This window comes from Hibiscus syriacus, unplaced genomic scaffold, assembly GCF_006381635.1.
Source record: "Hibiscus syriacus cultivar Baekdansim isolate YM2019G1 unplaced genomic scaffold, ASM638163v2 tig00109972_pilon, whole genome shotgun sequence".
Lineage (NCBI taxonomy): Eukaryota > Viridiplantae > Streptophyta > Magnoliopsida > Malvales > Malvaceae > Hibiscus > Hibiscus syriacus.
Window position 1 is genome coordinate 1642589 of NW_024062543.1, and position 65083 is coordinate 1707671.

A 65083-nucleotide genomic window follows, 5' to 3' on the forward strand; every position below is an offset into this window, starting at 1 on the left:
ATGGTATGTGACAGAAGAGAAAGAAATATATGATCATATGAAATGTGATAAAGAGCTATGTGACATAACAAGTGATGTGAAATGATATAAATGATATTGCCCATGTTATGTGATATGAGAGCAAGTGGTATAGTTGGCATGCCAAGAATCGAGGGTTACAGTGGTCCTACGGGACATAGTGGTCCTTCGGGACAATAAAGTGGTCCTTCGGGACAATATAGTGGTCCTATGAGACATAGTGGTCCTTTGGGACAAATTTCAATGCCCTTAGTGGGAATTTTACGAGCTGTGGTGACAACATTTGTGCACAACCTCAATGCACTCACATATCCTTAGTTCTCACAAGTGTACCATGGGCTAATTAAAGAGATAACACAATTATAATATATGTGATGTATATGCTTTTGATGATATGAAATGTTATAGGAATTATATGATGATATGTATATTGTTTGGTTAAGAATGTTATATACAAGAGCATATGACTAAGAGATTAAGGATAATGCTAAGAAGGTAAATGATGATATATGTTTCTATATGATATGATAGTATTAATTATTTATGCATTGATATGAGTAGAGTAATGTTACATGTTTTATATGCCTCACTAAGTTAACGACTTAGCGTGTGATTGTTTCACGCGTAGATATTGAGAAGAGGAAGATTAATAAGAGTTATGCAAGACAGGTCAGTTTCTCCTTTCCAACGATCAGATCAGAAAAGAAATGTATAGTATGTATTTTGTAATAAGGATAGTGGTTGGCATATAAATAAAGGATTAAATCCGATATATTCTAATTGGTTTTGAAAAGTCATACGATTGAGTTTTGTAATGTTTTAAATGCGTATATGTAATTGATAAATTTATACGGATGAAAGCTTAGGTTTTTTATGAAGTTATATGTATTTTACGAAAGTACTGTAGCAGTACTGTAATAGGGTATCGATTCCCTATAGCAGGGGAATCAGTTCCCTCCTGACATTCTGGAAAATTTTAACATTCGGGTACTGTTCACGGTACTGTTCATTATTGTTTATACGGTATTGTTCACTGTTTATATTGTATTTTACTGTTCATAAAACGTATATTTTCTTAAATTGGTTATAACAAACATGATTCAACAATATATTATCGTATTTTTCTTAAAAAGAGTTCAAATGTTATGATATTTTATAAGAATATCGTTTTTAAAAGTCAATGTGACATACGGGTTGGGGTGTTACAATATATATGTATATTCCCTTTACTACTTAAATGTTGAATCAGATTTAAATTGCTTGCATTATCAGTACCTAATGTACACAAACTTTAATCTAAACTGTAACCTAGTTCTAAATATGCTAAATAAGCTATTTGGTTTGTTGGACACACTGCATCCTCAACAAAGGCAACATAGTAGAATAACATAGATAGTCAAGACCAATTTTCCTTTCAATCTTTTTGCCCCAACATAAGACAACTTAGGTTTCCATGCAAAGGTCCCCAAAATGAATTACCAAAGTATACTCCAACCAAGCCATTTTATTTAAATAATGAACAATTTACACATGAATCTTAACATTTTACATAATGAACATTTCAAATGCACATGTAACCCAAACAGTAAACATGATGATTCACACATGTGAACATTTTAAATAATATTAAAATAATGAACTTAAATGTGCAAAGAATCTTAAGAAATATTTACTTTATGTTTTGTCTTTGTTAGTCAACGATAATCTTAACAAATGAACCTTTATGGCTTGACTTTTTCTTCAACTCTGAAAATAACCAATCAATGGAATTTTTTGAAACCTTCAACTTTTCTGTCACAAAAATAAAAAAAATGGGTTCATCAATCCAGGGTTTTAAATCGATATAAATCAAAAGCAAAATTCACCAAACAAGAATTAAGTAAAAAACTTTCAGAAACATACTTTTCTTTCGCTAGCCAAGTTTCTGATTTAGTATTTTCAACAATCACCACGATCAACAAAGTTTAGTTCAACCAATCTCCTTCGTTGCCAAAATAAGTTAAAAAGATAACGAGACCAAAATCGATTGCTAAAGAAGAAGAGCAAGAGAAGAAAATCGACTGTTGACTGAGAAATTGAATCGATTGAAGCGAAGAAGAGAACGAGACAGCCTGTTGAGAAAAATGGGAACTAAATTGGTTCAGACATTTTATTTCACCCATATTTTTATTATTAAAATATGTTTTATTTTCATTTTTAAGGTTTTAAAAAAATAAAAAAGAGTGATGTGGCGTGTTTTGATTGGTCAGAGATTTTTTTTAACGGAGATAATGATTTGGGGTAAACAAGATAATGATTTATAATTCAGGGGATAAAACGACCCGAAAAATACTTTAAGGGACAACTTAATACAAATAGCACAGTTTAGAGGGCAATGGGGGCATTTAAAGCCTAAAAGATATCAGAAAATGACAACTTTTTACAGCGGTTGGAAACCAATTTAAAAAAATATTAATTTTGATGAAAATAATATTGGGCTGAAATAAAAAAAATTATATTTTTATGACTTAGACGTTAGCACCAAAATTCCACGCCATATTGTTTCGAATTTAATGGTTCAATACTTTAATTGAACGCAAAAACAAAATTTAGTACTTATATTGAAATATTCTAAAATTTAACATTAAATTGATACAACACTCAAACTTTAGTAACCAACGACGTAGTTTACCCTAAAATGTATCTAAAAAAAAAACAATTCCACCTTATAAAGCAGCTCACATCCAATTGAACTTTGGCTTTATAGAAAAACTGGTCGGTCAACTGTTTTAAAATTGGCCAATAAAATATTTTGACAATCAAACCTAAATTATTAATTCATAGTTTACTTTAAAAAAATCACTTAATATAAATATAATACGTGTCACATTTTTTATTAAATATTAATATAAGTTAATTTTACTTTAATCTTCTATTTTTTTTTCTAATTCCGTCCTCGTGTGTATATATACAAAAGGCATAATAATAAAATTACCTCTAACATTTGTATAAATAGTCACTTTGCCCCTATATTTTTTTAAAGCATTTTAGTCCATAATATTTCATTTTTGGAGTAAAATGTCTACTGCTTAGTGAAAATTATTAGTTGATTAAGTGCTAATGTTTCATACGGGCGTAGTAAGTACGTATGTGATGTCACTTCAGTAAAAAAATATTTTTAGAGTAAACTATAATTATAATTAACTACATATAGACTTATAAAAATATATTTAAAAATAGTTTAAAAATATTTTTTGATGATGCAGCATCACACATAGACTTGCCACATCAATAAGAAACGTTGATCGTTAGTTAACTAACGATTTTCATCTAATCAGAAGGTATTTGCTCAAAAATAAAACGTTGGACGACTAAAATGCTCTAAAAAAAAGATAAAAAAGGACAAACTCACCATTTGTGGGATCGTAAACTTGTTATTATGCCTATGTAGAAATAGCGGAGTAGAGTTGAAAAACAAGGTACCTAACAAAGAGTATTGAATATGAGACAATACACAAAGCAGACGAATATATATGGCATTGTTCAATAAATTGATGATGAGGATGAGGTCAGGGTAATGACCCCCTTGTTGTCTTGCACTGAAACCTGAGGGTTTTTTGTCTGGTTTGGATTTGTCGGTGTCCGGAGAAATGGCATCTTATGTCTTAGCAGACACTGAAACCCAGAAATCTCACCCAAATCTGCAACAAGAATCTCTCATTAACCCTGCTTTTAAGCCATAACTCTTGTTTGTTTGTTTCACTTTCATGGAACTTTCATTTTTGTTTTCTTGGCATCTTTGTTTCATCTCATCTCCTCCTTCCTATATATGCTACACTCATTTTTTGTCCTTCCGGTAGGGGTGAGCATTTGATTGAGCCGAATCGAGTCAAGTCAAAAAATTTTGAGTTATTCGAGTTGACGAGTATTTTACAACTCGAACTTAACTTGAAATTTTTTCGAGTCGAGTTTAAGAAATTCGTGTCGAGTTATTCGAGTTTCTATACTAATGTTATTATAATTATTTATAGAATTATGACAATGATTTGTTCCAATTTTTTTGACTTTATCTAACCATATAATGTTATTTAATGTATCAAATATAATCTAAAATTATGAAATATATTTTATAATATTATATTTTAAAGAAAGTATTTTGAGGGTAAAATATTGATGATAGTATAAAGGAGTTAAGGAATTAATGAGAAGAAAGAATTTACAAACAATTGTAGTCAAAATATCAAATTGAGTAAAATGCAAAGTTAAGGGACTAAATAAAAGAGAGAGTACATCTTTAGTAAAAAAAATAACGATTGAAGTTACATAGGTATTTTATTGTGGTATATGAGCATGTGGTTTAAATTTGGTGAAAAACGAACTTAAAATAAATGATAAATTGAAGGAATAAGGAAATTATGAAAAATTGAAAGATTAAATTGAAAAAATAAAAATTAGTTATCAAAAAGAGGAATTGAAAGTACTCATGTATTCTATTATGGTTAGGAGCATGTGGCTCAAGTTTGATAAAAAATAGAGTTAAAATAAATGACGAATTGAATAAATAAGGATATTATGAAAAATTAAAGGACTAAATTGAAAAATAAAAAAATTGTTATAAAAATATGAATTGAAAGTACACATGTACTCTGCTATGGTTTAGTAGCATGTGACTCAAATTTAGTGAAAAACGGACTTAAAATAAATGACAAAGTGAAGAAATAAGGAGATTATGAAAAATTGAAGGACTTAATTGAAAAATAAAAATTTGTTATCAAAAAGCAGAATTGAAAGTAAACATGTATTCTACTATGATTTAAGAGCATGTTGTTCAAATTTGGTGAAAATAGACTTAAAATGAAGGAGGAATTGAAGAAATAATGAAATCATGGACTAAATCGTAAAAATGTCAAAATACTTAGTCAAATTTTCAGTTTTTCGAAAATTCAAAATTTCAACTCGTCTCGAATTCAAAAACCGAATTTATAATTCAAGTTGACTCGAATAACTCGAAATTGAAAAAAATTCTATTTTTCGAGTCAAGTCGAGTTTTGCTCACCACTACCTTCCGGTTCAAAAGGCACTACCTTCCGGTTCAAAAGGCTCTGCCTTGATTAATCTAGACCGATTCAGATCATACACCTAACTCTGGTGGGTGAGTCATCCAACGGGAATTTCTGCATACACAATGTCTCAAACTCGAGACCGATTTAAACAAAATCAAATTGTTTACCACTTGATCCAACACTGTTGATATTTCTGCTACACTCATTGAATTTCAATTATATTCTTAATTAAATCAACTTAAAATATTTAAACATAAAATTTGGAATCCTATAGAATTATGATAAGATGAGATGCATTAATGCAAGTATGATCACATCTTTTTACGTATACGTTTACTGGTTCTCAAATTTCACATATAGAGATAGAAAAAAAGGGGGTAGAATACACTATATGTCACTTAATTATTAGTTTAGTTTTAAATGGATCATGTTTTTTTAAAAGAAGGGTAAAAATGGATCATATTTTTTTTAAACAAATTACCAAAAATAGCACATAACGCTTACTAAGATTTTCATTTTGGCCCCTGTTCTTTTTTTAGAGCATTTTGTCTCCTAACGTTTTTGTAAAATGTTAAGGGCATTTTTGCCCTAAAATAAAACGTTATGGACCAAAATGCTCTAAAAAAATAGAATAGGGGACAAAATGACTATTTTGTTAAAAATTGGGGTTTAATTTTGGCAATATGCTTATTACAAACTGATCATTTTGTCTTTGAAATTAAAACATATGTATAATGTGGTATAGTATAGTAATAGTTTTAGTATCAAAACTTCTACATTTTATCAATTTAATTCTAATTTAAAATAAGTCAATAAATTTAATAATATATATTTAAAATTTCAATCACTTTAGTCATTTTTAACGATGTTATGAAATCAAATGAGTTAATCGAATCAAAACAACAGTTGTATTGTTACATTCTATCAGTAAAATAATAATAAATTACTATTAAATTGTTATTATATCATGAAACTAACATAAAAGTAATATAAAATTTATAGGAGAATAACAAACAATTTAAGAAAAACAAATAATAAGTTAATAGAATTTTTAAATATGAAGGGTTAAGTTTATTGTACTGTTTAGAATTAATACCAAGTTAATAGTATTTATAAATTTTAGGGACTAAAATTGTTATTATATCAAGTCACATCTCTATCCAGTCTAATATTTAACGTCAAATAACCTATTATAATATTTTTGTATTGAATGACTAAATTTTAACTTTAAAAAGGGGACTTATTTGTAATCTAACTAATAATTGAAAGGTTTAAGGCGTATTTTAGCAAAGAAAAAAATAGAGAAAGTACAAGAGAGGTGAGGCTAGGGATGATAAACGAGTGGGGCGGGTAGAGATATACTTCCCCATCTCTATATTCACCTATATTTTTATATCTACCACCTACTCACTATTTATGATGGGTAAAAAATTTAAATTCACACCCACTCACACAAATACATTTTAAAATTCATCCCCCTCCGCCCTCACTATCAAACTAGATACACACAATCCATTTTATATCCGTATGTACCACCTATACTCGTTCATACCCGTCAGTTTAATATAAGAAAAACAACAGTCTTCAAGAGCACAAGGTTCTTAACCTTGAGGTCGTGGGATCGAGTCCCACGGAGGCTATTTCATAATTCGGAAGTCTCTTACGGAAGCTGCTCTCAACCTGGTGTTGGGGGTAACCTACTATCTTACCTCCCCTTACCCCATATATATGGGAAAAAGGGACAGTCATTTTTTTCAATTCTAAAAATATTTATATCCTAACATTAGGTTAAATTACAAGTCATATGTTATAAAATCTTAAAATTTACAGATTATTTTTTAAAATTATATCTAAATTTATAATAATCAAAAATCTATATGGTAAGTAGTTAGTAGTCTGGTAGATATGGCATAGGTGGATCCGAGACAAACAGATACAAAACGTGTAAGATTTTAAATTCATCACTTATCTACGACTTACGATGAAAATGACTTTGTATCTATATTCGTTATCTAATAAATTTATATTCAAATTCACTAACTAAAGTGAATACGATAGGAACCGACAAAATTATACTCGTCCTTCATCTCTAGACGAGGCTGACAAGTTGTCTGGTTGGTACTGTCAGGTTTCTGAAAAGTGCCCTCTGGTAATTAATCAATTAAGCAGGGAAAAAGTTACCCAAAACGATAAAAAAATTAAAAGTGCAAAGGTAAAAACAAATCAAAGTAGAGTAAAAATATAAAGTTAGACAAGATCGTTAGGGGGAGTTAGTTCGGCTCCCATAAGGTCAATAAAAGTACTATTTTTCTGAAACTTTGGCCCCTCCTCAGAGACAACTATACCTATTTCCAGGCCTTAATTTAACAGCTCCATTGCCAATTTAACCCCCAACACAACATTTGAAACAGATCATTTTTACCCCCATACCTTTTAAAGTTTTCACTTTTAACCCTTTACTTTATGGAGGTTGTTCTTCCAATCAACTGTCAACTTGTTTGTAATGTCTGTCCGTATACAATTAAGGGAAAGAGATGAAAAGAAGGATGGAATGGACCATGTGTTTTTCCCCTATCCCGTAAGGTCGGATTGGGTTGAATTTTTTATTTATCCGAACTTGATTTGAGTATAATATTCATCTACTCATTATTTGGGTTGACCAAGATTTAAAAAAACTTTAACGACTTAAAACTTGATTAGGGTCAAAACTTACACCCGACTCAATCTAATATATTTACGTATTTTTATATATGTATTAAGTAAAATAAAAAAACTAATTAAAAAATATAGAGGCGAATATTATAACAATTACACATAAGTATATAAAGGTCATTTATTTTATTATTTTTAGATAGCGTTGGATTTTTTTACCTTAAATCCATATTTGACCTTATCCTCTAAGAAATCCTATTGACTAGTGATGAATGGAGGGATGGGGCTTTCACCTCTCCTAGAAAATTAAAGTTATCATATATTTTAAAAAAATTTATATATTTTCTATTGAAATTTTATTTTTCGTTTTCTAAAATTTTATAAGTTTAAAATTGTCTCCTAACATAAAATTGTCCCAACTACCAACCCATTTTAGACTTTTAAGAAAGGGTAAATTATAAATTTCATCACTAAAATTTACTCTCTCCTATTTTGCTCATTGAACTTTAAAAGTTTCAATTTCCTTATTGAATTTAATACATTGGGTTTTTTTGGTCACTCTATCGTTAAATAGTTAACAACGTTAAAACGACGCAGTTTAAGAAAACAATTTTTTACCCAAAACGATATCGTTTTATATCTATATAAAAACCCATTTATAACACCGTTAGTAAAAAACTGTTGAGTGAATGAAAAAAAAAAGTCCCAATGCATTACTCACTTAGGACCATGTATATTACTTAGGATGTTAAAAGTTGCAGGCATATTTGGATGTTGGTCCACACGTAATCCAGAAACAAAAAGAGAGACTTGAATGCTACTATAAGACTACTGTTTGCATCCAAAATAAAAAGGTGTCCGCACAACCCTAAATCTATGGCTTTACAATCCTCCACCGCCATGGCAGACAATACGTCTGCAACACCTCGTTGCCTTCTCAATATCCAAAAGAAAGAAAAAGAAAAATCTTCTTCCTTGAGCTTTACTCCCCCTTAACAAGGACCTACATGTCACTCATTCATTCTTTACCAATTCAACTCATATCATATTTATCGAAAGATTTTCTATTTATTTAAGAAAGAGTATTTGAAATATGATTTAGATATATAAATTCTGGATTTAATGATTTTAATGGAGAGGGAGATGAAAGACTCAGTTGCATGGACTATAACTGTATAATTTTGGAAGAATGAGTAGTCAAAAACCTATGCATATATGATATTTATTATGGCTACACAATGATAAGTTTTCCTTGTCGCCATGCACTTGTCTTTACCCTCGGATGTATGCCGAGATGAATGGATATAACCAAAACAAATTTAAAAAGCTCAATACAAAATCTTGAGAATGGTGGTCAGTAATCACTATGGTAGTCGTTAGGTCAATTTTATGTCTCCAGAAGTCCATGGATTTGACCCCACTGCGTTTGGTTTTATGAATATCAGTCGTACGCGAAAATAGCTAGCAGTTGTATCAGAAGAAAAGCTTGCACATCTTAGAAGACATTGAAGATTCAATTCATGGTTTTTCTTGTTTGGTTTATGAGAAAAAAAGTTATTGGAAAGAAAAGGAAACATTGTTGTAAATGGTGGTGTTATGTGCTTGCAGAAGCATTATTACTGAAAGAGACTTTGCCTACTAATAATTGAGCGCAATAGCCCAAGGTTGAGCGAAGTTTGTGAATTGTGTCCCATCAAACAGTCAATTCTTACTATCAGGATCTAGAAATAATTTTAGGATAAACACGAGATAATACTTATAATGCATATTGTTGTGTCCAACAAGATGGTTAATTTCTTTACATCATGAGCAGAAAGATACTAACAAGGAAAATAAATGGAAGAGCTTAATTATGGCATCAATCAGGGGCTATGGACGACCAGATAATCATTTTTAATTCTCCAGATTGGTCCAAACGACACAAACCAATATACTAGATTATAACAACAAAGTGTTTGATTTTGTTGTGGATATGATTGACAAGACCCTAAACAGGGGGGGATTTGAATAATTTTTACATTGATATGACAGAAATGAAATCCGAAATAAAAGTCTAGCTTGTGTTCATATCTATTTCGTTCTTGTTTTCTAACATCGATTGCATGTCGGCACTGAAGATCTGGGTTCGATGGAGAATCCAAGACCAACATCTCACGTTGTCGAATCTGCAAACAAGTGATCGAACTTTGTGTTGATGTTTTAGAAACTGTAACATGTCAGGGTTCATGGACTAATATGTAAAAATGGATTTGAAGAAAGTAGTTGAGTTGTCAATTGCTGTCAAGTTTGATGGGAATGATTCAGAATTTTACTAATTTTAAGCATATACATTGTCAACTTGTAGAATATTGGTGTGTTAAAAGTCTTAATCAAGTTCATATCCAAAGCAAATTTCTTTTGACTCGAACTTGAAAAGTTCATCTCCATGAATTATGCTAGCGATAGTGGATTAGCCAGAGGGAAAAGCTTTTCAACTTGTTACCGGCTGTTTCGCCTAATTTTGGCATCCTACCGGGAACTTTGGCCAGCTCATTCATTGCCAATTCAGCTGCCGCCACTCGATTCTTCAACAAGAGATGAGAGGGCGGTTGGCAGAGTTTGCTAGTGTACCGTAACCCCTCAGCAATGTTATCGATGGAGGCTGTGGTGGTTGGCAATCCGCACGTTGCACTACAAATGTATCCATGTGTCCTTTGCCAATGAGCACCACGCGGCGTGGTGCGAGGATAGCCGGTCGGAAAATGAGTCGAGGGGAATTCAAGAAGGTGCTGGAGAAACTCGCAGCTGAAAACTATAACTACAGTAATTCAATCGACTTGAGGACTCATTGGGCTAGACATGGTACCAACAAACTTGTAACTATCAGGTAGATTTAAATCGACGGTGACGATAGTGCGACATTACCAGTGCCACTCCATCGCTTACGGCCCCTGCTTCACACATGTACATTCGAACATCATCGGGGTTTTTTCTGGACCATTTAGTGTTTTCATTTATGTTTTTGCTTCAAGAATGTCTTAATTTCCTACATACATACATATATACACATAAATACAAGTTTTAATTGTTCCAACTAATTCTAGAAGCTAATAAGATCTGGGATTTCAAAGGGATTATTTACAGCTTCTTGTTGATCATCTGCAGTGTGGTTTATATCATCATCAAAAACCTCCCATTTGTCTATTATTATTGTCTTCAGTGTTTCCTTTTTATCTCTATGTTCAACAATGGCATTGCGTTCTTCTCTTACAACCAATGCCGTCTGGTTCTTTTTCCGAAAACCGCCGTCCTCGTATGTCTTGTCTGAAGCTCCATTGATTATTCTCTTGAGTTCTTCGACGTCTTCCTCTGGAATCTATGTATCCGTGACAAATTTGTTGGCTTTTAAAACACCGTATTCCTTGCAAAATTCGAGATATCAATAAAGTTCTTCACCTTGTGTCGTTGCCTTCCGAAGAATCTCGAGCGCCATTGATGCTTGAAGTTTACCTACTGAATGTACTTCCAATAAGACCTCTGCAATCTTATTGCATATTCTGCTATAAAAGTCGAAGATCTCGATGACGACACAATCCATGGCTTCGAAAATTAAGCAGGCCTTCCTTTTACCGGCTGCTGGAGGCCTAATTTTAAGTAACATGTCGAGCAAAAGCTGCAATTTTCGAAGCTTCGAAAGCTGCTGAACCATCAGTGGACTATCCTTCGCAGTTTCCTCTTCTTCCTCGAGCCAAATGCCACATCTTTCATCAAGAAACGCAAGGTAGCGACGAATAAAAATATCGAAACCCCATGTTTTGCTTATATTCGAACGTTCGTCACCGAAACTTGACAAATCGAACGGCAAACAGTCCATCTTTTCGATGGCCGGGATCTTACGATGAATGAGATCTTGCATGAGCATCAAACCTTTGATGGCAACCATCCAACTCCGAGTCTTCTCCATCATTTTAGACAAAACCCGTATGAGAGGATATACGTTGTTCGGAGAAGCTCGAATCCGCCACAAAACTATCTGTGCGTGGCGTTCGCCGACGTCGTATTCATCATGACTCGTGGCCTTGATAATGGCAGCCTTGAAATCAAGATCCCTGTGGGAACTTCTCGTTGAAAAATAGGCGACGATTAGGCTTTTCTTGTCTTTGATAGCAGCGGCGGCCCTCTTCCATATACTCATTTTTCCGAATCGTCGGTAAATCCGAAGCGCCGGTAAAAATGAGAAAGATAAAACAGTAGATTTAAGGTGACGGATCCTCTTTATATCAGCTATAGGATAGTTGTAACTACGCTTAGTTATTTGTTTGTTTGTTTATTTGTTCAACCAAATTGAAAAAACAACTAAATTTGTGATTTATTTCTTAAAAAAAATATGTTTCTATGTTGCAAATGCCGTTACGGTGCTACAATGACCCTGAAAAACGTTACGATGTAACAATGGCTTGTCACGAGGAAATCGAGAATGTATGACTGTAAGAGTTATCCCATTAGCCCATTAGTCCTTAATGTGCCATTTTGCAGACATTCATGAGAGGAATCTACTGCTTTTGTAACCTCCTCTCAATATAATATTTTGTTCCCGTGCTTTTGTGTCAATCCTTAGCACTTGAAAGAGAGATCAGTGAAGATGGAGAAAGAGATTTACAGAGACTGCCAGAGAAACCATGCATGCTCACTCGGCGGCTACGCGATCGACGGTTGCACCGAGTTCATCCAAGGTAACACCATCAGCAGTACCCAAATTGAAGCCTGCGGCTGCCATCGAAACTACCATCGGAAAGTCGTAGTAGACTTGAAACGATCTCCTGATCACAAATCCTTTATGAGTCTGAGAGAGGTGAAGAGGATGGCCCGGCAGCGCGGCGTTGTTGTCCCGCCGACGCCGTCTACTTCGGACGAAGTGAAGGTCAAGCAGAGGAAATCGAAATTCAGTGCGGGACAGAGAGAGCGATGAGAGAATTCGCGGAGAGCCTCGGGTGGTGTATGCGGGACAAAGGTCGACATGACGAGATCAACAGGTTCTGCGAGCGGGTCAGTGTCAGCAGGCTAACGTTCAAGACGTGGTTGAACAACAACAAGAAGTGTTACCTCAAAGGGACTGCAACTGCTGCATGTGAAGCTGAGAATTCTCCTCCCTGAGGCTGCTTTTTTTTTTTTAGAGTTTTTGATGTTTGATTTCCATGTTGTTACCTTTTTCTCTTCGAATTTACTGCTTCATCAATAAAATGTTGCATCAACAGTAAACATGTCCCATTACAATGGTCCTCAAGAAAGCCAATTAGGCTCTATGGGTCCAATCTCATGTATCAGGTTGCCATGATTAAGAGTTAAGAGCCCAAAGTTCATTAAATTATGGGTATACAACTCTCTTAGATCTAGAACCAAAAAGGGCTAAAACTATCAAAACTTGGCCCAAAAGATATCTCATTAAATTAAGGGTATACCTCGAAGACGAATTGTTATAAGACGGTCTTTAAATTTTATCAAATTGTTATAAAATGAATTATTAATTTTATTAATTTTTTTACACTCATTATAAAGTCACAATTATCATTTTATAACAATTCAACAAATTTAACGACTATTTCATAACTTTTAAAAGTTCAATAGCTAAAACGATCACCTGAGCATAGTTATGTGGCCTTTGATGTACTTTATCCTTTTCCAAATGGATTGGACATTGGGATGAACATTTGACCATAGTATTATTTGTTTTCCATAAGATTTTGAGGATTTGAGTTTGAGAATAATAATATAAGTAATCTTTATGTATTTAGTAATAATTTCTATGATACTCCTTTATTTTATATTTTTTAATTAGATCCATATTTTATCTTACATATATTTGTGTTTGATTGGGTCTGGTCGAATATAAATTTTTATCTCAAAAATTAAATCAAATTTCGAATTGAGTGAAACTTTTCTAATCCGAATTTAGCGAATGAGTCAAAAATCCTATCCAACTTAAATTATGACCATTCCTAATTGGACATGGATCATTTACAAAGCTTAACATGGAATCAAATCATCAAATAACATTCAATCATCCATATATGAGCATCGGCCACTGCTGAATCAAAGTGGAGAATCATGATAACGCCAGTTATGCAAAACCAAGTGGCTATATTATATGAGCAACTTTATTTGAAAAGAAGAACAAATAATATATTCAGCAGCAGAATGGTCCAAATGAAATTATATACATAAAATAATATAGTGTTGGATGATGATTGCAGTGGTTGAGTAGCCTCATACCATTGCTCAATATTTAACTATTTTCTGGGGATTATCTGTTGGTAGGCTCGAGGAAATCGAAGCTCCTCAAGATTTGGATAAGTGGTGGGAGTTTCATACTGATTGCAGCAGCAGGTTGCAGTGAATCTCTCCCATGGCAGAGGATATTGGATAGGATAACATGATGCTCTGCAACCTCTTATTATTATACTCATTTCCATGCATCATGCATGTGATTCCATCATTCATTCATCATGCACGTCGTTTTCCTTTTGTAATTATATCTCGATCTAAATCAGAATAAACATCGACGTATGATCTATTCGTGTAATTATATCCACCATTTGCGATAGACGACGATGTTTGGTAATGACGTCTGACCACCTTTCATTTTTATTTTATATTTTAAATTATTTTTATATAAAATAATAATAATAAATACCACATCATAAAAAATTAATAATAAAATTATTCAGAGTGATCGAAACAGGAGTAATTCAAAAGTTCAGTCAGTAAATTAGAAAAATTGAAAGCACAATGAGTACAACAGGAGAGAGAACAGAATTCAGTGTGGAATGATGCATTTTACCCTTATAAAAAATAAATATTCGTATTCGACATTTATATTTGGTAGTGATGCTTTAACTTAGTAACTTGTTTCGGAACCCTCTACTATAAATAGCCTGCCAGCGTTCCATTCGATTCCATGGTCGCATCTTTCTTTCCCTGTTTTTCATTCTCTCCATTCTTTCAACCAAGAGAAAGCTATGGATCGAACGCTTGTGTTCTCGTCGATTCTCGGGTTGTTCATCGTCTCGTGTGTGGCGGAGCTTCAACGCTTCGAACACGCCGCGAAACCGGACGGATCGCTGAGCTTCTTGGTGCTCGGAGATTGGGGAAGAAGAGGACTCTATAACCAATCTCTAGTTGCTCTTCAGGTACTGTCTATTCTCTCTTAAAACTATTTTATGAAAAACATAATTAATGTTTATTAAACTATTCATGATCAACACAAAATCATATGTATGAGTTGCAGATGGGAATAACCGGAGAGAAATTAGATATCGACTTCGTAATCTCAACCGGAGATAACTTTTACGAGAACGGACTGACCGGAGTCGACGATCCGGCATTCCATGAATCCTTCACTGATATTTATACAGCTCCCAGCTTGCAAAAACAATGGTACACCGGTACTAATCTTCGATCACCTTCTCTCTCGTTACGTATTTTCAATTTAATCTCACAACTTTTAAAATATCGTTATTTATTTTAATCGAAATAGTATAATCACATTAAGATTAATTAAATTATTTTGGTTGCAGTGTTGGGTAATCATGATTATAGGGGCAACGTTGAGGCTCAATTGAGCCCCATGCTTAGAAAGATGGATGGAAGATGGCTTTGTTTACGATCTTTCATCCTTAATGCTGGACCTGGTAATTAAGCTTTTACATGTATATATAAATATATATATATATATATTATTTGTTTTAACACATTTTTAATATATTTTTCTCATTATTTATTGGCAGAAATGGCAGAATTTTTCTTTGTAGACACTACTCCATTCGTGTCCAACTACTTCACTGACCCAGAAGAACATGTTTATGACTGGAAAGGCATATTACCCAGGAAGGAATACCTCAACAATCTTTTGACGGTAAAATGTCGTATCCGAATTTGTATTGAATATAAGTATCGTAGTTTCGATAAAATGGTGACGTTTTTATATAGGAAGTGGAATCGGGTCTAAGAGACTCGACGGCAAAGTGGAAAATAGTAGCGGGACACCATGCAATCAAAAGTGCCGGACAGCATGGGAACACACTTGAGCTCGCCCTTCATCTTCTTCCTCTTCTTCAGGCATACGATGTTGATCTTTACATCAACGGACATGACCATTGCCTACAGCATATAAGCAGCATCGAGAGGTACATGCATGCTTTCATACATTCGTATACGTACGTATGTATGTATGTATATGTATTATTATACTAAAAGTGTGTGATTATGGTGCCAGTGGGATCCAATTCATGACAAGTGGAGGGGGCTCAAGGGCATGGAGGGGAGATGATGGTACTTGGAATAACCCACAAGAAATGAAACTGTACCATGATGGACAAGGTTTCATGTCCGTGGAGATGACTAAGACAGAACTCAACATTAAATTCTATGATGTTTTTGGTGATGTTTTGCACAAATGGAGCACTTCCAAACAACTTTATGTGCCTATCTAAGCAACCAAAGGAAGAAACATTGTTAATTTTGACAATATTGAACTATGTATTTATTTTTCGTTATTGATGTTAAGATTCGAATTTCAAATTGTTAATCGAATGTTATTTGCTTAATTAAACTAAACTTTTATTTTGTAGTAATCTATTGTGAAATTAAGACAATTTGGGTTGATTTGCAAGTTCAGCCAGGATGTTGCTTCATGCTCCAAGTGTTTTGGTTATTTGTCTTAGTGATAATCATCAAGACCCGATGAACCAAAAAATTAGGCCCTTATCAAGGATTTAAATTACAACTTTTATTTGTGTTTTTGACCGTGTTGTATTTATTGTTATTATAGACATAACGAATGATATTACAGTCACTACAAATATTGTGATTGTGAAATTTTAATAATATATGCTATTATGGACATAACATTTGTGAATATATACAGTTTCAGACGATATCGTTGTCACTGCATAACGATCATTGTTGTGGTTACAGTCCGTTATTTAAGTAATTGTTCCTAATAACAAGTGTTGAAAAAAAATTAAGGGTAGTTCCATAATTACAAATATTGAAAAAATGGAACTCTAATAACAAATATTAAAAGAAAAAGTAAATTTTAGGAGAATACTCATAATAAAAATTATTGGAAAAAAATTAGACATGTATAAAAAGTAATGAAAAGATTGGACTCTTGACTACAAATAAATATTAAAAAAGAAATTGAAATTATAAAATACGCTTATTAATAACAAATATTGAAAAAAAATAGACTCTTGATAATAAATATTGAAAAAATTGGGTCTTTAATAACAAATGTCAGAAAAAATATTAACAAAAAATTGGACACTTATACAAATATTAGAAAAAATTATAAACGTAGACCTCTAATAATAAATATTAGAAAAAATTGAACCCACAATAATAAATATTAGAGAAAATTAACTTTTATAATAAGTATTAAAAATAATTCAACTTATAACTTATATAAAATTATTTTTTATAAGTATAATATACTATAAAAATCCTGGGCTCTGATAATCATTAGCATGTAGTTAACTTAAATTGTAGGGTTTTATGTAATAATGAAGTTTGATAATTAATATAATAGCAGACTCGTATGGCAAAAGAATTTGTTCACGGCACGTTAGTTGGCCTTAAGGCCCCGTTACTATTATAGGTTAAAGTATGTTTCAAGTCCATGTATACTTTTTAAATTTAGAATTTAGTCCTCGTGCTTTGATTTTCAAGAGACTAGTCAACATTAAATTTAGAATTTATTTAATCAATGGTCGAGTCCCACGGTGGGCAATTCATAATTGCCGGAGGTCTTCCATGGAAGTTGCTCTCAACCTAACGTTGGGAACAGCCTATTATCCTACCTCCCCTTACCCCGAAATATGGTCAACTAATTTATCAGAAGCATGATTCATGAGGGAATATTGGGGAGAAAATTATTTATTAATTAGTGAATCTCATTTATTAAAGAAGAGAATCAGAAGCATGAAACTGATTGATCTTTCAAAAAAATTATTGGTTTGATGATTGAATGTCTGCTGTATTTCCAGTTGTCAATAACGTTTTTCAAAGGTATAATCCAGGGCATATTCGGATAAACTCTGGAATATAGTCTATATTTTTATAGGTCTAATTTTGCTTTTAGTCCCTAGGGTTGTAAATGAGACGAAACAAATCATAAGTTATTCGATACACTTGATCAAAACTCGATAAATACTCGACTCGATGGACTTGAATTGAGCTCGATTTGAGTTTTTAACGAGCCGAAATAAACTACTTGATACTCGACTCAAAAAGATCGTGAACAGCTCAAAAATATAATATATTAAATTTTTATTTTTTAAAAAATAAATTAATATTAACATTTATGTGTTGATTTTTTTAAAAAAATTAATATAAAATTTTAATGTATTTAAGGTTTAAGACTTCAATCCATTTAAGTTTAAGATTTTTTTTCATTTCGAACTTTTACGAGCTTCAATTCATGATTTCGAATTCGAGTAGATTTTGAAAATTTTAGGTACGCGAATTTTCGAATCGATTCAAACTCTATTTCAGGAATTTCGAGTCGAGTTGAACTCAGCAATACTCGAACTGAAATAATAAGAACCAAATTTAAATTATGGATATGGAGTGTCCACCTAGCGTGTGATTTTCATATAATATAACCAAAAAACCATGTAAGTCTCGAATGTTGCAGCTCTTTAAACTCATTGCAGTTCAGAGCCTACCTGGCTACCTCTTTTGCCTTCCCTCTCTTTCTCTGGACTGAACTACTAGCAGGTTTGCTCGACGTTATTGTCGGCACCTTGTTGAGCTTCCTTCACGGCTACCCCATTGCCAGTTCCTTCTACACTTCCTTTGCAGTCTTGTTTCGGAGATTTTTCATCCAACCTCCCATTAGTTAAAGTTGTATGAAGATTAGCTTTCCCGATGCAGTTCTCTTTTTCCGGTTGGAAAGTTGAGTCTGCCGGGACGTTCAGTTCGGTAGCAGTAGTTAACTCCAGCAATGATGAATTACTGGAGCCTGGTGGAGGAAGGAAAACTCCAGTGCCGGGAAAAGGTAGGCGAGGTGGAGGATGCATTGGAGGAGGAGCCGGCCACCCAATTGAACAGGTGGGATTGGAACCGGAGCATGAAATGGTATTGCAGGAGGAACTGAACCGGGCACAAATAAAGGTTGAACAACATTTGGAGGTGGAATTTGTGGGCGATTTGGTGCGGCCAGGAATACAACCGTTGGTGGTATTGCTGTATAAGGCTTGGCACCGGCAGAAGGGCGAAAATGATTGGGTGATCTACTAGGTGGAGGACTCCATTTTGATGGCTGAGAAACCGAAGGTGAAGGAAGCCTCTGGTTGTCAGTCATGAGTTTCTTTGGTTGATACTTTGTAAACGTGATAAGTATGCGTTGCTTTCGTACGGAAGGAAGTGCATGTTTGGTGAAATCAGCTGATTTTCCTTGCATCATAAGTATAGAACTGCATGATAGTTATGGACCACATAATATCAGGAAAATGATCAAAATATGTAATCTGGGGAAAATTTATATAGATATTATTCAATTCTAAACATGCACTGTTCTCCAAGCACATTGATCGAGAGAAAACAGTTAAATAATTACCCCGGTGCAAGAGAAAGCTTTAGAGAGCCTCTAAAGACCCCAGGATGATCAAATGCAATTACTCTTCCAACAGTAATATCGCACTCGGTCAAGAACATGATGCAAACGGGTTTCCCATACCAAGGTGGTATCGTACGAGGCGGTGAATGATCCCCCTTGAAATTTGAAAAGAAAAACTTAGTATTAGTATTAACACTTAAGCTCATTTCATGCAAGCAAAACCACCAGAAGCACCTTCATTACCTACCTCATTATAGACATCAATGATGCAAGAGTCCGGCTTTGAAGTTATAACCTGCAAGGTGGCCAAACGTTCAATAACATCTTGCAGCAAGGAGGGAATGGCTTCGACTCTCCGCTCTGGTAAAGCTCAATCAAATTAGAAAGCAATTGAAGTATAGTTACTTTAAAAGCATTTAGTTACTTTCTTTGTGCATGTGTGTGTTTTTTGCGTTGTGGTTGGGGGGGGGGGGTCAAGGAGGGGAAGGCACTTCACAAAAACATGCCTTTGGAACTCCCTGCAGCAGTTTCAACATCTAGAGGTGCATCGGCGATTGGAAGGCCCAACTGGATCATCTCTCTACCATGTCCCTTCACTGGCTTCTTTGAAGCCACATATGTTTGACCTGCTTCTCGTAAATTATTACTTAACAATTCAGTTTTTACTGATATCAGAATGCAAATAATTTTGAAATAAAAAGGAACCAGCTATCCTGTTCATACATTTCGGTTTGTCTAGGACTTATTTTCCAATATTCTCATGTCGTAAACACTTTTTTCTTCTGGAAGTTAGGATACCTTAACTCCACATAATTAAGTTCCTTGCAGTTGCACCACAGTAAGGGAAACCATACTAAACAGTTAAAATTTTCCGACCTAAGCAAGACTCGAATACAAATTTATAGGCTAATTATCGTGACTGCCCTACAGAGCTAAATTCTAGCTGAGATTTATACAACAAAACAAACATGCATTGGTCAATTTACATGCAGGCAGACACCATGATTATCACGAAAAGCAGTAGATTATTCACCTCTCTTTTGATTCAAAATACATCTAGCTTAGTGATACAAGCAAGCTAAGCTATATTTATCCTCACAAGTGGTTCAAGGAAACTGAGAGTTTTCCGATGCCCGCCACCAAGATGCTGTCCTTTTTCTAACACTTTTTTGTCTATTCATTATAATAAACAATGTACTCATCATATTAATCCCAGGCAGTTGGTATTATGTTCATTAGAAAGTGCTAGAACAGTGAAAAACCTACATGTTATAATGGAGTCAAACATAAAATAACATGCAATCTCTACCCGTTCCAAGAAGTTATAGCATGCAAGAATAATAGTAGTAATAGATAAACAAAAAGAACCATGATTTACGGTATGCGGGTAAAGTGAGTTATAGCAGGAGATGCTGTACGTTCAATTACATGACACAAGATTGAGCCAACCTGAAAATTGATCAATATTCAGACCTATTTTCAATGATCATATTCATGATCTAGTTCCACTTGGAAACAAGCTAACGAGCAAATACAAATCCATAAAGGTCAGAAGATCATGTTTGCCAATAGGACAGCCAAGCTATGAGCCCTTTTGACCAGCCACTCATATGGTCAACCCATGCAAGCATTTAAAGCATGAGTCCAATTGAGTAACAGCTCAGATATCATTCCACACTAAATAGGTTACTCGGGTAAAGCATACATCACATAACGAAATTCAAACTTTTCTTTATGTGGAATTGATCATTCATATTTCTTTCCATTCTCATTGCATCAGAAATTTGAAAAATCGACCCTATGGATAAAAGTTTCCAAGGAACAAATGCAGTTTATTAAAGTTACTTCCTTCTAGCTTGACCAAGAAAAAAAATGAACTTGCAAGATTACTTGCCTTGAAATTCTCCTCTTTTCCCTGCGGCCCTTAAATCATTTACCAATGAGACAAGATTTGAAACTTCCTTCTCATCAAACAGTTCCTCGTACAATTTTAGCCCATCCACCACATTGACCTTAACATACAAATAAAGGCTTATAAGAAGTTGAAACAGTAGGGGAGGAAGGGGTGGGATAGTGAAGCATTACCATTTTTCCGTCAAACATCTCGTTGCAAACAAAAGTTTTGGACCCGTAGCATTCTGCTTTCCATTCTGATTTTGGGATGAATGTAGATCTTTCCCTAAAAGATCATTAATAAAAAAGATATATATTAATATGACAAAACATAGTGAAATCAGAGTTAAACGCTAAGGAATTATTCAGAAAACCTGAAATATGAGTTCAAGCGTTCAACATATGGTGCAGGTATTGAATCAAACATGTAATAGCTAAATACCTTACCCAGTTAATTCCCACACTTCCGAGCTATGAGAAAGAAATGATTTTCTTTTTCATTTTTTTTCTAAAAATAGACAAATAAATTTGGGAAAGTTCAAGTCTTGGTCCAAGAAAGAATCAAGTGAACCTTAAATGTACAGCACTGATACTCATAAACAGAGAAGCTTCCAAGTTCAGGACCTTCTAAGAGCTAAAAGGAAACCGATAACAAAAGTAAAAGGTGGTACCTTTATAGCTTAATGTGTACCCTCCATTTACATCCTGGGTTCCAGGTTCTGCATTATCAACATGAGGTTTGGAACCAACATCTGAGTAGGATACATAATTACAATAAAGTGTATCAATTAACCTTTTTTTCTGAAAAAAAGTAATTATTAGCCAATGTGGTATCACAAAGAAAGCTTAAAAATGAATCAAAAGAACCTTCACAAAACAACAAAAGAAAATATCCTTGAAAGTTAAAGGAAAAACCAGGATGATTGCCTTCTGAACTGATATAAAATGTCCCATGCTAAAATGCAATTCTAATTAAATTTAGAAAGTCTCTATTGGGATACCTTAAAAGATAAAAGTATGTCAAACAAATACTTTTCACAACATGACACTCCAAGTTATTTATCCTCTACAAGATTTGGTAATAAAGTATGAGTTTAAATCTTCTGCATGCCTCTTATATATTTTATATATTTTTAACAATCCCCAACTGTTAATTAGGTTTGTAGGTAGATGAATATTCAAGACCAAGTGGCAAGCATGGAATGAGATAGTAATTTCCAATTAAAAAAGCTTGCTTTAAAATCCTTTAATTTTAATAGAAAACTTACCAAAAAAACAAACTATTACTTTCTAGTTCAGGATAATTTGCCAAATCCAAGAAAGAAGGCATATGCAGCATATACAGATACACCATGCTTTTTAAGCAAGTAAATACAAATTCCAGTCATCTCCATCACAAATAGATGACCAAACATATCAAGCTAACAATACAATACATCATTCAGTTTCACCACAATGTAAGTAAAGCATATGAAAATGAAACACGATTCAAGTAGTTACCCTTTTTATCCTCTGTGACAACCGAGGCCGTGCTCTTATCCTCCGTCTTTGCAACTCCACCACTCGGTCTAACTTCCTCACTCCGATTCTCGTTACGGTCCGAAACTGCGGTGACAGTCGAATTCCCATCACTATCCACCCCAGAATTCTGCACTTCTTTAGCCACTTCCACCCTATGCCCCTTAAACCCGATGCCGCCGGATCTTCTAAATTCCTTTCCCCCAACCTTCCCTTGATCATAATGCCTTTGTCTCCATCTCCACGTAACCTGTCGAAGCTCCTGCGAAACCTCAGCAACCGAAAAGTATTGCTGCATATGAAGCACGGGGTTCCAATGGCATCTCCTTTGTTGAATGCAAGCTACGACGGCTTCATACTCCCCGACATCGCCAACCTCACGCAAATGTTGACAGAGGAAGTCAATCATAGCATTGGCAGCGGCGAATTCCCCTCGCAACCAATAGATAAAGCCGTCACGCTCATCGGGGAGCCATTGCCGGAGCTGATGCTGATGGATCTCTCCTCCTCCACGAACACCACCTACGACTCCACCAGAACCGCCGCCACTGCCAGATCCGGCAGCTGCAGGCGCAGGAAACTGCATTTTATCAGATAAAACTACATTTCCCGATGGCATTGCCATTGAGGAAAAAAAACAACCTCCCTAAACCAATTCAACAATAAACCCAGAGTACTAAAACAACATGTATGAGCTAAAATACCCGTAATTCAGATCTAATTGATATAAATCCCACAAAATCCAATCGGATCACGTTAACTCTTAAATAACTCGACTTTAAAACAATTCCGTGAAACAAAAAACAAACGGGTGTCTTTTATTTCCTTGTTTGCAGGATTTAACCCGATCTAATGGAAGATTCGCAATGGGAAAAGGGTGTGGGTGGGTAAGGAGAGAAAGCAATGACGAAATCAAATATGGAAATTGGGGTTGGTCTAGTTTAGTCGGATCTGGGGAAAAAATAGGTCTTTGTTTGTTTTGTGCGTGTGGAGCTACAGTGGTTCAACACACGGACGTGAGTGCCAAAGAACCCTTTTTTAAAATTAAAAAAAAAAACTAGAGATTTAGGGTTTGGGTTTAATGGTATTTTCAAAATACTATTTTGGGCGAAAAAGAAGTGAACTTTCCTGTGTGTGAGAGAGTGAAGATGAGCAAAAATGGCTTAGAGATGACGCAATCATGTGTATGCTCTTTAATGGTGGCTATAATAAAAAAAATTAAACATCGCTTTTGAATTGAATATTTATATTTTAGAGTTTGGTAAGTTATTTTTGAATAATTTGTATATTATTCATTATAATTTATCAGTTAAATAAACACGTATTTTGTTCAATAAAAAAGGAAAATGCAACTTCAAACTGAAAAAAAAGTATTTTATTGAGCCCAATCTGTAAAAGCTATAGAGAAGTATCATAAATGATAAAAATGGGCTGGGAAACCTAAAAACATATGGAAGATATGTTTGTATATCAGCTGTCGCTCTCTATACACAAAACCGATCCCCCCAACTAAATCATGATGCAAGGTCTTATTTTTATCAAATGGAATCAGCCTTGGACCGGCTTGCCCGGCTGCGGTGGTGTCGTTTCCCATTGTGGCGTCTGCCTCCTCCAAACGTGACCTGATCGAACTTCTTGAGTCGTTCGGCTTCTTGGGGATTGAACGAACACTCCTGAGGAGGGACTTTGTACCTGGTTTGGTCATAGCAATAGGAGTATATCATGTGCTTCCTCCTAAAGCTACCCATCTTGCTTCTCCGCGACGGGGGTGATACCGGTCATGAGTTGTTCCGGACTTTGAATGTTGTCGCACCTCTTTGACGAAAACTCAATCGGATCAACCGCACAGCCTTGAAGGATCAAATCTGAGAATTCGGCTACGTAAGGAGCGTATTTGTAATTGACTCTATATTTGCCACCATTGGTAGCCCAATCGGATCCATCCCATATTGTAGCATACAAAGACATTGGCTTGGAGGGGAAATCTCCACCCATTGCAGCCGTTCTGTTGAACTCCCTAATGGGAATATTGTCCACATAAAATCTGCAAAAAAAAATATATCCATGTCGGATACGTGTACGTATCCGACATTCATGAGTCCACGTAGCGTATAAGCGGACAATTTAGTTTTGCTATTATAAGAAAAAAACTAGAGAGGGATGAAACAGGGGATGCCATTAGAAGCTAAAACCAGAGTTCACATTATGTAATATAATAAACATACCAAAATAAGAAACCCAACCCTACATCACAATAGAAGCATCAACATCAAAACCAGAAACTCTTCAAAACAGCTAATCATACATTTCAGTGGTTAAAAATTGTCGTGGTTGGAGCAGAGATGAAAAATAAAGGATTTGGACTCGGGATGTGAGTCCATGTTCGTTGAACATGAGTTACTTGGGCATAGATTTCCGATGCTTACATGCGAGAATCAGTCCAGAGAATGGTGTACCGATGGAAATCATCAGCAGGATCATGAGAGAGATGGTGAGAGCCTATGGCATTCGGACTCGGGATGCAAATCTCGACACATGTATTTGGAGCGTCTTTAAAGGGTAATATACTAATATTTGAATTCGAGTGACTTGGTCAAATGTTTCCGATGCTTACATGATGTGAGAATCAGTCCAGAGAATGGTGTACTGATGGAAATCATCAGCGGGATCATAGGAGAGATGGTGAGAGCCTATGATATTCGGACTCGGGATGCGAGTCTCAACACATATATTCGGAGGACGTTAAAGGGTAACATTCCCATATCCATATTCATCATTGCATACGAATTACTTGGGCGTAGATTTTCGATGCTTACATGATGTGTGAATCTGTCCAGAGAACGGTGTACTGATGGAAATCATCAGCTGGATCGAACCAAAGATTGTATCTTTCTTCTCTGCCAACATTGGTGCTTCCATTGCCATAAACATTGGTCTGAATTCTCCAATCTTTACCTCTGATGTTACCCAAGAACTAGAAATCTATTTCGTCGTGTTTCTTCTCGAATATATCACCATTTGATCACATAAAAGAAGAATCCATTTTCAGGACATTCATTTTCCAGGAGTCATCTCCTTGAAAATGAAAATCTCTGCAACAATATACATATTGGGAAAAAGGGAAACTATCATGAACTCATCACAAAATTTAATCAACAGAGGCAAGTTTAACATGTTCACAATCATGTGGATTTTGATCGGATTCTCGAACAGAAATCTGGGATTTCTTTTGACAAACTCATCGAGTCAAATTAGTTTGATCAGAACTTTAACCACTATCGTAATTTTAAAAAAGGATTAATGAAGAACATGGATGAACTCACATAGAATGCAACCACAACTCCAGCAGTATAATCGGCAGGCAACTTGATCGAAGCACTGAGGTAACCATGCAAGTAAAGGTCTTGAGAAACAAATCCAGACCCTGTTTTTTTTTCTCACCACCGTCAAAGGAATTTTTTTTACTTTTAATAAAACAATAAAGATGGGAAAGGAAAACCAGAAAACAAAACAGCCGAAAAGAAAAACAAACCGTTCTCTCATCCAAAGTCAGCGAACAGCTTTACCATCTCTATGTAAAACTAGATTATCATCTCCAAACAACTGATTATACCCTTCATCGAATGTAAGAATCGGGAGTCCCTGTTCAGACCCAGAAGCAAGAACAGAAACCAGAGCCAAAACCAAAAACAAAGAACAACCCAGATAAGTTAACTTCATCCCCATGTTTTTGGTTTTTTCCTTACTGGAATTTGGATGTAAAATTTTAGGTCTTTGAGGGTATGGGTTTATAAAGAGAAAGAGATGAGTAAGAAAGGAAGAAAACGAAAGAAGGCTTAAATTCAGAGTAGAGTCCGACGAATTCAGAATTCAGAATTCGGACAGGTCAGTAGCAACTAGGCATGAACCCTTTTTGCAAGCATATCCTAAAAAGTAAAAACAAATGCTTGTTTATTTATTTATTTTCATATAATTTAATGTAAATAAAAAATCATAGGCAAAAAGACATTAAATGTATATATACTTTTGGAAAAAAAAAATATAAATCTCGTATTTTTTAACGTGACCCTCTAATTTAAAAAATAAACTTAATGTGGTCATTGATCAATTTTTTTATCGTTTGATCAATACGATGGTGATGTTGGTAGTTTACAGTACTGATGTGGTTATCCACGATAATGACGTAGAGTCTATCTGTCATGTTTGAGTTATCAATTTAGCTTATTTGTCATGTTATCTGTAATGTTATCAACCATGAACTACCACGTCAACATTATGTACAACCACGTCAATATCATGAACTACCACATCATCACAATAACAATCAAACGACCAAAAACGTCGGTCAAATGATTAAGTTGGGCTTATTTTTTGACTCATATTTATATAAATCAAGCACGAAATGTCTCGAATTTTTATTTTGATTTAAATTTTATTATATTGGATAGTTTCATTCCAATCTATGTAATAGTGATTGATTCTTATACTTATAATTCAAAAGAAAATCACAGTGAGAACCAGTGAAGAACAATTAAATCACCTTTTCAGATTTATTTAATTTTATCAATTATTTTAAGTAAAAATATAAATATAGGCATAAACTTTCAATTTTCTCAAAATTATATCTAAAGTTTAGTTTTGCTTCATTTTAGTACTCGTGTTAAAAATTAACTTAAGTTTAAAAAAATGAAAGGTTAGATATTAAAATGGATCAAATTGATAGTTTAGATATTAATCACGTTAAGTTTTAACAATTGGGTGCTAAAACGAAATAAAAATTAAAAATTAAAAATTAAGTATGGCTTCGAAAAAATTAAATGTTTAAGTACTAAAGCAGACCAAAACTAATAGTTTAGTTAATAAATATGTAGTTTATCTATATAAATTATTGATAGAACGCATTTTCAACACGGAACTTTTGCTTTAGGAACTCGCCCCCGCTTTAATAAAGTGCTAAGCTGATATTTAGTAATAAAATCATGTAATTGTGAATGTTTAGCTTAAGCCTAGTAGTGAAAAGGGTTAGTAAACTGGGCTAGGAGGATCGCTGTCATAATAGATATCTGCAAAACTTAATATATATTAGCGCGATCAATAAATAAAATACTAATTTATTAAAAAAAGAGTATGGTAATAATATCTAAAGAAAATGATCCAAAGGAATAATAAGTCAAAAAGACCCCTTCTTTACTTTATAATGATAACCTGTCATAACTAAATCGTGATAGTTATATGTGGTTATAGATTGAATGAATATGATTGTCTAATAATATATTTAACTCTGATAAGTCACGTGAACTTTTGAAGAGTCATGTCAGGAGTAGAATCAAACAAATGATGTTGTAGTATTGAATAGTTGACTTGTGTAATATGGTTGGTGTAGATGGTCCTTTAGAAACCATTTATGAAGGGTTGGCCCGAGAAGGGGTGAACCATATATTATCATCAAGTATACATTAAATCAATTTGATCATATTTTATTTTAAATAATTTTGATTATTATTAGTTGATTTGAAAATGAACAACTGGGAAATAATCACAAGGTTAATAATTTTTTTTAAATTTCCAACTGTGTTGAAGGTTTTGATATCATGATCAAATTAACAAATATGTAAACATCGGTGATTGAATTTGTAATTTGTAGTCTTATCGAATCTCCCTTTTAGATTAATAAGGACTAATTATCAAAATTTAAAACCAAAAGGAACTTAAAGAAATATTTCCACCAATAATATACTCATGGACATCCTAGTACTCCACACAGTTGAAGGGTTTCTCTGAGCTGACGTGACATATTGCCCCTTCCACGTCGCCACATACTATAGCCGTTGCACTTTTGCTGACAACAACAATAAATCTCTTACCAATTCAAAATTTTCCATTGCCAAAACGAACAAGAAGATAAAAAATAACGGGAAATTATAAAATTGGTAACTAAATTTTACACTCTCTCATATTATTCACTATACTTTAAATATTTTCATTTCATCACTGAACTAATACAGTGATTTTTTTGGTAAAATGGACTGTTATATAGATGTAAAACGATATCGTTTTAGTGATTTTTTTTTGAAATAACATCATTCTAATGCCGTAACTATTTAACTGTGGGGTGACAAAAATAAGAAAGAGTAAAGTTCAGTGATGAAATTTTAATTTACCAAAAAATAACATCATCGCAGTTTACGGGCATGCATGCGGTGGGTTAGGGCTAATTCCCCTAATCAAATTTGCATTAACAGACGTCACGCCGTTAATCATGGGATGAGTAAGCAATCATCATTCAATCCCACCATTAAACCCTACTTGGCTTTCGGCCGAAATAAAACAGAAAAAGAAATTCACTGGATCTTAACGTTTACCCAGAACATGTTAGATTTGAAATTTTTTAATTTAATAATGCATTTGTTAAGGGTATTATTTGTAATATATTTTTGCAGTATAGGATATGATGTTGATGTTAGATCCATGCACGTGAGCTTGAATTGCCAGTTTTCCCACGATGAAATGAAGAAGATCCCAAGTGTTAGATCCTCTAGCCCATCACAGCCCTTGTTATTTGCCTATTTTTGGGAATGTTTTCCGTTTGGGTAATCATTTCTTTTTATTTTTTATATTAAAAATATTAAATTAATGATATTCGAGCCACATAATAATTTAATGTTAACTTAATGTGTCATTTTTTATTAAACTTATGCAAGTAAAATGTAATATATGTTCATAGATAATTTTTCACCATTTAACATTTAATGCTAACATTATTGACATTTTTAGTGTTCGAATATAAGAATTTAAGGGTTAACAATAATTATTTTAACATCGATGTCACTTAATTCGATTCTGGTATATCATTTGATAATGGAGTTTGATGCGCACCATGATGATTAAGCAACGAATATTTAGAGTATTTCTAAAAGTTAATGCAAGAATTATAAATGACAAATGTCAGTAGATATGACAACAATGGAGGAATTAGGGCAGATGAGACATCGTCTAATCTAAAAATTTAAAATTATCATATATTTTAGATTTTATTTATATTTTTTATTAAAAATTTATTTTCACCTCCTAAGATTCTATAAATTTAGGTTTGAAGTTCAAGTACACCCTAACTTTTATAAAATTTAAATTTATTTTATTAAATAGATATTGTATTTCGGAGATAAAAAATGAATGAATTAAAAATTATAGGGTCCATCAATCGATGGTGATAGCTGACGAAGAGAATTTTGGTTGGATTCGAGAGTCAAATTAATATTTTATTTAAAAATTTTGAGTTAAATTAATAATTTATCTAAAATTTAAGGTTAGATTAGATTAAATTAAAATTTAAATATTCTTATCAATAGTCACGTCATAAAATTAATGGAATTAACGACTCAATTAACAAAACAAGACAGGTCGATAATGCCAGTGAAAATATAAGACTAAATTGATAACGTAAATGATCAAATGTTATCTTTTATAAATCAATGACAAAATAAAATAGACCAAACCAAAAGTGATGACCCATATAATTACCCAAAGATAAAATGATTAGACAATATTTCAAACTAAAATTAGGATAAAATACGCGAGTGACCATTCAACTATTGTTCCATTTCACTTTGATTCTTCATTAGGCCACCAACTATTTAAATACTTCAACCAAGCTACTTACGTTAAAATTTAATAGAAAAAGCAATGCGCCAATTTATAATTTTGGTATAATTACACTATTTCGATAAACTACGCGAGTGACCATTCAACTATTGTTCCATTTCACTTTGATTTCTTCATTAGGCCACCCAACTATTTAAATACTTCAACCAAGCTACTTACCGTTAAAATTTAATAGAAAAAGCAATGCGCCAATTTATAATTTTGGTATAATTACACTATTTCTCCCTGTTACTTAAATATTTTAGCAATTTGATCATAATTTTAATATATTAAAATAAATTTGGTATAAATAATAGGGATTAAATGTGTAATTATATCAATATTTTCAACTGCCATGTTACATTCTCCATTAAATTTTAACGACAGATGGTTTAATTGAAGCATTTAAACATTTGAATGGTCTGATTGACGACTTCGAAACATCGATAGTCAAAATAAAAGAGGGCAATAGGTTGAATAGTCAACCTTGTAATTTACACTTAAAATTATAATCAAATTCGGATAAATAAATATCTATGAACTACATTTATAGGACATCTAAAGGTGAGGACTTAAAAATTCAACATGAATTAATATATTGGTCTAACGAGATGAAATGATGTTCGAATTTTAACATTGTAAATTGAGTAAGTTAAACTCAAAAAATGATTATATCGTAATTTTTTACAATACTCGATTTAAATTAAATTGTTAATATATAAAAAAGTCCGATGATTATATCAATTGAGTTGGGTTGGGTTGGGTTGGGTAGGTTTACATCATTAACTTATGGAACGAAGTTGCTAAATGGACATCACTAATCTTTTTCCATCATTAACTAATGGAATTAAGTAGGGATGGCAATGGGTCGGGTCGGGTTTTTGGGCCACCCGACCCGACCCGAGAAAGAAGGGTTTTTCACCCGTGACCCGACCCGACCCGACGAAATTAAGGTTTCACCCGACCCGACCCGACCCGAATATATGACTTAGAAACCCGACCCGACCCGACCCGAAATAATAATAAAAAAAATTTATTCAATGAAAACAGTGACTTAATTGAAAAAAATTATATATGGAGGGACATTATTGTAATTATCCCTAAATATATAGAATAAAATTATATATATTTTCGGGTCGGGTCGGGTCGGATTTTTTTCACCCTAAACCCGACCCGACCCGAACAGTACATTTAAAAAAAACCCGACCCGACCCGACCCGAACCCGAAATTTTTTTAAAAAAATTCGACCCGATCGGGTCGGGTCGGATCGGAACCCGTCGAATTCGGGTTGAGTTGCCATCCCTAGAATTAAGATACTAAATGGATAGCACTAATCATTTCCCGTCATTATTTAATGGAATGAAGCTGCTAAATGGGTTTGATATTAAATATCAAACCCATATACATTTTATATTTATTTGTCTATAGAATCGTTAATTTTTGTTTAAACTAAGGTGATTATAAAGTAATATTTGTTCTAAATACTCTCAATTATTTGACGATGAACGTTGAATCTGGAACACCCTAAACCAGTATGACACACAGTCTACTGATCAGAACACCACACGGGAGTGGCTAACCAATTTTTTTTTTTTTAATTTTTCCGTTTTAAGAATGACAATTTATAACCATTAATGCTAAATAAATCAACTACAATTTAAATAAAATAGTTTACATTAGGAGCTCCCAAAATAATATTTAAATCATAAACCATAGTTTAAAATGAGTCACGACTCATACAAAAATATACAAATCGGGGTTTACAATTATACATGCCCTCTAAAGATGAACTCGAGACATATTTTGCACTATATGAGTCTGGATCACTACTATCAAAAAGTCATCAGACTGCTCCTTGACTAACTGCGTAAAGAAACAAAATCCAAACGCTGAGCTAACTAGCCCAGTGTCACACTAACAACTAAAGCATATTAAAAGTGTTCATGTCATGGTCAAACTAACTGATAAATGAAATAGTGAGTATACTCGTATACTGCACTCTATACTCTTTGGTAGACATCATGGTGCGGCTGAGGGTTCTGCATCTCGGAGTTCACATACCCATCTAGTCTACCAAGGATGGTTGCCCGAAATCTCTGCATCGGTAAACCCCTTCAACTAGCCCACTCCTTGAGTGTCGGACCTTGCGCCCAAGCTAGTTAGCTTTAAGTGCATCGCGCACTACCTAAGGATATATCTGGACTGAATCTATACTTTCAATAATGCTAGCATTTTCTAAAAGAACTCGTGTGTCCTGATCATTTCCCGAGCATCATCCAAGGCTATTTTTATGTCATCCTAATTGATCTTGTTTCTAAGTGTAATATTAATATCATTAATATTCTCACTTGTGGTCTTATTTGATGATAAAATGAAGTGTTGGGGTACCTCGAGTCTAATTTCTTTAAAAATTGTCATTTTTCCCAAAACAGTTTGAAAGTATCAATACTAGCTCAAGAGTATCGATACTCCTGCAAAAGTTTCGATACTTTATATAAGTATCAATACTTTTAAACATTATGTTCTGCCCAGTTTTGAAACTTTCTAGGAGTTTCGAAACTATGACCCAAAGTTTCGATACTCTTGAAAGAGTATCGATACTCTAGCCCAGAAACTTACGAATTTACCCAAAATGCATAACAAATATCGATACTATCTCTATAGTATCGATACTCTACCTGCAGAAGTCATAAAACACATACAAAATTGCTATATTTCAATCCCAAAGACCCTAGTGAGGTCCCCAAACATGCTTAAAGTTTTATTTGATCAGCAAGGGTCATAATAAAGACTTTAAACACATTTATAACTCTAAAACAAGAATTTCACCATGGAAATGCTTATCATACTCAACTCAAACATTTAAACTATTTTGAACTTCTAATGACTCACTAAGAGTATAAAAGAGTTGTATAAGTGTTACCTTGCTCTTTTGATGGCTAGAACTCTCCTCAATCAACCAAGGTTCAACTTTTATTTCCTTTTATCTCTTGAGCTTTCTCCTACTTCTTTCACTAAACAAAAGTGAGAAAAATGGATTACTAAACCATCTAGAGGTTGGATACATTCTAAATAACTCCCTATAACTCAAAACATAGCCAGAATCCATAGATTCCCACAAATCTCTTAAAATTCGTTTTTGGCTCCATGGATAAAAACTAGTGAAAGGGAGCTATAATTGAAGCTAGAAGGATGAGGTTTAATAATCTTACCTTAGATGGATCCAACTAGGCTTGAATTCTTTTGAGATTATTACTTAAAGAAGATAAAAGAAGAGAGAAATATGAGAAGATAGGAAGAGTGCTTGGTTAGTAGTGTAAGGAGGTTGGTTCACGTTGAAAACATAAAATAAGGAGGTATTTTCAGCTTCCAAAGCGACTATGGGTAAACTACATTTTTAGTCCCTTTACTTTTATTTTTCATGATTTACTCATCTCCAAACAACAACTCTCTTGGGCCCTAACTCAAGCCCACAAACAACAAACTTGGTCCAACTGTAATATAAGGTCTAATGGCTCAACTTTGGGCTTCGGGTTGACCTGAACTACTAACCCGGGATTCATGGCGTTACAGAATCACTCTGCTGTAGTTACAAGTGCTCGAACTCGTAACTTCCAAAAACAACAACGATTTCTTTAACCACCTAAATAAGTTGGTTCGTTTTAGAATTGTTATATTTTCATATTATTTTCCAATTCATAATCAAAATCTTTCATGTGGAATTAATATGCCTCTTGGTGATTATTTAGGTATCGTTTTCTTTTAAAGAAAGTAAAACAACTGACAATTTAATTATTTTATTAACTAAATATAATGAATAAAGAGCCAACACACGTGACATAAATTAACATGTTTATATATATTATATATCACGTTATCATTGTTTATTTATGTAAGGGAAAGGAATAGGTTCAAGGATCGATACTTGAAGTGGGAAATAAGCATGGAAATTACTAATAAAAAATTGTAAATAAAATTATGTGGATTATTAATGTTTGGGAATGGAGGCGAATTATGTAGTGATAAATAAATGAAATTTTAGTATGAGCAATAATTTTTTTCTCATTTAGTAGGCCGGGCTGGTGTGGGCTTTGTGTGAGACTTATGTTTGAAATTGTCCGTATAGTAATTAGTCGCTATTGTAAAATGTTATATTTCAATCCTAAAGACCCTAGTGAGGTCCCCAAACATGCTCAAAGTTTTATTTGATCAACAAGGGTCATAATAAAGGCTTTAAAGACATTTATAACTCTAAAACAAAAATTTCACCATGAAAATGCTTATCATACTCAACTCAAACATTTAAACTATCTTGAACTTCTAATGATTCACTAAGAGTATAGAAGAGTTGTAAAGGTGTTACCTTGTTCTTTTTATGGCTAGAACTCTCCTCAATCAACCAAGGTTCAACTTTTCTTTCGTTTTATCTCTCGAGTTTTCTCCTACTTTCTTCACTAAACAAAAGTGAGAAAAAGGGATTACTAATCCATCAAGAGGTTGGATACATTCTAAATAACTCCCTATAACTCAAAACATAGCCAGAATCCATAGATTCCTACAAATCTCTCAAAAATCGTTTTTGGCTCTATGGATAAAAACTAGTGAAAGGGAACTCAAATTGAATATAGAAGGATGATGTTTAATAATCTTACCTTGGATGGATCCAACTAGGCTTGAATTCCTCTGAGTTTCTTACTTAAAGAAGATAAAAGAAGAGAGAAAGATGAGAAGATAGGAAGAGTGTTTGGTTAGTGGTGTAAGGGGGTTGGTTCACGTTGAAAACATAAAATAAGAAGGGATTTTCAGCTTTTAAAATAACTATGGGTAAACTACATTTTTAGTCCATTTACTTTTATTTTTCATGATTTACTCATCCCCAAACAACAACTCTCTTGGATCCTAACTCAAGCCCACAAACAACAAACTTGGTCCAACAATAATACAAGATCCAATGGCTCAACTTTGGGGTTTGAGTTGACCTGAACTACTAACCCGAGATTCAGAGCGTTACAGAATCACTCTGCTGTAGTTACTAGTGCTCGAACTCGTAACTTCTAAAAACAACAACAATTTCTTTAACCTCATAAATAAGTTGGTTCGTTTTAGGATGGTTATATTTTCATATTTTTTTCCAATTCATAATCAAAATCTTTCATGTGGAATTAATATGCGTCTTGGTGATTATTGAGGTATCGTTTTCTTTTAAAGAGTAAAACAACTGGCAATTTAATTCTTTTATTAACTAAATATAATGAATAAAGATTCACCACACGTGACATAAATTAACATGTTTATATATATTATATGTCACGTTATCATTGTTTATTTATGTAAGGGAAAGGAATAGGTTCAAGGATCGATACTTGAAGTGGGAAATAAGCATGGAAATTACTAATAAAAAAGTGAAAATAAAATTATGTGGATTATTAATGTTTGGGAATGGAGGCGAATTATGTAGGGATAAATAAATGAAATTTTAGTACGAGCAATAAGTTTTTCTCATTTAGTAGGCCGGGCTGGTGTGGGCTTTGTGTGAGACTTATGTTTGAAATTGTTCATATAGTAATTAGTCGCTATTGTAATTTTATTTTATTTTATATTGTATTTTTATTTTTTAAAAAAAGTTTATATGAGACGTTTTCATTCATCTTTATGACACGTTTTTATATTTTTTTGACACGTTTTTCGATCGTTTGACTATTGTCTTCATGTATCTTTTTCTAAATGTTAATTTTACACTACCACGTGATAGTGCTTATTATTATCTTGTTGATCTTTCTTGCTTTGGATTATTAGAATTTGGATACATGGTTTGCATTCGTAGATAACTTTTCATGTCGCTCGAGTCTGATTTGTTATTTGTCGGTTGTCTTTCAGTAACTTGATCTCCTTTTGTGTTCGTTTGTCGATGCGATCAAATTTATTTATACATATATTTATTCAAGTTTCTTGATTAATTAAATTTTTGATCTTTTCTTGCAGGGTAATTACGGCATCTTAAGTCACACTCTAATGATATATAAATATACAGTAATATTAGTCCGGATTGTGCTTTGCCAAATCTCAAAGTTTTCCCACATCGAAAGAGACAAAACCCTACAATAAGCAACCAAAAGTTGCAGATTCGTCCTTCAATTTCTTCTTTTTGGAAAAGAAGTATATCAGAATCAATGTAATCATTATATATTTAAGCCCTCATCCTTTGTTCTTTCATGCACACCTTCTTGAACTCGACTCGCTGAGTTTTCAATCACCATGCATTCCGACCAGCAAGGAATCATCACCCATAGTTATCGACGTTCAGCCTCTCGGCTAACGATAATTGCTCATGTCTTCGGGGTTTTAGCTTTCATCCTCATGCTGGTTTGGTTGCTGCATTATCGTGAAGGTATCGAGTACGATTCATACAATGGTTATCGTGTTTTCAATGTAAGTAAAAAAAGAAGAAAAAACAGTCATCTTTATATGTTTACTGTGAAATGAATTTCCAACTTTTAAGTTTATGTTTAATGTTGTTTCTCATGTAGGTTCACCCATTTCTTATGTTTTGTGGATTCATATTCCTCTCCGGCGAAGGTAATTTGGTAAACCGATGAAAAACCAATTTTGTTTACTTGAGTCCCTATTCTCTACTTTTGAGCATTCTAACTCCGACGTTTTAAATTTTGATCAAAATGACCTATGCTGGATGAAAATTGTTAGCTCACTAAAGTCAACATATGTAATTGATGTGAAGTTTCTACATTTGCCTAATTGATGACATGTCACATTTCATGAACACATCATCATCTTGAATGATATGACACATATCATGTCATCACCTTGGTTAGATAAACAATTTAACACATGAGAAAGTGTCATATCAACATAATGTATTAGTTGTTAGTCAATTAACGACTCTAATACAATGGAATCATTTTGACCAAAAATTGAAAGGCTGGATTAAAGTTGCATTGGTAACGCGAAACGTATTGATGGAAACACGCAGCGATGATGGTGTACAAGACAGTAAAAGCGACACACATGGTCCAGAAGGTTGTCCATATGATACTTCAGCTTGGGGCATTTGTGCTCGGAGTGGTCGGACTATGTGCCGTGTTCAAGTTCCATGATATGTCCAACGTCGAAGATGTTTACAGTTTGCATTCATGGATCGGAATCGCTACTATTGCTTTGTTTGCAGTACAGGTAAATTAACTACTCTATTTCCCGGACTTTTTGTAATTAGTATATGATGATCTTTGTGTTGGTGCAGTGGTTGGCAGGGTTGATTTCGTTTATGGCTCCTCAACCGGAGGTGACGAAGCACAGCCTACTTCCGTGGCACATCTGCGGCGGCCGGACGTTGCTATACATGTCGATAGTGGCGGCGCTCACGGGGTTGATGGAGAAAGCTACGTTCCTGCAACTGCAAAGTGGCCGTGAAGCTCGTTTGGTCAATTTCTTGGGACTGTGTATCCTCTTGTTCGGCATATTTGTTGATCTCAGTGTTGCTCTCGCACGTTATGTTTGATCATTGTCTATAATTATATATTCTTTTCTATGTGTGATTTTCATTTTTTTTACTTTTTTTTTGTGAATTTTACATTGGATTGATGTTGTAATTCATATTTTATAATTATACAAAGATGAACTTTAAATTATAGCAAGGAATCTTATTTTTCAAAGATATTATTTGCATGTGGGATTTCTTGCTCAAACATCACAATGAAATCACAGGTGTTGATGGGGTGGCTCCACAAGTGAGCTCAAATTTCAAAGTGAAACTCCAGACAAGAAAACCAGAATCCACAAGCTACAAACAAATGGTGTGCTGTCTTCTGCCATTTACAATTCAAAATTTCAATGGTCCCCGTCCCAACCAAGCTTCTTCATTTGTGGGCGTCACGCGTTGATGCTGCATTTTACCTCCCACCTGTCGCTTTATTCTCCCATCAAAACATTTTCTTGCCAACCAATCACCATCCCTTCTTTCCCTCTAGGTGCTTGGGAAAGGCACCAAGCATAAAATTTTGATACCCTTTCAAGTTTCAATTCTCATCAATGGATATCCATTAAGAAAATGCAATATGGTTTACAATCATTCATTTCTCATTGGGGGAACAAAGCAGAATCCACAAGGTTAAAAAAAAAGCGAAGCAAACTACACATGTTTTAGATTTAATTCATTGTTAAGCAATAAATTAGAAGAAAGTTTAAAGAAATAAGAAAAAAGGGTTAAGCCCATTGTTGCTTTGTAGCTTCCATTCTCTCCAACAAACTGGCAATCTCTGCTTGCATTCTTAGTTTCATTTTGTAGTAATCACAGTGTGAATGTTCCAAAGCCTTTAGTTCTTCCATTTTGTTCCTCCTTTTTTCCTCGGACTCTTGTAAGCAAAGTTTCGATAGCTTCTCGGTGTACTCTTTTTCCAACTTTGCGGATTTTGCCTGGATCATACTCATGTAACTCTCGACTTCTCTCCGTGCTTCGTCTGCCTTGCTTTGGAACAATATCGCTTCTGCTTCCTTGATCCTTACCATGCTTTCTATGCTGTCGAATCCATCAGCGTTTGCTGACCTTCCGAACCGGTATTCATCTTCATTCTTTAGGTCTTTCATGTGAGAAGGTTTGAGATCTTTCTGACGGAAGTCGTTCTGAAGTAAATCGTGCCCGCTTGAAGAACTCGTGCTGTAAAACACAAGCTTCTGAGGACGAGAAGCACCCAGTTTTACAGATGATTCGTCTTTTCGAAGGTCAACTTGAGTTGCTGTTAACTCTTTTGAGCATGCACCAGAGGTGGGAGGAAAGTCTGATAAACCATCAATGTCTGTTTTGTGCAGACCGAAATGGAAAATGAAGAAGAATACTTGAGACTTTAATATCAGTGACAATGTATCATTGATTGAAAGATGCATGAAAAATAAAGAACTCAAATTATCCGTAATATAACTAACTCTGTAACAAAAAAGTACGAAACGTGTGTCTACTAGGATAGATGTTTCGAGAAAGAATTAAGTTCAAAGCAACCGGCAAACCATAATCGATACTAGTTATTAGGGATGGTCCTAATCAAAGCATATCAAATTTCATGCATAGGAACTTTGTTTTGCTAATCAGTTCACTGGATCATCAAAATCACTTATCAGGTTCGACTACTTATCAGGAATTCGTGAAATTCGCATGTTGTGCTAATAACTGCAAGGTTGCATATAAATATAGACAGCAAATGATACATACGGTTGAAGAACTGAAGAATGACGCTGCAAGCATCTGAAGTGGACATCACTTTGTTCCGGAGCCGGTTGCACATCTCATCAGCTTTGATGTGTAGCTCCTTGCCCTTTGAATCATCACTGCCCCTGAAAATCTTCCTCACGCAATCTAACTCCTTTATCAGTGTTTCGTGGCTCCAATCCTTGGCACAGTATAGAAAGACATCCTTAACGAACCCGAACATTTCTGAAGCATGGCCGCATCCCATGCAATGAAATTGCATTTCAGTAGTCCCGGATGGTCCCTTGATGCTAAGACCTGATTTTATAAGGTTCCTCTGAATACCACAGGCAGCGTGGCACCAATGGGAACAAACATCGCAACCGACCCAACTGCAAGTATTGCTAGCACAATCGAAAGTCAAGCAGACAGGACACATACAAGAACTGCAAAACCCTTTATTTCCAGAGCATATCTTGCAATCACAGTCATCAACAGGCAGTAGACTGTTGCAATTCAGATTCCTACATCTGTTAAACAAGAAAATCTCCACCAGCTCGGTCATGGGAAGTCCTACTTTGCCAGACAAGAAGCTTTTAAGCCCCATTTTCACTGCAACTAAGATTTCTAGTTGACCCTTACAGCACCTTGAGAGTGTCTCCTTGGTAAGATCAGATCTCCTCTCAAGCCGGCTTTGAAGTCCCACTAATTCTTCCTTCCTTTCTGGGGTTGCTATAAGATTCCTCAAGTACTCTTTGGTCAATTCAAGTGTTTCATCAGGCAGCTCCTGCATCATTTGAGCCACGGCAAGTATCGACTCGGAGACGATCTCGAGAAGAATTCTTTCTGGTCTAGAAATCTTCCTGGATCTCCCTCCATCCATACTGTCCAAAACTCTCCAATTCTCTGAATCCCTCCTCCTAGAATCCCCTGAATGATTATCTACACCCGGCTTAGCAAGCAATTCCGACGGAAAAAAGGAATGATTATCCGAACTAGTAGTCTTATGGAGACTATTGCAAGAATCCTTATTCACAAGACGGTTAACCTGCTGCATCATGGACAGCCCCCCACTAACACCAGCACCGGCCAAAGCAACTCCATCACCAACCGGCCTAAACCGACTATGAACCGATCCATTAGTACCCTCACCACCACACCAAATTTGATCATCTTTCCCCACAGAATACTCGTAATTCTGTGTCGAATTCCGAGTTAACGAGCAGCTAGGATTATGCGAAAACGGAACAGAATAAGAGTATGACAATGAAGCAGCAGTGAAATCATTCGAACAAGTGGTTTGCGTGTTATTGGTGGTAGACGGTGCCAAAGACTGAACACTCCTGCTAGGCCTAGACCGATGCTGTGTGGAAGGATCGCCATTTTGCAAAGCATTCGAAGCAGTTAAAGAGAGAGAGACATCAGGTAAAGCTAGAGAAAGATTCAAAGTCTCGAGCTTTGGCCTCCTCTCCCTATTGAAATTCTCTCTTTCATGAAAATCTTCCTCCGCATCTCTTTTGGAAGAAACCCCTTTGCTTTCACTCAAATTCAAGAAATCCCTTTCGACCCATTTCTCATCTTGATTTGAATTCTCGGAATCAGCAACTTCTTTCCCTTTGTAAGTTTTTCCGGGGAACTCTTTCTCGGAAACAAACCCCAATTTAGGGTTCTCACAGAGGTAGCTAAGGGTGAGTTCTTGGGAAGATCTGGGTAAAGGGCAACCTCCATCAAGACCCACCTTTGATTCTCTGAGAAAATCAATACCCTTTTGTGAAAACCTCATCTTTTCAGCTGGACTCTCCTTGTTTTGAAACAAACGTGAAAGCTTGCTTTGAGAGCTTTCATCTCTTACACAAGGATTATTACTCGAGAGATCTTTCTCTCCAAACATGGCCTTATCACGAGCAAAAAAAGCGGAAACGATAAAGCCAAAAGGAAGAGAAACTTAACTTACCAGAAAGAAAGGAGGGGATGGAGCAGAGAGTTGGAAATTTTCTAGAAAAGAACATGAGGGATGCCTTATTTTTGGCTTTTGATTATGCACACTAGCACGCCATTAGACACTGCAACATGTAGGCTTGGAAACTTCAAAGTGTCGTGTTCACACCATTGACAAAAACTTTTTTTTAATGACAGATACTTATAGAGTAAACTACAGCTTAAACTGTTAATTTTAATCTATTTTAACATCTAAATTTTTATTTTTTTTAAAAAAATATAACGTTAATTTTTTTAATGAAATATTAAAATAAAATAAAAATTAATCATTAAATATAATTTAAAAAAAATTAAGTATTAAAAAGGATCAAAATTAATAATTTAGATATTAAATATATAATTTATCTTATTTTATATAAATTAATTGAAATAAAATATTATCAAAATTTATTATGATATCACTTTCACCTTAATTTATTTTTCTTGCAACAATATATTTGAATACTAATTTTATTTAAAATTATATGTATGCGTATATTAAGAAGAGGTAAGGGCGGGCAAAGACATCGGATTTGGACATTATCGGACCATTAACGAATATGTACTTAATACTTTTTATTTTCAAGTGCTAGCGAGCTTAGCTGTCTTATCTACCTGGCTGATATACTTTTAAATTATTATTTTATTTATAATGTTAATTGATTTTTAGGGAGGGTTTGAATAGGGAATGTGAGATTTTTATGGGAATGAAATTTACATTCTTCCGTTTGATTAGTTCAGGAATCTCATTCTCGGTAACGTTAGATTATCAATAGTAGATTTTTTAGGTATATTACTGGAATGTTATTACCTCTATTTCCTTAGGTATTGTTAGATTCCTGACGTTTTGGACTAAAATGCTCTTAATTTTTTTTTAAATATCATTTTTCTGTCATTGAATAATAAAAATTCAACGAAGGTTAAATTACAAATTTATCCTTAAACTATTTTAGATTTACAAAAAAAATCTACAATTAAAATTTTATATGAAGTTTAGGGTTAAAATTAAATTTTACCCTTTCATTAAACCTTTTTATATTTTCAATTTTGTAAAAAAAAATTATATAAATTTTATGAATTTAAAATTTTAATGAAAATGTATAAATTTTTTTTAACTTGTTAAAAAAATAAATATATAATAAGGACAATTTGGTCAAATATACATTCTAATAATCTTTTATTCTTTTAACCAAACACGATAATCTTAGATTCCTGGTAAGCCAACCAAACACAAAATACAACATTTTCAGTAATTCTATTCTCTGGTAATCTTACATTACTACTGGTAATCTTTCATTCCGTGAGCCAAACGCATCTTAAGATTAAGGAAGATGGTATATTTGATTAAATTATTTATTATTGGGCAGTCCAAATCCAACAAAAAAAAATCAAGCACAGTATTTGATTAGGTTAGGTTAGGAACTAGCCACCCCAATTCTTGCAGGTATAAAGTTGAAACTTATTTAGGAAATTTTACTTCATTCTATTATAATTTGTGTCTTATATTAATTAAAAATATATTTAATCAATAATAATAATAAAATTATCTCAGAAAGGTGATTGATAAATTTGTCAAATTTATTTTAATAGATATAAACATGTCAGTCCCAAAAGATATAAAGACCTGTGCTATTTTTTAAAATGAGTCTCCTAAATATTTTATAAGAAAATGAAATTATTAATTGAGGCCCCTAGAATATTTTTTCGGTTAGAAATCATGATTTTAGTGAGGATTTTAGAAAAAAAATATTACAATTCATTTACTGAGATAATAGAAGAGAAAACTAAAAGATTTTTTTTTAAAATCTTATCATGAAAAATTAATAAATCAATGATAGCAAATTTTTTGGAAAAATATTTTTTTATTAACATATTTTTTTAAAGTGTGGAGCCCCCTAAAATTTTGGGTCATGCGATATATCACACAATATACATTAATAAAGACGGGACTAGATGTAAAATAATGAGTCATATAAGAGTAAAAAAGTAAATATAAATGTTGTTATTTGTTAATTTTTCTAATAAAATATTTTGAATGAGATAATTTAAAAAACAGAATAGTCATTTAGTGGGACAAAATGAGTACTATTTAACATCATTATCCATATATTATATAAAAGATATAAAATTTAATATATTTATTTAATTTATAAATTAAAATAAATTAAATAATAAATGTATTATCCAAAAAATATATATGATTTATAGCAAGAATCTTGTGACAATGTATGCTTTGTTGTAAAGTACTAATATGATTTACCTCAATATTAGTAAATAACGCCGAAAACCAATAATAACAAGGGTAATTTGTGTATTTAGTCAACTAACTATCACTTTAATTTCATGTGTTCACTAACTACTTTTTTCAAAATCATACCTATAGTTACGCTTTGGTTCTGTTTTGATCACCCGTTGTTAAAAAATTAACGGTGATGCTAAGGTGTTATCATAAGGTAATATCAAATCATCATTGAAAAAATTGACACATCATCAGTTCGTTAGCGGGTGACCAAAACTTAATGTTAAATATAATTTTGAAAAAAATAATAGTTGGATGACCAAAATAGAACCAAAGTGATAATTAGTGATTAAATATGTAGTTTACCATAATAATAATAACTTTTTTTAATCAATATATATGAGGTAAGTATAAAATATTATCCATTCAAAAATAATTCTTAACCATTTGACATTAAACGCTCGTACCCCTAATAATAATAACTAGATTAAGATTATAACTACGTTTATAAACCATTTGACATTATGTGAAATTTAGCGCAAAACAAGTGACTTCCTTAGTAAAGGAATTGTCATCATTCCTTGAGGACTCGAGTTCGAGCATCGAGAATGCCATATGTGTGAGCGTTTAATGTCAAAAAATTGATAGTTATCTTTGAACAGATACTACCTTGTGTTTACCTAATTTATTATTGGAGTGAAGTATCCACTTATTCTCTCCTCTTATTGTTTATCTCTTTTTCATTGATGTCTTGAAATTATGCTAATTCCACGTTTGTCATATAAAAAGAGTTAAAACGCTTAATTTGACATTGAAATTATGCTAGTCCCAGTCTAATTCTCAATGCTGCTATCGGGAAAGACAATAGCTTTTATAACCATAATATGCAGATCAGCAGGAAAAAACGCTAAAAAGAGTTTTATTAAATTAAAGAAATCTAGCAAAAATAATCTTAGGAGCTAGCAGCCATTGCTAATGCACCTCACTATACAGAGTGAGGTACAACGTAATCAGTATTTCGTTTCGATGAAATCGAAAAGAAACTTGAAAGAAAAATATTAGAGCTTCAATGTAAGATCGAGCGCAGATGTATCTGTTCTTGGGGATGATGCCATTGCTATATGTCCTATGTTCGAACTTCGAGTTGAATTTTGAGCCAAGTCCAATGCCTGGTTAGTGTCAACTTTTTTATCTTCATTCACCTGCCTGAAACTCCCTGGCCAGAACAAGTCTACATCATCATCTTCCAGGTATAATGGCAATCCGAAATACCCTTGATCGAACCGAGCACCGTTTCCCGTATCCATAGGCCTATTGGATGATGGCATGAACCCTTGGTGCATAGCGGAATGAGCTTTGATCCCGAGGGATCGGAATGTCAACCCGTGAAGGGGCAGAGATGCTAAGCTTGTATACCTCTCGGATGATATCCCCATCCGCATTGCACGCTTTGCCATTGTCCTTTCCCTCTTATGAGCATTTTGGTGTCCACCCAGTGCTTGTGAGCTATAGAACTTGCGCCTGCAGTAGTTACAAGAGAAAACCCTCGCCGTTGCCGCTGGCAAAGTGTCGGTAGCCGTAGTCTCGCCCGTGACACTCTTCATCTCAGCATCAGTGGCACCGGAGTGCAGGGTCAGGTTGAGGGAAACAGACCCCGAATCTGGTTGAACCTTCACAGTAGTTGTGGTATCCGTCGCGTGATCCGGGGAAGCCGATATGTTCGAAGCCACTTGGCTACTTGATTCGGAGTCGTTTTCCAATTCTAACCCGGGGTTTAGCAGAATCATTCTCAGGTAAAGCAGCTGAGTTTCGTGCCGGTTCTGTTCGATATCCGGTACAGATTGCTACACCACTAACAAGTTAGCTCTTCAAGACCTGCACACAACTTGAATATAAGATCATAAGAAACATAGGAACACAAATACAGTGATACAAAGATTCGAAAATCACAGTGCAAAGAGCAAACACTATACATACATACATACATACATACATACATACAAATAGCAAAGAATCACCTATAATTTCTCATACCGATGTCCAATTCTAAAAAACAAGGGTGTGGGTGAATAAGCCGACATGCATGGAACTGACGAAAGAAAATCCGAAGCTGAAAATAGTTGCAAATTTTAAAATGATAATAAAAAACAACACTGCAAACACTGAAAGCTTAAAATCAGTAACACAACAGAAAGAAAATCAAATCCATGACCTATGAGATGATTGTGAAAAAAGATTCTTACTTGGCATGATATAATACTTTGTAAGCTACGAGCTGAATCTGTGGGTGCTTTCTTTTTTCCCTTCTGTTTTCTACCACAGATAGTACATTGATTATTCAAGATGAAAAAGAAAACAAATGGGGATAAGATTAGCCGGAGAAAAGCAGGTGTACGATTATGGGAAAGGAGAGGTTTGTGAGGGGGCAAAGTCAGAGAATTCACAAATCCGGAAAAAGATAAAACACACTACCAAGTGTTGGTTGAATTATGGGCTCTTCCAGTGTTCCAATAGCTACAATTCAATGAGTGGAGAGAGAAAATAGGGATAGGTATGTACCATTACCTATGTACCATTACCTAGGGATGCACACGATAAACTCATGAGCGACTCGAATTTCACTCGCTATCGATTCGGATTGATTTGATTTAAATTTGAGTTTGATTCGAGACCGTAACAAGTTTAGTCGAATAAAATAAAATACAATTTAACTTAATAAGTTATGAATAGATAAAATAATTATGTTAAAAATTATTTAATTAAATAAAACTATTAATTTATGAATAGATAATAAAAAAATATGAATAACCAATATATTAAATCTTTAATAAATAATAAAAAATTACTAAATTATTAATTAATATTTAATACCCAAAAATCAAACCCTATTTTTTATTTTAATGTATTTGTAGATTATTACTTTATAGTTTAGACATTGAAATTGTTTCATGTATTCCTTTGTTTTTTTGTTACATTTATTAATTTATGTTTATATTAAGCTATATATATATAGTATTTATATTTTACTTATAATTAAAAAAATAAAGTAGAAATTTCAGTGAATTTAACGAGCAACGAACATCGAGTTTAATAGGCAACAAACATCAATCTTAACGAGCAAAGAGTCAAGTAAAGTTTTAACAAACTTAACGAACAACAAATCGAGTCGAGTAACAAATTCTTTTAATGAAAACAAATCGAATATTGTCTAACTCGTGATTAACTCACTCGATAAGTATCCTACCATTAACAACACAACAGAGAGAAGTTTGTGTTCAGGTTCTTCTTCCCATATGGAATTTGCAGACCAATATAGCCCATTACAAGGTCCATGGGTCCAGTTGCATTGCTTGGGTTCTATTTCAATTTGGTAGATCGATGCAAGATATTGTTGTCCAAACGGAACATGCATGTTCTCTGCCTTGTCCTCTATTTCATTGCCAAAATGAAGAAAACTAACACAAATGATCGTGCTAAAGTACAAAGTATACATGACTTGGTCCATGTTATGAATTCAAACCTGTTATGATTGTTTCTAGCAACTTGGTATCTGGTTGCCCCAATTGTCATGTCACCTTCAGCAACTTGGGAATTGTATGGCTAAGCTCCAACCACATGCTTTTGCTTTTAAAAGTCTCACGGTTCATGAGTAAGTTTTTTTAATATTAATTCAGGGTGTTTTTAAGTGGTAATATATGTTTTAAAGAATATTAATTATTTAATAATAAACGTTTAAATACCCTACTTCAGTCTTCGATGCTCGAACTCGTAATGATAAAGCCTTACACCCCGCATATTTGATACTATCGACTCAAGAACCATATCTTTGGCAATGATAAAACCAAACTCTCCAGAATAAGAATTCAAGTAATTCCATTTGTTCATATAAGTTGCTGATTTCACTTTCACGTGTCTAAAAAAGTGACAAAAATGATTATGGAGTAAAAAAGAAAGGTACTTTACGAGAAGGTCCCTTACATTTTTGCATACATTGGACGAATGATTAATAATAATGACAATCAAAATAATCAAATAAAGAAAGAAAACGTCATCGTATCTTTGTTCTATTGTGTTTGAGAAGATTTGCAGGCTTTGTCAATAAAAATGACAGGCACCTACCGTATTCGAATTGGATTTCTTTCTTCTTTTTAACATCTTTCAAATGATATATATACAATGTTAAACGAGTGAATATATATATATATATATATATATATATATATAAATAAAGCAATGACACGTAATGCAAGTGGACGAGGTTGAAAGTTGTGGCATTCATTAAGAATTGGAAATGGAACAGTGTACGTGACAAAGACATGATTGGTTTTCATAGGTAAATGAAAATTAAGACATGCTTTTTTGTCCCCAAACGTAAATACGTTCTTGGCTTTCATGTAGGAAACTTGACCCATTACATCAAACAATTAGATATGTTAGATATACGGTAAGATTACACCCAAGATTTGATTAAGATCGTTTTGACATTTTCGAGGTTATTCATCCCTGGAAAAACTGAAGTAAGTCGTGTTCGGACAATAATAACTCACGGAAGAAATACGTACATGTACCACATATATTGTGGACTTAGTCTTCTAAGCGATATTGGGGGTATAATGAAGTATTATTTTTTAAACTTCTCAGATTTGAGTAGATACGTTTGTAATAAAGATGAGTACGAGTCAGATTTTCGGTCAATCCTATCCGACCTAAAAATATATAGTCTCCACCCGAAATTTGATTAGACCCTAGTTTAAGTATAGCTTCACCCAACTTGAACCCGATCTGACTTTTTGAGATAAAACTCAAATATAACCTGACCCGAAATAAATATATTTATAAAGAATATAATTTTTCCAATAAAAATAGGGATGTAATTGAAATAAATAACACATAGAGTTATTATTGCAATTATACATAAATATATAAGTAAATTTATATTATTTTTGGGTCAGGTAGGGTCGGATATTTTTTACTCTAAATCCAACTCGACCCGTCCCGAATATATTTTTTTAAAAAATATGACCTGACCCGAACCTGAACCCGAATTTAAAAAACCCAACTCCATCAGTCAGAACCCGTCGGATTTGGGTCTCACGTCGACCCCTAGTTCGTAGAGTATGTGAACGATCAAAGACTAAGAAAGATATAAACATATATTGTCTTATAATACTTCGTACTATTAAAAAATATACAAAATAAAAACCGAAAAGTCAAATTGATTGAAAATAATAATAAAATAATCCAGAATTTTAGTAAAATAGAGGGGGTTAAAATATGCATTAAACCTAAATACTTTGAACTACAACCTTGTTGAATATTGAGTATATAGAAAGTAGATGGGGATGAAGCAAATGGGTAAAAATAACTCCAGGAGTGAAAAGATAATGGTATCAATCTCAAAATTATATAAATTTTGATCACATATATAAGATGTCATATAAATTTTGATTTGATGCAATTAATACCAATGAAACTCTAAAATTAATTAATTTATATATCAAATTACAGATTAAATTAAAGTTTATCTTAAAAATAATGAGGGCCATGAGAGAACATCACATGGCTCAATGGAAGGAAAGGCAAAGGGGGAAGAAGAGGGACCACAGCAGAGAGAATAGTATGTAGGCAGGGTGAAAGGCCAACGGCAGTGTAAATCCGAACTCAACCAATTAGGGCAGAGACCCACAGGGATGCTGTTGGAGGAAGCAACCACCTGCCCCATGTGAGGAGATAAGGACCTTTTATCATCATTTATTTGAACAAAATATGTACACTTTTTCTAAGGGAAAGTGATGGGTTTTGTCGGGATTCCCTGATCACTAGCTTCACCCACATGGTCCTCACCCACACTCTTTGAATGGGCTGTAAAAGTTTTTGACCCAAAAAGATGGCACAATAACTTACTTAGTCCCCTTTGTTTATGTCTCTTATCGATTTGACTCTTATTGCTGGAGCGAGTGTAACTCAATACTCTTTGTTAGAATGTGAGGTAATTCATCCCTAGAAAATATCACAAAATATACCGAGACATCTCGAGTTCTTGTGAGTGACAATGAAGAGACCCTTATTTGCTATAACGGAGACATCTCTACTCTTTCGGTCGATGTTATGGAGGAAGCAAAAAAGTTCATTCAATTAGAGAGGATCGAAAGTGTCCCAATGCTCTTGTTCGGTAGAGGAGGCGACTCAACATCCTTAGAGGAACTCAGTAGGAAGAGAAAAAGGCTTTTCAACGACAAATATGTGAATGAATTTTTGTCGATTTTATGAAAAAATATTCCGTAAAGAAGAACGAGGAGTGAAATAAAAACCTACGAGTTTTAGGTATAACTAACAAAAACTAAAGTAATGTTTCAAATACTAATAAAATAGTTATAAAATAAAGATCTTGTGTCTATTTCGTATATTATTCCTTTGAAAATTTGAAATTATTAAATTCAAATGTTTAGCAAACCAAATGCTTAGTAAATAGTTTTATTTGAATTAAATTCAAATAATAATTATAATTTAAAATTATATGAATTTAGATTTGAATAATATAAAAAATTCCAGGGCAATTGCCATCTCTATTTGGTGTGAACAAAAGAAAGGAATGAGATCCTTGGCCCTTAGCTATGTCGTTATCCCTAAGATATGTGAGTGTGATTATTGGACCACTCTCCCCTATTTTTTTTACTAAACTTATTTATCTTTTGGATTTTTTTATTTCTTCACATATTTACATTATTAAAATTATAATTTAAACTTTTGTATAGTTATATGCTTTTTAATTTTATTTCTTTTCTAGCAAGCATGAAGAAATAACAAACCAAATTCACATCACTATTAAATTACTCAATGACTTCTAGACTGTAAACGAACTGAACATTCAGCGAATCGTTTGACGGGAAGTTCGTTTATTTATTAAACGAACGAACATGAATATGATTTTATGTTCGTTTAATTAAATGGACGAACATGAACAAAGGGCTTGTTCATTCATTTGCGTTCGTGAACATTCATTAATATGTTCGTTCATTTATGTCCGTTTGTTTATATTCGTTTATGTTTGTTTGTTTAACCCAATCTCCAGACCGTTTGAAATATTAAGACCTAATAAACTTTAACATTAAACCCTTAATATTTTAAATTTCAATTAATTTTAAACCCAAATAAAAATAATCAAATCAATTAAAGAAATATAAATCCTAAAATTATTTGAAAAAGGAAAAACTCTTATCAAATATAAACTCAATTAATTTTATGTTCGTTTGTTTATGTTCGTTTATCATTTTAACGAACGAACATGAACATACTCTCGTTCGTGTTTATTCGATTCGTTTACAAACTGATGAATTCTAATCAATAAAATTTATAATATATCAATAATTAGTTAATGACATGGAATAAGGTTTAAAATTATATAAATAAAATTAAAAAGTTGAATTTTGATTAATCAAATTAAATTAAAAGAATTATTCCCCTAATAAAATTATGTAATATTTGATCAACTAAAAAATCTTTAATATTTTACATCAACATGGAAATTTATAGAATGGTTTAACGATATTAAAAAAAAGGGACAAAGAAACACAGACAAAAGGTGTGGGTACGGTTTTAAAATGCTATCCGAAAACTCCTGCAAAATAGTAGTAGTGTCGCTTTTCGAGTTACCCGTTACATCTACAATAATATCTAATAGTGCCACCAACGGCCGCAATAAAACCTGTATTGCGACGATCGAAATAACACCCGTAACAATCATAATTATGATAAACATAAAATAATAAAAAACGCGATCACGATCGTAATTTGAAACTTTAAAAATGGGTTACGAGAGAGTTTATGTGGGTTTTGTGTAGAAGGAAATAGGAAGTTGAAAACATTAGAAAATAGGAGCACAGATCAAAGGAGGTTTTTTTTTTATATTAATAATGATTCAATGCACTATACCAAGCTATTCTTGGTGTATAGGTAAAAATTGTTCCCTCTAAAATAACCCATCTCTCTCTCCAAAGGTCTTTCACTTGTTTTTTTCCCCCTTCTGGTCTTTGCCTTCTTGTGCTTTGCTGTGAGTGCTCTGAGTAAGTGTTTGTTGGTCAGTCTGCATAACTTGATTTTAATATACAAGCGAAAACAGTAAATGTTCTTATGTGTTTCTGGTCTTAAAAATACAAAACTTTCACGCTTGGGAGAGAACATGAGTAGGTATTCTCTTTGAAAATTCCATTTTTTAAAATGTTCTAAGAGGAAAAACGGGAGGGGTTGGGGAAGAAACCTTTTTTTTTTGTAGAGGGAGATAGTGAGATATCTTTGGAATTTGAGCTGTTTTACATCTTTTGAGAGCCATGCTTTGTCCCTGAGAATCGAAAAGTTGTTCTCTTTCTTGAGTTCTGAGTCTCTTCTCTTGCTGTGATGTGAAAAAAAAATTATTGCTTTGGTCCATTCATTTGTGCAAGCTTGTAATCATGTTTTCATCACGCAAAACAATGCTACGATTGTACATAAACCTGGCGTTTTAGCTCATCATCGTGTTTCGTGTTCTATTGCAGAAAAAGGGGTATTTGTTGAAATTGCTTGTACTTCAAAGGAAGTTATTTAGCTACAGTGCTTGCATGTTTTTTCTTGGGGGGGCTCTTTTTCCTAGCTCGGATATGAAGTGAGTGTCAACAAAGAAAGAAGATGAAGAATAACAGTACATGGAGAAACAAGTTGAGATTTTGATTTTGGTGTTCCTCTGCTGATGGGTCTTAAGTTGAAACAGAGCTACCGCCACTCAGTGACTGTGAAAGTGAATGAACAAAGGGGGACCAAAAGAGGTTACACATTTATTCAAGCTAACAGGGCTTGGTTGCCCAAATTTCTGTTGCTTTGGGTAATGGTGATGGCTTTTCTCAGCACATGGATCTACAAGAAAATGGATGCTGACAACAAAGTGAGGAGGAAGGAGGTGTTGAGTAGCATGTGTGAACAAAGGGCAAGGATGTTGCAGGATCAATTCAGTGTTAGTGTTAACCATGTTCATGCCCTGGCCATTCTTGTCTCCACTTTTCATTACTACAAGGATCCATCTGCTATTGATCAGGTTTCTGCTTCTTGTTCCTCAAGTTTTAAAAATTTCCATTTAATTTGAAGTTTGATATTTTGTCTGAGTTTCTGATTGTGCACATTGGGCCTGTTTGTTTCCTTTGCAAGAAATGCAGGAGACTTTTGCCGAGTACACTGCCCGAACCGCTTTCGAGAGGCCATTGCTTAGTGGGGTGGCCTATGCGGAAAGAGTAAAACATTCAGAGAGGGAGAAATTTGAGAGGCTGCATGGCTGGACAATAAAAACAATGAAGAGGGAACCTTCTCCTATTCGAGATGAATATGCTCCTGTGATTTTCTCTCAAGAAACCGTTTCTTACATCGAATCACTCGACATGATGTCGGGGGAGGTATGCCATTTACTACCTACAATCTGCTTATAGTTTTTAGAGTGTTGGATTCGAGTCGTATAATATCCATGTTGCGATGCGCAGGAGGATCAAGAAAACATCTTAAGGGCTAGGGCTACCGGGAAAGCTGTCCTAACTAGTCCCTTCAGGCTACTGGGTTCTCATCATCTTGGTGTTGTGCTGACATTCCCTGTGTACAAGTCCAAGCTTCCTTCGAAGCCGACTGTGAAAGAGCGCATTGAAGCAACTGCAGGGTAAGTCCTCCAGCTTGTCTTTCTAATTAAAAATACAAGTTTCTGTTTGAAACCTATTTATGATTCGTCTGTCTTTAAGCTTTTGCTATCGAGAGTTAGCGAATGTGTTCGATACAATATTGTCCCGGAGTGATGATGATCAGACTTGCAGTATATAGCAATTAACAACTGCAGTTGACTAGAAAACATATATCAAATGAAAAAGGGTTTAGGCTTTTCTTCATTTGATTTCTGGTGATGGAGAAGCTGTCATCCCGACCATTGACGCCAGAATGGACCAAAACGACTCCTTTTTACCACTTCAACATGTTTGTAGGGTAGTCGTTGCTTTAACACTCTATCATGGTTATGCTGACAACATCGTTTTGCTACCACTGCGAAAAACATACGCTGATCCATCATCATCATTGCCAGCAAAGTGGCGCTCCATGACATACAGTTGCAAGCACTTCCATTGGTGCCATCATAAGCACCTTTATCATATATACATCACTTGTTTACTTCTATATTTTCTCCATAAATTTGATTTTGACATTCATAAAAGAGGCTCATTGCTTCAGTTACTGCACTTCTTTGTTTTTACATCTTCGATTTTCTTATGCACAAATAAACACAGATACCTTGGCGGAGCCTTTGATGTGGAGTCTCTTGTGGAGAATCTACTTGGGCAACTTGCTGGGAATCAGGCGGTTCTAGTGAATGTCTACGATATTACTAACTCTTCCAATCACTTGATCATGTATGGTCAACAAAACCAAGATGGTGACTTGGCTTTGTTGCATGAAAGCAAGCTTGATTTTGGAGATCCATTCAGGAAGCATCAGATGATATGTAGGTAAGCGTATTATCAATGGCTTCTTATTTACGAGGTTGATGGAATGACTGCAGTTGTTTCTTCAAGCACTTACTATTTGGCAATTTTTAACAGGTATCATCAAAAGGCACCCACATCATGGACCGCGCTGACAACAGCTTTCTTATTCTTCGTGATCTGTCTATTGGTTGGCTACATCTTATATGGAGCGGCAATACACATTGTTAAAGTTGAAGATGATTTCCAAGAAATGCAAGAATTGATGGTTCGAGCAGAAGCAGCTGATGTGGCAAAATCACAGGTTTGTATTTCAAGATATATCTATCGACATATTGTTGACCATCGACTTCCAAGCTAAAATCTAATTATGATGCGTTCTTGTTGCAGTTTTTGGCAACAGTTTCTCATGAAATTAGGACTCCCATGAATGGCATCCTTGGTATGTTTCAGATTGATCCTTAAGATTTTCTTTGTGAAATATGCATTCAAGGACATAAATGAATTTTACTCGGCAAGGTTCCGATGACTCTTTGAATGGTTGCAGGGATGCTTGCTTTGCTTTTAGATACGGATTTAAGTTCAACCCAAAGGGACTATGCTCAGACTGCTCAAGTCTGTGGAAAGGCACTGATAACGTTGATAAATGAGGTGCTTGACCGTGCAAAAATTGAAGCAGGAAAGTTGGAGCTGGAAACTGTCCCCTTTGACCTTCGTTCTATCCTAGATGACGTGCTCTCATTATTTTCCGAGAAGTCAAGAAAAAAAGGTCTTGAGGTTAGTCCTAGATAAAATTAACAAAAAAGCCAATGCATCTTTCAAATATGTTTCTCTACGTTAGATAGTTCCTATAGGCTTATGGTCTATTATGCCTGAACTAATTTGGTGCCTTGTTCTTGCCTTATTCTTTCCCTGTCTTGGTGCGTCGTTCGACGTCAATAAATGACTCAAATGTGATGGGATTGTTTGGTAACTGAAGCTGGCAGTTTTTGTTTGTGATAAAGTTCCAGAAATGGTTGTGGGGGATCCGGGGAGATTCCGACAGATAATTACCAATCTTGTCGGGAACTCTGTTAAAGTAAGTGTGTTGTGCTACCTTCAACCTTTTTGGCATTCGTATAGGTAGATTGCATTATCGAGTTGTTTTCTTGTAATTAATTGATTATTGCCTGCAAAACTTCTTTTAATAAGTCGGTCGTAACTTAAAAATGAGCGTTTTGACAGTTTACAGAACGGGGACACATATTTGTTAAAGTCCATGTAGCTGATAATCCAAAGCCTATAGATGATGCTAAAGCTGAAACTTGTTTGAATGGAGGGTCGGATAAAGGTGCATTGATATCTGGCGGTCGCCGGTTTAATACCTTGAGTGGTTATGAAGCAGCTGACGAACGGAACAGTTGGGATTCCTTCCAGCATTTAGTTACTGCTGAAGCATTGCGAGATGACGCCTGGGTTAAAATGGAAGTTGCCGATGAGGCTTCTCAGAGTGTTACTTTGATGGTATCTGTGGAGGATACTGGTATCGGGATCCCTTTAATTGCCCAGGACAGGGTTTTCACGCCCTTTATGCAGGCAGATAGCTCAACCTCTAGAAATTACGGTGGTACCGGAATAGGCCTGAGCATTACAAAGTGTTTGGTTGAGTTAATGGGTGCTCACATAAGCTTCATTAGCCGGCCACAAGTTGGAAGCACATTCTCGATCACCACAGTTTTCGGAAGGTGTAAAAAGGCTTCACTTGGTGATACGAAAAAATCGAATGCTGAAGACCTTCCTTCTGGTTTCAGAGGATTGAAAGCGATAGTAGTCGACGGGAAACCGGTTAGAGCTGCCGTAACCCAATACCACTTGAAGAGGCTTGGAATTCTGGTTGAAGTTGCAAATGATGTCAGGATAGCAGCTTCTGCGTGTGGGAAAAACGGTTCTTCATGCGGGTATGTTTTAGTCCCCATTTAGAATTTGCTCGATGGTCCATCTCATAACGCTAAATTTGTTGAATTGTTTCATTGAACATTGCAGAAGTAAAATCCAACCTGATATAGTTCTTGTCGAGAAGGATTCATGGCTTTCCGGTGAGGACGGTATTGTGATCTTACGAATGTTGGACTGGAAACAGAATGGGCACGTGTTTAAGTTGCCTAAGCTGATTCTTCTTGCAACAAATATTACAAATGCTGAGCTCGAGAAAGCAAAGGCAGCAGGATTTGCAGATACGACGATTATGAAACCTTTGAGGGCGAGCATGGTAGCTGCATGTCTTCAACAGGTGCTTGGACGGGGAAGAGGCAGCCAGGGAAAGGCATGCTGAACGGATCTTCCGTCCTCGGGGGTCTTCTCTGTGGAAAGAAAATATTAGTAGTGGATGACAATATGGTAAACCGGAGAGTAGCTGCAGGCGCATTGAAGAAGTTTGGAGCTGCCGTGGAATGTGCTGAAAGCGGAAAAGCTGCACTAAAATTGCTCCAACTTCCACACAGTTTTGATGCTTGCTTCATGGACATTCAGATGCCTGAAATGGACGGGTATGTATGCCATATCTTTAACATCGCTCAATTAACCGCTGCCACATGGTAGCTCCTGATTATTTACTTTATCATATAATTTAAGGTTCGAGGCAACTCGTCGAATTCGAATGATGGAGAGTCAAGCAAAGGAACAGATGAATGGAAATACCGACAAAGGGTCTGTCAGGAAGGACGAGTGGCATTTGCCGATCTTAGCCATGACAGCCGATGTAATCCACGCCACCTACGACGAGTGCCTGAAATGCGGGATGGATGGATATGTCTCGAAGCCCTTCGAGGAGGAAAATCTCTCTCAGGCTGTAGCCAAGTTCTTCAATACCAAACCCGTCTCGGACTCATAGCGTCGACACCTCCTATCATTTTAAAAGTAGACAAAAAACAAAACCGAGAATTGTATGCTGGTCAGACTTTGCCGACGATTTTCCCATCCTGCTGACCCTTGTAACATTCATTTCTAACCACTAAAAATTTAACTTCAGTAGAATCTCTGTACTTGTATACTACCACAGGGACTATCCCCAACTGTTTGTATATGTCTTCACATCAGATTCAAAGGTGTAAATCTCACTTTCCTTTGGAATTTAGTTTTATGCCTTTGTCATAATATAATATAATATAATATTTTATTTTATTGGTAGATATGGAAATACAATAAAAAATTAAGCATATGAAAATATATTATATTTATTTGGTACGATCACTGATATCCGATCTATTGATTTTATTTAGATATGTTATGATTTTTACGTTGATAACGAATTTTATTTCGAAGATGATTCCAGCTAAGGTGGAAAGGGCCACGACTGCATGGCAATAATTTTATTTTCCTGCCTAACGTCACGCTCCGATCCAGCATGTTCTCGCTGTTGTCACCGCCGTCGTCGCTACTTGTTCGAACGAGAAAGATAAAAAATTTGCAGATCAAAAGGATAAATTACTATCGACGTATATATGTACATACATTCATGGAGAGCCAGGAGAGAGGCAAACACCAGGAGAAGAATGCTCAAACTAACTCCCATTAACTTGGTTGCTACCATTGTTGAATATGAAAACTACGATTTGTGTAGTTTTCTTTAGGTTTTCAATATATATATATATATAGCATAGTCACTATGATAAAAATGAAAATGTAATAAATATATTGTATTTATGTGATACGAGGAGTTTATGGAAATAAATTAACAACACAATTACTCCTTTTATTAATCATCATTATTGGAACAAAATTACATCATTATTCATTCCGAACAGGTCAGGTTTTAGGGCAATTGGCAAGGCACGCGGCTTCTGTGTCCCAGCAATATATGGGCTGAAATGTTATGCAGCACCAACCTGAGGTATGGGTGCACCGTGATATCGTTATTTTGTCGCCGACAGTCACGCTCGGACCGAGCTCATTGCCATTGATGCCGATGCTTCTGTACCTGCTCAGATGAAAGTGGAACATCAAATATATGTAGATGAAAAGGGTATGTCGAAAATTAGAAGGAAAATACTTACATTCATGGAAAGCTAGAAGAGAGGCAAACACCAGGAAAACAAACGTCAAGCGAATTGCCATGAACTTGGTTGCTACCATTGTTGACATCAAATATGATTTATGTTATTTTGTTCAGATTTTATATATATATACTATAGTTGCTTCGTTGAATATGGAAATTCATAAAGGTAGACCTGTCAAGAGATATCATACTTGTTTGAGAGGATTTACTGCCAAATAGGTAGCGTATAAATATCGATACACAAAAGAAACTGTTACAAAAGTGATCAAAATTAGGGGTGAACATTGATCGAGTCGAGTAAAAAATTTCGAGTTATTCGAGTTGACGAGTCGTATTTTACAACTCGATTAACTTGAAATTTTTTCGAGCCTTATTTGAGTTTCTATGCAAAATTTATTATAATTATTTATAGTGTTATGGTAAGGACTAGTTTCAATTTTTCGACTTTCTTTAATCATATAATATATATTTCATATTCTTTTTTTTTGATAAAGGATGTTATTATTCAACCAAAAAGAATCATTCTGTACAAAATTATAAAATAATTTTGAGGGTAAAATATTGATGACAATATAAAATCATCAAGGAATTGATGAGAAGAAAAAATTTGCAAACAATTGCAGTCAAATGATCAAATGGAGTAAAATGCAATGTTAAGGGTCTAAATAAAAAATAAAGTATATTTTTATAAAAAATAAGAATTGAAGTTATATAGGTATTCTATAGTGATATATGAGCATGTCGTTCAAATTTGTTAAAAAAATGGACTTAAAATAAAGAATGAATTGAAGAAATAAGAAAATTATGAAAAATGAGGGACTAAATTGAAAATAAAAAATTATTATCAGAAAGAGGAATTGAAAGTACATATGTATTCTACAATGTTTTAGGAGCATGCGGTTCAATTTTGTTAAAAATAAACTTAAAATGAAGGAATAATGAAATCAGGATTAAATAGTAAACTGTTAAAATATAAGTCAAAATTTCAACTTGACTCAACTTGAAAAGAGAATTGATAATTTAATTGACTCAAATAACTCGAAATTGAAAAAAAAATATTTTTCGAGTCAAGTCGAGTTTTGCTCATCTCATCAAAATAATAATGACAAGAAATTGTAAATTAAAGGAAGGGTAAAGTCCACAAATGGTCCCCTACTATAGGTTATTACTTTATTAAGTCTCTTGACTATTAAAAGTTACAAAATACTCACCCAACTATTCATTTTGTTCCAAAGTCATCATTTTCTATTAAAAAATTGTCAGTTGTTTAGTTGGACGTTAACATAATGACTGAGATATATGATAGTCGTTTGAGATTATGTTATTAGATTTTATCATATCACAGTGAACATGTTAACGTTCAACTCAAGTATCATCTATTTTTTAATGAAAAATGACAAGTTTGGTACATAATTAATAGTTAGGAGACCATTTTATTACTTTTAATAGTCGAAAGACTCAACAAAGCAACACTCTATAGTCGGAAGACTATTTTGCAACTTTTAATAGTCGAATGACTTAATAAAGTAGTACCCTATAGTCATGAGACCATTTATCTTCTTTACCCTAAAGGAAATACAAATAAACAAGAGTAAAGTACATAAATGGTCCCCCGACTATAAGATATTATTTTATTGAGTCCATGACTATTACAAGTTACAAAATTACTTCTTGTGGATGTCACTTTTTTTAGTCACTCGATTATTAAAAGTTACAAAATGATCACACGACTATTCATATGTTATTTTCTTTTAAAAATTTAATGCAATTTGAGTTGGACGTTAACATGTCGATTAGGATATAATAAAATATGATCCTATCCTACTGGCAATCCGAGAATTGTATGCTGGCCGGACTTCGCCGGCGATTTTTCCGTCCTGATGGTTTGCTTAATTTCCGAGGATTCTCGACCCATATGGCATTCATTTCTAAGCACTACAAATTTAACTTCAGTAGAATCTCAGTACTTTGAATATATCTTCACATTAGATTCAAGGTGTAAATCTCACTTTCCTTTGGAATTGGCTTTTATGCCTTTGTCAAAATATATTACGACGGATGAAAGATTTTAAATTAGGGGACGAATTTGAACTTATAAAATTTTAGGATGCGTTTAGGGAGATCAAAAATAGATTTTCAATTAAAAATACATAGAAAAAATCTAACATATATGAGATATGGTAATTTTAGAATTTTAAGGAGGCAGCCGCCCCCACCCGCTCCCCTAAGTCCATCCCTAAAAATATATTAATATACCCTTATATATTTATAATATAATATATATTTTTTGATAGATATGGAAATACAATAAAAAATTAGGCATATGAAAATATATTATATTTATTTGAACTAAGCTCAAACGAGAAAACAAGAGTATCAAATAATACAATTAATCATGACTACTTCTTATTAGGGGCGAATGAACTTAAGCTCGTTCCGAACAACTCAGCCATATCAAAATCTGGGGCAAACAAGCAAACACTCAGACTGTCGCTCGTAGCAAAGCAGTGGCCGTTCTGTTATGCAGCACCATCTGAGGTGGAAAGGTCCACGACTGCATGGCAATAATTTTAATTTCCTGCTTAACATCACGCTCCGGTTGAGCATGTGGCCGCTGTTGTCACTGCCGTCGCTACCTGTTCGAACGAGAAAGATAAAAAGTTCGCTGATCAAAAGGGTAAATTATTATCGATGTATATATATATATATATATACACATCATGGAAAGCCAGAAGAGAGGCAAACACCAGAACAAGAATGCTCAAACGAACGCACATTAAGTTGGTTGCTACTATTGTTAAATATGAAAACTGCGATTTGTGTTGTTTTCTTTAGGTTTTCAATATATATATATAGTCACTTTGATAAATATGGAAATACAATAAATTTATTGTATTTATGTGATACGACGAGTCTATGGAAATAAATTAACAACACAATTTCTCCTTTTATTAATGATCATTATTGGAACAAAATGACATCATTATTCATTCCGAACAGGTCAGCTTTTAGGGCATTTGGCAAGGCACGGCTTCTGTGTCCCAGCAAAGTATTGGGTGCAATGTTATGCAGCACCAACCGCTTACGAATGCGGTATGGCTGCACGGCGATATCGTTATTTTGTCGCCGGAGGTCACGCTCGGGCCGAGCTCATCGCCATTGATGCCGATGCTTCTGCTACCTGCTCGGATGAAAATGGAAAATCAACTATATGTAGATGGAAATGGTGTGATTGAATATTACAAGGAAAATACTTACATTCATGAAAGCTAGAAGAGAGGCAAACACCAGGAAAACAAACGTCAAGTGAATTGCCCTTAACTTGGTTGCTACCATTGTTGACATCAAATATGATTTACGTTATTTTCTTGAGGATTATTGACATTGATATATATATATATATATATATATACACTATAGTTGCAACTGTCGAGAGATATTATACTTGTTTGAGAGGATTTACTGCCAAATAGGAAGCGTATAAATATCGATACACAAAAGAAACTGTTACAAAAGTGATCAAGTCAAGTAAATTTTTTTTGAGTTATTTGAGTTGACAAGTCGTATTTTACAACTCGAACTTAACTTGAAATTTTTTCGAGTCAAGTCGAGTTTAAGAAATTCGAGTTGAGTTATTCGAGTTTCTATCTAATTTTGTTATAATTATTTATAGTATTGTGGTAAGGACTAGTTTTCAATTTTTTGACTTTCTCTAACCATATAAGATATATATTTCATATTCTTTTCACATTGTAATGTTATTTAATATATCAAATATAATCTAAAATTATAAAATATATTCGTAATATTATATTTTTCTTTATTTCGAGGGTAAAATATTGATGGAGTATAACATCATCAACGAATTGATGGGAAGAAAAAATTTGCAAACAATTGCAGTCAAATGATCAAATTGAGTAAAATGCAATGCTAAGGGTCTAAACAAAAGAGAGAGTACATTTTTAGTGAAAATAAGAATTGAAGTTATGTAGGTATTCTATAGTGATATATGAGCATGTCGTTCAAATTTGGTAATAACGAACTTAAAGTAATTAATAATGAATTGAAGAAATAAGAAAATTATAAAAAAATTGAGGGACTAAATTAAAATGGAAAACTTGTTAACGAAAAGAGGAATTGAAAGCACATATGTATTCTTCAATGGTTTAGGAGCATGTTGTTCAAATTTGGTTAAAATAGACTTAAAATGAAGGACGAACTAAAAGAATAGTGAAATCAAAGGATTAAATCGTAAAACTATCAAACTACTTAGTCAAATTTTTTGTTTTTTTCGAGTAACTCGAAATTTCAAAATTTGAACTCGACTCGAACTTGAAAGCCGAATTGATAATTCTAGTTGACTAAAATAAATCAAAATTTAAAAAAATCGATTTTTCGAGTCAAATCGAGTTTTGCTCACCCCTAATCAAAATAATAATGACAAGAGATCTTAAATTAAAAGGAAGGTAAAGTACACAAATGGTCTCATAATATAGGTATTGCTTTATTAAGTCCCTTTACTTTTAAAAGTTACAAAATACTCATCCAACTATTCGTTATGTTCCAAAGTCATCTTTTCTATTAAAAAATTGACAGCTGTTTAAGTTGGACGTTAACATGATGACTGAGATATGATAGTAGTTTGAGATTTTGTTATCAAATTTTATCATATCATAGTCAACAGGTTAACGTTCAACTCATAATAACGTCTATTTTTTAATGGAAAATGACAAGTTTGGTACATAATGAATTGTCAGGTGACCATTTTGGAACTTTTAATAGTCGAATGACTTAATGAATTATTACCCAATAGTCAGAGGACCATTTATCTACTTTACCCTAAAGGGAATACAAATAAACAGGGATAAAGTACATAAATGGTCCTCTGACTATAGGGTATCTTTATTGAGTCCATTGACTATTACAAGTTACAAAATGGTTCCTTGAAGACGTTACTTTGTTGAGTCTCTTGACTATTAAAAGATATAAAATGATCACTCAACTATTCATAAGTTACAAACTTATCATTTTTTGTTAAAAGTTTAATGGTAATCTGAGGTGGACGTTAACCTGTTGATTAGGATATAATAAAATCTAATCTCAAAATCTCAAATAACTATCATATCCGGTCAACATGTTAACGTTCAACTCAAACAATTATCATTTTTTAACAAGAAATATTGAATTTGGAACATATTAATAGTCGGGTGACCATTTTATAACTTTTAATAGTTGAATGTCTCAACGGAGCAGTGTCTTATAGTCGGGGATCATTTTGTATGTTTTAATAGTGAGAGACTCAACAAAGTAGACCCTATAATTGGAAGACAATTTATGTACTTCACCCAATAAACAAATACATTGAGTCTTGCATTATATTAAAACACACACCATACAAAGTACAAACAATTTAATACCCCATACACCCTGTTCCAGGAGGATCAAAGAGCGCAAGAATCTCTATTTATTCCAGCTATACATTTTCGATGTAGGTTCATCTTTAAGGATCACAATTAGCTTGACTATAAGAACTGGTCCAGTTGCAATCTTCACTCGACACTTCTTCCGATGACTGTGAGGTCGGAGGCGGAGGCGAATACTCCATGACTTCCATAAACAGGGATAAAGTACATAAATGGTCCTCTGACTATAGGGTATCTTTATTGAGTCCATTGACTATTACAAGTTACAAAATGGTTCCTTGAAGACGTTACTTTGTTGAGTCTCTTGACTATTAAAAGATATAAAATGATCACTCAACTATTCATAAGTTACAAACTTATCATTTTTTGTTAAAAGTTTAATGGTAATCTGAGGTGGACGTTAACCTGTTGATTAGGATATAATAAAATCTAATCTCAAAATCTCAAATAACTATCATATCGTCAACATGTTAACGTTCACTCAAACAATTATCATTTTTTAACAAGAAATATTGAATTTGGAACATATTAATAGTCGGGTGACCATTTTATAACTTTTAATAGTTGAATGTCTCAACGGAGCAGTGTCTTATAGTCGGGGATCATTTTGTATGTTTTAATAGTTGAGAGACTCAACAAAGTAGACCCTATAATTGGAAGACAATTTATGTACTTCACCCAATAAACAAATACATTGAGTCTTGCATTATATTAAAACACACACCATACAAAGTACCAACAATTTAATACCCCATACACCCTGTTCCAGGAGGATCAAAGAGCGCAAGAATCTCTATTTATTCCAGCTATACATTTTCGATGTAGGTTCATCTTTAAGGATCACAATTAGCTTGACTATAAGAACTGGTCCAGTTGCAATCTTCACTCGACACTTCTTCCGATGACTGTGAGGTCGGAGGCGGAGGCGAATACTCCCATGACTCTCCGGTCGGAGTCAAAGGGGAATACATTACGGGAATCGATGACTGCGCGGTCGGAGACGGTGGAGAATACTCGCCCCACGACTCTGAGGTCGGAGGCGGAGGAGAATGCACCACCACGCGAACCATTGACTGAGAGGTCGGACTCGTCGGAGTATTCTGTCTAGGTACGACTGGAAATGGATTCTGGCCAGCCTGAGACGGTGCTGTATTTGTACGGCTTGCACTTACTGACGCCTTGCTTCGTCCATTGTTACCTTCTGCAATTCCAATCATATTGGACACGCTTATGTATTAAAACTTAAAAAATTGAAAGATATTTATGATACAATATATATATAAACACATTACCTTGAAACTCCAGTAGGGTACGAGGGACAATCCCCTGTGGAAAGAAGATGAACGACGAGAAGAGGCAGCAGCAAAGGATGAGAG

General features: G+C 34.2%; 6 protein-coding genes, 1 long non-coding RNA gene and 4 pseudogenes across 8 annotated transcripts in view; 5 read left to right on the forward strand and 6 right to left on the reverse strand.

Annotated features, from left to right (window-relative positions):
* Positions 1-10791: 10791 nt before the first annotated feature.
* LOC120211314 lies at positions 10792-11886 on the reverse strand (annotated as a pseudogene).
* A 209-nt stretch (positions 11887-12095) lies between these two features.
* Positions 12096-12660, forward strand: LOC120211315 (zinc-finger homeodomain protein 14-like). The gene is made up of 2 exons (XM_039209882.1): positions 12096-12170; positions 12310-12660. Exons 1-2 carry the CDS (start codon positions 12096-12098, stop codon positions 12658-12660), a joined length of 426 nt encoding a protein of 141 aa, XP_039065813.1.
* Positions 12661-14682: 2022 nt separating this feature from the next.
* On the forward strand, positions 14683-16181 carry LOC120211241 (purple acid phosphatase 3-like). The gene is made up of 6 exons (XM_039209833.1): positions 14683-14878; positions 14977-15133; positions 15266-15379; positions 15476-15603; positions 15678-15874; positions 15964-16181. The coding sequence occupies exons 1-6, from the start codon at positions 14708-14710 to the stop codon at positions 16178-16180; spliced, it is 984 nt and encodes a 327-aa protein (XP_039065764.1). The 5' UTR covers positions 14683-14707; the 3' UTR covers position 16181.
* A 2101-nt stretch (positions 16182-18282) lies between these two features.
* Positions 18283-23541, reverse strand: LOC120211316 (annotated as a pseudogene).
* A 661-nt stretch (positions 23542-24202) lies between these two features.
* On the reverse strand, positions 24203-26262 carry LOC120211317 (annotated as a pseudogene).
* Positions 26263-26311: 49 nt separating this feature from the next.
* LOC120211464 lies at positions 26312-47047 on the forward strand. Its single transcript, XR_005524601.1, has 3 exons — positions 26312-26445; positions 45059-45062; positions 47036-47047. It is a non-coding gene; the product is annotated as an uncharacterized LOC120211464 (long non-coding RNA).
* On the forward strand, positions 36579-37944 carry LOC120211463 (probable transmembrane ascorbate ferrireductase 3). Its single transcript, XM_039209996.1, has 4 exons — positions 36579-36790; positions 36889-36937; positions 37350-37549; positions 37617-37944. The coding sequence occupies exons 1-4, from the start codon at positions 36617-36619 to the stop codon at positions 37872-37874; spliced, it is 681 nt and encodes a 226-aa protein (XP_039065927.1). The 5' UTR covers positions 36579-36616; the 3' UTR covers positions 37875-37944.
* Positions 38462-41591, reverse strand: LOC120211460 (protein OBERON 3-like). Of its 2 annotated transcripts, XM_039209994.1 has the most exons (3): positions 39579-41591; positions 38532-39168; positions 38462-38482 (listed from the first exon to the last, which is right to left on the reverse strand). In XM_039209994.1, exons 1-2 carry the CDS (start codon positions 41443-41445, stop codon positions 38579-38581), a joined length of 2457 nt encoding a protein of 818 aa, XP_039065925.1. In that variant the 5' UTR covers positions 41446-41591; the 3' UTR covers positions 38462-38482; positions 38532-38578. The 2 variants fall into 2 exon arrangements, with proteins under 2 accessions (XP_039065925.1, XP_039065924.1); XM_039209993.1 differs by lacking the exon at positions 38462-38482 and having other exon boundaries at positions 38498-39168.
* Positions 44666-46205, reverse strand: LOC120211462 (zinc finger protein 4-like). Its single transcript, XM_039209995.1, has 2 exons — positions 46014-46205; positions 44666-45645 (listed from the first exon to the last, which is right to left on the reverse strand). Exon 2 carries the CDS (start codon positions 45555-45557, stop codon positions 44829-44831), a length of 729 nt encoding a protein of 242 aa, XP_039065926.1. The 5' UTR covers positions 45558-45645; positions 46014-46205; the 3' UTR covers positions 44666-44828.
* Positions 47048-51612: 4565 nt separating the features above from the next.
* LOC120211465 lies at positions 51613-57363 on the forward strand (annotated as a pseudogene).
* Positions 57364-64470: 7107 nt separating this feature from the next.
* Positions 64471-65083, reverse strand: part of LOC120211466 (pectinesterase inhibitor 10-like) — a 638-nt gene continuing 25 nt past the window's right edge. The window contains exons 1-2 of the mRNA XM_039209998.1: positions 65000-65083; positions 64471-64908 (exon numbers count right to left, since the gene is read on the reverse strand). The exon at positions 65000-65083 is cut by the window's right edge and continues 25 nt beyond it. Of these exons, the coding sequence (XP_039065929.1) occupies positions 64541-64908; positions 65000-65083 (452 nt within the window). The 3' untranslated portion in view covers positions 64471-64540. The remainder of the gene's footprint in view (positions 64909-64999) is intronic.

Bases quoted from the DNA above. Each gene is read 5' to 3' on its own strand.
- LOC120211315 (XM_039209882.1), top strand. From the start codon at position 12,096: ATGCCGTTACGGTGCTACAATGACCCTGAAAAACGTTACGATGTAACA. The intron at 12,171-12,309 runs GTATGACTGTAA...GTCAATCCTTAG, and splicing joins GTCACGAGGAAATCGAGAAT to CACTTGAAAGAGAGATCAGT.
- LOC120211241 (XM_039209833.1), top strand. From the start codon at position 14,708: ATGGATCGAACGCTTGTGTTCTCGTCGATTCTCGGGTTGTTCATCGTC. The intron at 15,134-15,265 runs GTACTAATCTTC...TTTTGGTTGCAG, and splicing joins GCAAAAACAATGGTACACCG to TGTTGGGTAATCATGATTAT. The intron at 15,604-15,677 runs GTAAAATGTCGT...GTTTTTATATAG, and splicing joins ACCTCAACAATCTTTTGACG to GAAGTGGAATCGGGTCTAAG.
- LOC120211463 (XM_039209996.1), top strand. From the start codon at position 36,617: ATGCATTCCGACCAGCAAGGAATCATCACCCATAGTTATCGACGTTCA. The intron at 36,938-37,349 runs GTAATTTGGTAA...GGAAACACGCAG, and splicing joins CATATTCCTCTCCGGCGAAG to CGATGATGGTGTACAAGACA. The intron at 37,550-37,616 runs GTAAATTAACTA...GTGTTGGTGCAG, and splicing joins TTGCTTTGTTTGCAGTACAG to TGGTTGGCAGGGTTGATTTC.
- LOC120211460 (XM_039209994.1), bottom strand. From the start codon at position 41,445: ATGTTTGGAGAGAAAGATCTCTCGAGTAATAATCCTTGTGTAAGAGAT. The intron at 39,169-39,578 runs GTATGTATCATT...TGCACAAAACAG, and splicing joins CATTCTTCAGTTCTTCAACC to ACATTGATGGTTTATCAGAC.
- LOC120211462 (XM_039209995.1), bottom strand. From the start codon at position 45,557: ATGATTCTGCTAAACCCCGGGTTAGAATTGGAAAACGACTCCGAATCA.